The 72,089-nt window shown below is 43.8% G+C and overlaps 1 protein-coding gene and 1 non-coding gene across 3 annotated transcripts; one reads left to right on the top strand and one right to left on the bottom strand.

Moving 5' to 3' along the window:
• Window positions 1-8,125: 8,125 nt before the first annotated feature.
• Window positions 8,126-8,209, bottom strand: TRNAR-UCU (transfer RNA arginine (anticodon UCU)). Its single transcript is given in 2 exon segments — window positions 8,126-8,161; window positions 8,173-8,209. It is a non-coding gene; the product is annotated as a tRNA-Arg (tRNA).
• A 16,870-nt stretch (window positions 8,210-25,079) lies between these two features.
• SPATS1 (spermatogenesis associated serine rich 1) lies at window positions 25,080-59,908 on the top strand. 2 transcript variants are annotated; one of them, XM_066589168.1, is made up of 7 exons: window positions 25,089-25,216; window positions 43,312-43,450; window positions 45,104-45,225; window positions 46,863-47,027; window positions 52,851-52,968; window positions 58,774-58,836; window positions 59,754-59,908. In XM_066589168.1, exons 1-7 carry the CDS (start codon window positions 25,183-25,185, stop codon window positions 59,875-59,877), a joined length of 765 nt encoding a protein of 254 aa, XP_066445265.1. In that variant the 5' UTR covers window positions 25,089-25,182; the 3' UTR covers window positions 59,878-59,908. The 2 variants fall into 2 exon arrangements, with proteins under 2 accessions (XP_066445266.1, XP_066445265.1); XM_066589169.1 differs by lacking the exon at window positions 43,312-43,450 and having other exon boundaries at window positions 25,080-25,216.
• The last annotated feature ends 12,181 nt before the right edge of the window (window positions 59,909-72,089 follow it).

The raw sequence follows: 72,089 nt of genomic DNA, 5'->3' as shown, positions 1-72,089 counted from the left end.
AAATAAATCTAATCTTGACTACTGAAGTCTTTAGATGCCTTGGACAGTAGCAACCGCAGCATCTAAGTTGTAGACAGAAGAAGGAGCTTTCCCTGTTACCCTATGTTTGACATGATAACAGGGTGATAGATGCCATAGCAGCCAGAAGTCCAAGATAAGCACTGAGATCTGCTATGCCAATCTGCCTTTAATGTATGCTTAGTAAAATGGTCAACAGCAACAGCAAGAAATAGTCAACAGCAAGAAAACAAAAGTCATGACCACGGTAAGCAACTGTACAGTAAACCTACAAAATTAACAACTAAGAAGTCGAGTTGGTCAAAGATTTAATCTTCCTTAGATGCAAAATTGATTGAAACGGCCAATCTGGACCGGAGATCAAGAGATGGATTACACTTGGTAGGAATGCAATGCAAGGAATGGAAAAGATCTGGAAAAGCAAGGACATTAGCATTGCAACAAAAACCAGACCGGTCAATGCAATCGTCTTTCTCATAACGATGTATGGTTGCAAAAGTCGGACGCTTGGGAAAACAGACAGAAGAAAAATTGATGTGTTTGAACTCTGGTGCTGGAGGAGAATGCTACTGATACCTAGGACCGCCATGACACGAACAAGGTAGTGTTAGATTGTGTCAAACCGAAAATATCACTAGAGGGCAAAATCATCAAACAGCAGCTGTCTTTTTTTGGCCACGTTATGCGCGCTAACTCACTGGAAACAGGACTGATGCTGGGCAAGGTCAGTGGGAAGAGAAGATTAGGATGACACAGAACAAGATGGCTAGATACAATCAAGGCCACCACCAACATGTCAATCGCCGAACTGAAAGAAGCCGTGAAAGACAGAAGTGCATAGAGAACATTGATCCATAGAGTGACCGTAGGTCGGATGCGACTGAATGGATAATCATCATCATAGTATAATGGGGATGCCGTAACTCTCATATTACTATGCCAATTTCAATTGTTTAAGTATATTTGTTGTTTTGATATGCTGCCCCTTTAAGCGTGTGCAAGGCTGGCGTTATGATGGAGAATTTACATGGCAGAAGGGGATAAAAATGGTGTTCTAGGAAGGTGCCAAGCTTCAAGTAAGAGGAGAGTAAGTAGTGAAGGTGTCTCTGACGTCCACTTAGTGGAAGACGCAGCCCCTCTGGGGGGAGGATTGTTCTCTGTATGGTTGAAGATGTCTCTCACTTGCTCCTATCAGTGCGTTGTTGAGTAGTGTCTCTGCCCAAATGGGAACCAGTTTCACAGCCATGACGGGGCAAGTTGCTGCTATCCAATAAAAGTTGGGTGTGCCAGCATCCAAAATGTGGTCTGCTGATGCCAGCTGCTTATAAGAAGCACCCTGAGCATACTACAGTACCGGCATTTCCACCGACAGACCCAATGTACCAGAGGTATGTGATGGCGGCCCCTGTGCGATTCCACTTGCAGGAGACTGTTCCACTGACCTTGGGAGGTATATTTCCCCTAGAACAGGGCCACACAGAATGGAGTTGTTCCGTGAGATGCAGTGGAATTTATTTCTGCAGAAATTTGCACCAAAACTGTGCCTTTCTAAATACAAATTTTAAAGTTTAAATGCCGGAAAATTCTGCCATTTTAAAGTCCACATGAAAAACCGCATGTTACACATGTAGATGGCACGTTCTGCTACATCCTGCGGCACAATTTCTCCCGTGATAAAGGTCCCTTGGGTTGCCTATTGGTACTGACAGATGAACATTGCAATGCACTCTATGAGGGGGGTACCCAGAAGAGACAGGAGTCTTCTTCCAGTGGGCGAGGCATTACTAGTACCGGCTTCTGTTGCTAGGTGAATGTCTGAGGAACGCGGTATGCCAGATGACGTTAGGTGAAAAACTGAACAACTTCACTAGAGACAAATGTGACTTCGCCTATTTTGTGACGGCTGATTCACATGAACAATGTGCAGCTGTGAAATTGTGTTTCCTTTTCCATTTGTTACGGTATCCTACCCGATGATATGCCAGCCCGGGTGCCCTGAATCTCACCCACAACCCCTGTCCCTACCTGCTTTCCTCCACTCCTGGCTAACCCCAGGCGGGCAACTGGGCGGCGGTCCCTACTCTCACTAGGGACCAAGGGAGACGCTGGCGTACCAGGATGAAAGGGTAGAATACTAATAGAAAAGGCAGATGAAAAGCAACCAACATGAACACTACTAATCAGAACCGAGGCAGATAGTAGCAACAATAGCAGACAAGCTGATAGAGGCATAGATGGCCGGGTCCTCCAGAGATCTTTAAGGCCGAGTTCACATCGGTGCTGCTATATGCAGCGCCTCTTCTTCCAGTAAAATGCTGGGCAGCACAGTAGAAACCAAACAGACCCCATCATTGTCAATGGGGTTCGGTCAACGCTGATTGGTTCAACAGAGCAGGAAAACAGAACCCCCGATATAGATGTAAAGCAGCCTAAAGAGAATCTGATCAAGTGGGCGATCTCTACCACCCAGTGTCAGTCAAACATCAGGTCAACCCAGCTGGCAGTAGCCTAGTGTCGGGCACCAAACGTAACGGGAGCCATTGCTGGTGAAGGTGAGGATAGCCAATGCAAAAATAAACCAGTGCAGCATTGAACGGGGACGTGGCTGGGAGGCTACCCTCTGCTTGCTTGTCAGAGGGAGAGAAAGCTCTTTTTTTAGGCCTCAGTAGCCTTGTTTCAGTCCATGTGCTGTTCAATTAGAAAAGTCAATCACACTTGGGTTTATTTTACACAAATACATAGTGAGAAAAAGCCTCAGGGATCGCACTATTCTGATGAAGGACCTGCAGTTGTTCTTGGTCATTCCTCCGATTCGCTGCTTCGGGCCCTGTTTTTGGCCATCCATTTGGCTGACACAATCTTTAGACTTCCAAATTCCCCGCAGTGCATTGGTAGTGTACCACTAATAACGCACTGTATCTGTTGTCTGATTGGCCAGAGCTTCTCACGTAATCAGACTGCAGTGCACCATGCGGATTACGCCTTGTTCAGACGAGCGCTGTTTTAGTGCAGTACAGGTGTGTGAAAAGATCGCGGATATACTGCACTAAAGATCGCATGAACGGATGATTTCCAGCTATTTTAATTAGCCCGTTCACACGATGCGAGGTGCGTGTTCTCCAGCACCCATAGGAGTCTATAGAAAGCACGCACCAGAGACAGGTCCGGTCCTATCTCTTCGCGCACCGCATACCTTAGATGCAAGCTTTGCAGTCGCATGGCCCACCTTTGGCAGGTGTGAGGATTTAGTGCGTCTAAAATTCCTTCATGTGAACGCCTCTATAGGAAGCCATTGGTTCTAATAGACGCAATCTTTTCACGTGCCTATACTGCGCTAAAACAGCGTTCGTCTGAACATGGCCTTATGTAGGTAAAAAAGAGCTGCAGCCATCCTGGATGGCCAAAAATAGGGCCCAAAACTGGTGGCCCAGAGAGGCAGCAGAGAAGAACAACGGCAGGTAACATACCTCCTGCTCTTCCTCTTCTTTGTCTCAAAACCAGAAGGTCACTTTAAAATACGCAGGAGAAAAAAGAATTGGGTTTATTTTCAGGTTTTTTTAAGGACGTAAAAAACAATTGGCACACAGAAGCAAATAAATAGACAAACGGCATACAAAAGGCACACAGAACTAGACATGGATGGTGAAATGTATCTTTTGTAGATGCAACTAGCTTTAGGGGAGATTTGCGCACTAAGGGCTTATTCGCACGAGTGTAGATTGGCTGGCTTTTTCACTGCCGGCCGATATACGCTACCTTGTGATGCACAAGCTCGGCATATATACCCCCTTTCCCTCGTCAGCTCACCTCCTCTCTGGCTGTTTGCAATGGGAGTAGGTGGGACCGGAGCGGAGCTAAGCTCCCGCCCTTGTCCTTAGCCAGCAATGGGAAAGGCAATGGAGCATAGCTCCGCCCCTGCCCTGCCCCCTCCCATTTCAAACAGTGGAGAGATGAAGAGAAGAGGGAGGGAGTTAAGCTGTCATGTTGCTAAACTCCCTCCCACCTCCCTTCTCCGGCCACTGTCATTGGCTCCCATAGGAGTCAATAGCAGCGGCCGTAGTCCGGCCAGGAAGATAGTTTCCTGCCCGGCGTAAAAGCTCAGCGGGAATACGCCTGTGTGATCTGATGTATTGGAATCAAATGCATCAGATAGTAGCGTATATCGGACGACCATGAAAATGGTGGCCGATATACGCTCGTGGGAATAAGCCCTTAAAGGAAGTTTCCAGGCAGCGCCTGCTGTCACAGCCAGGATACACCGGGGTCAGAGAAGAAGCCGCTGCTCCGACCCCTGTGTAGCGTCCTGCGCTCGTAACAGTAGGCGCAGCAGTCATTGAAATCAATAGGAGCTGCATTTGCAATTGCAGTCTGGAGTCCCATTGATTTCAATGGGAGCTATGCCTGCAATTATGAGCGCTGGCCACTACACTGGGGTCGGAGCAGTAGCAGCTTCTGCTCCAACCCTGCTTAGTCCCGGCTGTGACAGTGGGCACTGCCTAGAAAACCCCTTTAAGATGCCAATACTTTTCCCCTTTGAGATGATTATTCCCATCTACATATTTGGTTCTTTGGTTACACTTTTGTCTGAGTTATAGGAAGCATAATCAATATTTTACTCAATGCTTTGACTTTGAACATAACAGTAAATGTGTCAGCAAATTCCAAAAAATTGTGTTTTAGTCCAAGACACCCTGCTCCGAAAACTGAAGAAGCCAGAAGTAAAGCTGTGTTCTGCTGCCCTCCAGTGGGCAAAAATAGGACTGCAAATACAAAAATTACATCAGTCCTAAGGCTGCTCCCACACATGAGTTCAGAAAATGCAGAGCAAAACCGTGACATTTTACCGTAATTTTGTGTGACGTTTTTGAATGCAGGTTACAGTGTTTTTTTTAACACACTCCATCACTGTGATGGGTGATGAAGTGCATCAAAAAGCACTAAAATGAGCGCAAATAGTGCTTGAAAATGAGCGTTGGTCTGCAAGGCCCCATTAAAATCATTGACGGAGTTGTACCGTGGTTATCGGAGTGTTCGGAAAATGCCTCCTTTCTGAAAGCGGTCTAAGAGAGCAAATGCCATGTGTGGTGGTATTACATTGTGCTGCAGATGGACCAAAACCATCTTGAGTCAGGAAGCTTCCAAAATGTGTTTGTTGGACAACAGGTACAACGACTGCAGTATCTTCAATGAATAGCTGAGCGCTGCCTCTTATTGGTCACAGCGCTCAACCAATCAGAGGCAGCACTTTTAGGAGGTGGGGATTTTTCAATCCCCAGCCAGAAGAGAAGCTGAAGAAGAGTGCCGGGGACCTGCTAGAAGACGCGCCGGAGATGACAGCGCTTTTAAGGTTTTTTTTTTTTTTCTACAGTTAGGGATTATTTTTGGGGTAGGGCTTATATTTCAAGTCCCCTGCCACCCTGAAAACCCTTACCGCTGGGAGTCCACAGCAGTGGCAGAGGTTTGCAATCATTTTCCATTAGAAAAAATGGGCAAGATTGCAAAAAAAGAACATGCTGCGATTTTGTTTTCACGTAAAACATGGTACTTGCGAAATAAGCCATTGGAAGCAATTGGCTTCATAATTTTGTAATTTCTCGCAGTGCTGTGAAATTGTACGATTTCATTGCCAGAGTGAAGGCACCCTTAAGTAAAACCCATAGCATTTTCTTTTGTGATGCAATCAGCAGCAGAGTGGCACAACGGGAGCGTGCCGGGCCCAGAAGTCAATGGATCAAAACCATCCAGAATTTTGCAGTCCCCTCTATTACAATATGCCAAATAAGTCAACAAGAGCTGTGTTCCTGGTCAGAAGATAGAGAACAGGAGCCAAAAACCCTGCCTACTAGAGATGAGCGAGCATACTCACTAAGGACAATTGCTCGAGCGAGAATTGTCCATAGCGAGTACCTGCCCGCTCGGAAGAAAAGGTTCGGGTGCCGGTGCGGGTGAGCGTTATGTTGCGGGAGTGAGCAGGGGGGAGCGGGGGGGAGAAAGGGAGGGATAGATCTCCCCACCGTTCCCCCCTGCTCTCCCCCATCGCTCCCCGCCCCCCGCCGGCATCGGAACCTTTTCTTCCGAGCGGCCAGGTGCTCGCTAAGGACAATGCTCGCTCGAGTAATTGTCCTTAGTGAGCATGCTCGCTCATTTCTACTGCCTACCTCTTGCTTGAGAACAAAAATGGCTTCACAAATGCTCAAATTTGCTGTTCAACCAGGCTTCTATGGACCATCTTCTGCTACATTGCAACTTCCCTTTACAGATTCTGGGCATTTTTTTTCCCACCCGAAACCCAGCAAAAAAAAACATTTTTACAGGGTTCAAACAGGGAGAGTGATGGGCATAATAACATCACTGGGTAGTGAGTGGAGTGCCAGCCATGGGTTTTGCTCAAATGGCAGCATGCTTGCTTACCATGCAAGAGGTGTGGGATCCATCCATGCATCCTCCAAGGTCTTCATGTGCCATCACTTTTAAATTTTGGGGTGATGTTCTTTATATTTTGGATTCACAGGTTTGGCCATTGATAGCTCAGCTGGTAGAAGCAAATTATCAATCCTTCGGTTGCTGATTTGATTCTGGCTTCAAGGACTTTGTTGACTAACTTGAACATTTTAACCTGCTTGGAGACACTGAGAGCTGTTTATTTTACTGAGCAATACATCCCGAACAAAAGGCAACAGCATTCCTGGGTGGGCTTGAACCACCAACAGCCAAAGACATTATCCCATTGTGCTACAGAGACAACCATACAATGTGCCACAGACCAAAGCCTTAGTCAGGTCTAAAGGCCCATTTACACACACAGATATCTTTCAAAAGATTGAAAGATCAGAGTTCGTTTTGCATAAAGTATTAATAGGCACTAATTGCTATTAGTACTTTATCAGCTTCATTTGCATGCAAATGAGCTTTTGGGAGCTGTTACAGAACTCAGCAGGAGGACTGAGCTCTGTAATTAGCTCCATTGTTCAGCCAGGGGCTCCCGCACCATGGACAGCAGACTCAGCAGTCCTGCTTATCAGCTGTTCTGGCTGCAGGGCTGAAAACTGAGAACAGCTGTAGCAATGTTATCAGCCGTAATCAGCTCTCCCTGGGCAGAGCACAGCATGCTGTTCTGCTGAATAATGGTTTTCAATCAGAAGTGAAAACTGTCTATTGGCCAAACAGTGAAAGATGGGCACATTTAGACACAACGATTATGGCTCAAAAGATGGCTTCTAAGTGAATTTTTGGCGATAATTAATCGTTACGTCTAAATGGGCCTTAAAACATTTGCTCAGGTGACTACTTAGACAATAATATCAAAAAAAGGAAAAGAAGAGATAAACTAGAACACAACAGCGTGACTCCAAAGAGTACCCAACTGCCCACGGAGAGTGGCTCCCTGTTAGCGGCTCAGCAACAGTCAAAGGCTTCCTCAGCTTTGCCCCACCATTGCCTCGTAAGCTATCCCAATGCAGCAGAGTGGCGCAGCGGAAGCGTGCTGGGCCCATAATAATAATAATAATAATAATCTTTATTTGTATAGCGCCAACTTATTCCGCAGCGCTTTCAGGCATGGATAAATGAAAAACAATACAACAAGAGGTCAATGGATCGAAACCATCCTCTGCTAGGAAGCTCAGTTTTTTGCAGTTCCTACCACATCCACATCTTCCTGGACAGCATAGTTTGAGAAATCGCTTTGTTTCTTTAAAAATGTCCTCTTCTCTGTCAATGCAGACATACATGCCTAAATACAGAAGATCATAGAATGGTAGAGCTTCCAACTCCAGGGTCATGGGGTCCAAGCCCCTGCTCAGTGCAGGATTACCTAAATCATTCCAGACAGACAGTTGTCCAGCCTTTGTTTGAACACTTCCATGGAAGGAGAACTCATCACCACCCGTGGTAACCTGTACCACTCATTGATCACTCTCACTATCAGAAAGTTTTTTCTAATATGCCATTTAGAAAAGGGCTCTTCCCTTTGCACTGCAGATCAAAACTGAATGCTAAATCAGTCGCCTTAAAAAGCTGCAAGGCAGGGCTACGACAACAAATGAAGTCCTAGGCAGGTTTTTTGCCTAAGAGCACACAACAAGCTACCACAGTGCGCTAGAACATACGACTCTGGTGGGACTCGAACCCACAACCTTTGAATCACTTTCACTCTAGAAGTCCAATGCGCTATCCATTGCGCCACAGAGCCACTCCTAAGCCTTGCGCGGAGTCAATTTGTGGCTGTGAAAAGGCCAGTGCATCTCACTTTCGTGACATCTATACTTAAAGAAAAAAAGGCCTCAACTTTGGAAACTCTTGAATGCTGGGAATGTGCTAAAATTGCTGATCAGAGTAGACAGGTGTGTAAACAGCAGTCAAGGGGGATTAGCTCACATGGTAGAGCGCTCGCTTCGCATGCGAGAGGTAGTGGGATCGATGCCCGCATCCTCCAAGAGCTTTACTTGCCAGCGCTTTGAAACTCTAGCATGATGGCCTTTTTATCTTTGGTGCTCAAAGAACTGGCCTTCGATAGCTCAGCTGGTAGAGCGGAGGACTGTAGAAGCAAATTAGCAATCCTTAGGTCGCTGGTTCAATTCCGGCTCGAAGGACCTTTTTGGCTAGCATTACCATTTTGAAGCTTTCAAACGGCTCAGACACACTGACAGCCACGGCTTTACGGGTAACATACGGCGCAAACAAAAGGCAAGCCCGTCCCTGGGTGGGCTTGAACCACCAACCTTTCGGTTAACAGCCGAACGCGCTAACCGATTGCACCACAGAGACAACCACACATTGTGCCACAGGCCAAATCCTCAGTCAGGTCAACTATATTCTCTCAGGTGACTACCTAAACAATAATATCAAAAAAAGGAAAAGAAGAGCTAAACTAGAACACAACAGCGTGACTCCAAAGAGTACCCAACTGCCCACGGAGAGTGGCTCCCTGTTAGCGGCTTAGCAACAGTCAAAGGCTTCCTCAGCTTGGCCTCACCAGCGCCTTGTAAGCTATCCCAATGCAGCAGAGTGGCGCAGCAGAAGCGTGCTGGGCCCATAACCCAGAGGTCGATGGATCGAAACCATCCTCTGCTAGGAAGCTCAGTTTTTTGCAGTCCCTACCACATCAACATCTTCCTGGACAGCCCAGTTTGAGAAATCGCTTTGTTTCTTAAAAAATGTCCTCTTCGGGGGGTGTGGTTTAGGCAGCCGCGGGAGCGGGCGCCATTTTAGGAGCTCCTGAGTGCAGAGCATTTTCGGGGGGTTTTGAGCTCACCTGAGGCCTTCAATCGAGCAGAAAAGCACAGCGCCGGCACCACAGCAGCGAGACCTACAAAAAGAGACCAGTTAGAGGTCTCTAGCAGCTCCTCAGAAATCGCGGCCTACTTCACTGGGTGAATCCCCAGGCTAGAGTTGTGGAGCCCGGCCGACCGGAAGTGAGGGGGCGGGCCGAATTTGCGGCAAAATCTGGCGGCTGAAACCCACAGCAGAGAGCAACAGGACCAAGCAGAGGGACAGCAGGAGCCAGGGCAAAACAACCAGAAGACCAGCAGGAAAGGAGGCAACACCAGAGGGGAGGTGAGAGACTCTGGGAGGGAGCAGAGGGTGCTGGCGAGACCAGAGACTGCAAACAACAAGGAGGCGGCAGAAAGGACGAGGAGCAGCACAGAGAGACCCTAGGGGGAACGTGGCCCAGAGACCCGCAGAAGGGGGAGAGTGGAGACACTAACCACATTGAAGCAGCTAGCTGCTGAATCAAGCAGCACACTGAACAGGCACAGGCTGCAGGACAGTGGAGCAGCAGAGCTGAATTTGCTAAAAGCCTGCACAACCCTACAGTATCCTGAGTCCACCTCAGGTGCGAGCCGAGGGAGCGGACGACAGGTCTGTAAAGACAAAGGGACCGTTGATCTCACCACCGGAGACATCGGGGACCCCGGCACCATCACCGGCCTCCTCCCCCCAGCCGCAGAGAACTCGAGAGCGGGAACGCACGGCGCTGGCGCTGCACCCATTTCCCCCCGCTACTGCTGACAAGCACCGACGAGAATATAGTAGGGGCCAACCGTGGGAGGAGAGGAGTGGGAGAACTCTCTGGGGCACCCTCAACCGTTTCTATTGGAGGTCCGGCAGGCACTAAACGTGGGAACCGCGACCTGACCGGGACGGCCCCGCGGATACAAGTTGCGGCACCCAGCTGGAGGGAGAGGTGAAGTAAGTGCACCACTGACCAGTGAGTACCGGGGGGACGCCCCCGAAACCCATCCACACTTCATGCTGGGGGAATAAGCGCGACCGCCGCAATACTCATAAAGCGCCCCCCCCCCTCCTCTCCCTCTCCACTGGCGGGAACTCCATCACATTGTTACTGGGCTCCCTCGTTTCCTGCCCAGAGTTGCCGCCATTTTCCCTCCCCCCCAACGGTCCCCTAAGCCACAGGAGAAGAGAAGAAAAGGGTCCATCATAAAAGGGACTTACTCATAATAACACCCCTCCTGGCTGAAACCACCGAGAGGCAGATGATTCTGTAAGAGCATAGCTCTAATTTTTACTGGAGTTGACAAACTGAGCTCTACTACCCAGCTGCTTCTTATATAAGCTCTACCCAATTTTGAAAGGCGATAAACCACCAGAAGGTGGATGACTTTGAAAGAGTATAGCTTTAATTTTTTCTGGAACTGGCAAACTCAGCTCTACTATCCAGCTGCTTCTTGTACAAGCTTTATCCATTTGAAAGGCTATAAACCACCAGGAGGTGGATGACTTTAAAAGAGCATAGCTCTAATTTTTTCGTGATCTGACAAATTCAGCTCTATCATTCAACAACTCCCAAGCACAAACTTTAACCAATATAAAGGTGTCTAGACAGCCAAGAGGTGGAAGACTCTGAAAGAGCATAGCTCAAATTTTTCCCGGAACTGACAAACTCAGCTCTACTATTCAGCAACTCTCTTTCATAAACTTCACCTAGCCGGAAAGTGCATGGAGGAGCACTGCATCAATTTTTATGGAACTTATTGAGTAAGCTCTACAACCAAACAATTTTTTCACCAATACTCAGAGGACTCTTACATGAAAAACCCACTTTCTGGGGCAGAGCCCGACCGCGGAGAGTAATGGCCCTCTGAACTCAGAGTCCCGTTACACCGGCACAATTCGGGGTCCACATTAGCAGCGATCTTGACTAAAAAATGGTCAAGATTAATAAAGAAAAAGGGGGAGACCACCAAAACACCCCTCGTCCGGCCAGAGGGCAATCAGATTTACAAAGGTTCCTAAAGGACCGACCTGCTCGCTCACCTCATGCCCCAGGAAAACTGACACAGAGCCAACAAAATGCAGCAACAAATACAGCCGACGGAGAGACAGAAGATTCATCAGACGAAGAGAGAGGAGGAGTCTCAAGGAGATTTATGAAAGAAATACTCTCCTCAGCCCTACGTCCCCGTGATGGCTGACCTCAGCGAAATAAAAGAAGAGGTCAAAAGTATGGGGAGGAGGTTAGACGACCTGGAATCTACTACAGCCACCATTACAACCCATTCATGCGAACTGTCCCAAGCAATAAAAGAACAACATAATCATCTGAACAAGATTCTCATTTTACAAGAAGATTTAGAAAACCGCAATAGACATAATAATGTGCGTATAAAAGGACTACCTGAATCATGGCCCACGGAAGCTCTAGAAAAAAATCGCACTAGAAATCTTCTCCTCATTACTTGGCCCAGACAGAGCGTCCTCTATTACAATAGAACGGATCCATAGAACACTAAGACCGACACCCTCCAACACAGAGCCACCTAGGGACGTAGTCTGCAAATTATTATCTTTCCCAGACACCGTGGCTGTCCTTAAAGCGGCAAGAAACAACCAGGACATACAATACGGAGAAACATCCATTCAAATATATCAAGACCTGGCTCCATCCACATTGATGAAAAGAAGGGCACTGCGCCCCCTGCTAGAGGTTCTAAAACAGAAAAACATTAAATATGCGTGGCTATTCCCCTTCGGCTTAGGCTTCAGCTACAAAGGCAGACGCTTCAATATCAGATCACCCAAAGACTTACAGAATAGCTGGCAACACCTGGGAATTGAACCAATTGACCTACCATGCTGGCTGCCTCTACCGGACTTACCGGACTTCACACAACTCCCCATGGCGGAGTCTTGGCAGCTGGTCAGAAACCAGAAATCGCCGAGAGGCAAAAAGAAGAAGAGCAGAGATGAGGCCATGCTGAGTGACACTTGAAACTTGGGCGCTATATTTTCTCTTGTTAAATCAATCTTGACCATCCAAATATTTCCCCCAGTAGTACATTGAAATGGTGTGTCGTTGCTCACGGCAGATGGTTAATATATAGCTTTAAAACATGGCTGCGCCAGGCATGTGTCGTGACCAATGACCACCAGATCACAGTTAGGGCGCCCACCCACTGGCGATTTTTTTCCCTGCGAAATTCGCAGCATTTTCTTCTCTGCAGGGGTCTATGGGACTTGTAATGTTAAAATCGCGATCGCGCAAAATCGCAATTTACCGCGAAATCGCGATTTTGCGCGATCGCGATTTTAAGATTACAAGTCCCATAGACCCCTGCAGAATAAAAAAAATGCTGCGAATTTCGCAGGGAAAAAAATCGCCAGTGGGTGGGCGCCCTTAATCTCACTTCTTTGGAGAGAGAGATTAGTTAGACTGGGCCCCCACAGTGCCTGCACCGATCGGGCCAAAGTCCTTAGTGAGAACGGATACACAGTACCTGTTGCTGTATCCTTTCTCATCCCTCCCGTTCCTTTATCTTGTTACTTGATCACTCACATATACGTGCCCCCGTGTCCTCCAGGGGTGACGAGGGACCACCAGTTTCGCCCTTCACCTCTGTGGGAGACTACAGGAAAAAGCACCGTTGTTTATTCCACTGTTTTTGGAATTGTTACCCCCCCCCTGACACATCCTCTCCTCTTGTTCACATCCTCTCTGTGTTTCCCTAATCCCTCCCTGCCTACCCCCCCCCCCCCTTCCCGCCACAGCTCCTTACCTATTTCCCCACAGGGCATTCGTCGGGCTCACCGAACGAATACCTTTGCATATAGCGATATCTAAACTTGATTTTGTTCTCAACATCCTAGAAAGGAACCAGAAAACCTTATGTGCACAAATCTCACAGGGACCGAAATGGAAGCTACCCGCATCACTACGTTCAACACCCGAGGTTTAAACTCACCTCTCAAGAGACATAATCTTCTGCATCTACTTAAAAGGTATGGTACTAAAGTCCTTTTCCTACAGGAGACTCACTTTATAGGGGACAAACATATGTCACTCCCGGGAAAACTTTTTTTGCAGGAGTTTCATAATGCACACTCTACGTCAGCATCGAAAGGGGTCTCCATTTTATTCCACCGATCCAATCTATTCAAATGTGAAGCCCAATACGCAGACGGAGAGGGGAGGGTCCTCTATGTAAAAGGTACATTCAACAACATAAAATTAACCTTCGCAAACCTATATGCCCCTAACTCAGATCAGGTCCCATGGCTATTGAAACAATTAGACATACTGAAGCAATTTGCAGAGGGACAGATCTTAGTGGGAGGGGATTGGAACATGACCCTAAATCCACTGTTAGACGCGTCAAGGGGCCGATCCCAGGTCTCGCAGGGGAAACTCAGGGCGTTACTCCGAGCACTCCAGGACCTGGGAGTCACGGATGCTTGGAGATGCTTACATCCTTCTACAAAAGACTTCACGTATTTTTCATCTGTACACTCCTCCTTCCAGAGGCTTGATTATTTATTCGTCTCACACTCCCTTCTTCCAAGGGTGGGAAAAGCATATATAGATACACTAACTATTTCCGACCATGCGCCTCTTCACATCGATATTAATCCCCACAAGATAGAGCCAAAAGAATTGAGATGGCGTCTAAACGAGTCACTCCTGGACTCGGCGGAAGAAAGAACTCGACTGTCTGAGCTGCTGGAAGAGTTCTTTCAGTTGAATTCCGGGGCCGATACAGAAACGCCGATTATTTGGGAAACCCACAAGGCCTTCATAAGGGGGTTATTAATAGCATTGGGGACAAGAATGAAAAAACAACAACAAAAAGAAATAGATAACAAACTCAACCAAATCGCAAAATTAGAACAAAAAGCAAAAATCTCCCAAACAAAAAACATTCTAGAGGAACTGACCTCACTCAGAAGGGAATTAAAAAACAGTCTAGAATCTAGATTTAATAAAAGACGCTTGCATCTCAAACACACAGTTTTTGCCCATGGCAACAAAGGAAGCAAGTTCATGACGGCGCTAATTAAAAAGGCACGAGGGAGAATTCATATATCGTCCATAAAGACACAAACAGGTGGGATGACCTCCTCTACCGCGGAAATAGCAGATGAATTCCAGAAATATTATTCTGATCTATATAACTTGGGTGGCCGAGGAGGAAATCCCGTCCCACAAAAATCAAAGAGTGAGATAGATCACTACTTAAATGCTTTAAACTTGCCTAAACTGGACGACTCAGAAGCTGACAACCTATTGACCCCAGTCACTAGTGCTGAAGTAGAAGGCGTCTTGGACTCCTTCCCCACTGGAAAGAGCCCAGGACCAGGCGGCTTATCTCTGGCCTACTATAAATCATTCAAAAAGATTCTTGTTCCCCGATTACGGGACTTATGTAACTCACTATTACAAGGAAAATCCCTACCCAAGCAGTCTCTTGAAGCACACGTCACGCTGCTGCATAAGGAAGGAAAAGATCCTGAATTATGCGGCAGTTACAGACCTATATCGCTCATAAATATAGATGTGAAGATTTGGGCAAAATTGCTAGCCAAACGATTAGAAGATTTAATCCCCACATTAGTGGACAGGGAACAGGCTGGATTTGTGAAAGGAAGAGAGGGAAGGGACAACTGCCACCGATTGCTACATATAGCACGATATGCCCAATCCCGAAAGATCCCGTTAGCCTTTTTGGGGACTGATGCTGAAAAGGTATTTGACAGGGTGAGCTGGATGTATCTAGAGGCAGTTCTTAGATGGTTTAATTTCCCCATCCCTTTCATTGCTTCTATTTTCTCATATACTCCAATCCACATGCAAGACTGAAAGTTAATGATATCCTGTCCCCCCCATTTAACATACGCAACGGAACCCGCCAAGGTTGCCCACTTTCCCCAACACTATTTATTCTTGCACTGGAACCTTTCCTCCAGAGGGTGAGACAGGACCCAGACATTAGAGGTCTCGAAATAGGCCCCTATTCTATCGCAACCGCTGCGTTCGCAGACGATATCATGTTTATCATCACGGAACCAGAAAAAGGGATCCCGGGACTGGTCTCACTCCTGGAGGAATTTGGGGCTTTAGCAAATTTTAAAGTGAATTATTCTAAATCCACAATCCTAAATGTCTCGATTCCGGAACCCCAAAGCACATCGATACAATCCAGCTCCCCCTTCAAATGGTCCAACTCTCATATTGACTACCTAGGCATAAAACTCTCCAGAAGGGCTGAGGATCTTTACATACACAACTTCTGCCCCCTAATACCTAAGATCAACGAAATGCTTTACGCATATGACTTGCCCTTCGTGTCCTGGTTTGGCAGAAAGAAGATCCTTAAATCTTACGTTCTTTCGACAATCCTCTACAAAATTTGCATGCTTCCAGTCTTCCTTCCGAGCTCCTTCTTTAAAGCCATCAAGAAAGCTTTCTCAGACTATGCCTGGAAACACAAACGGCCACGGTTAACCCCTAGCCTGATGATAAGGAGGCGTTGGGAGGGAGGAATGGATTTACCTTGCATGGAGGACTACTACAATGCAGCACAATTAAGTTACTGGATGGAACTTAGTCAACCCAGAAGAGACCCGATTTTAGCGGTACTGGCAGAAGGAGTCTATGGAAACACTTTAATAGAAGACCTCTGGTTCCCCCCCAGATTTAAGTCCAGGGGACGGGGCCATGAGCCCCTTCTCCGGGGACCCTGCGAGACCTGGGAAAGACTCAGGAACTCTCTGGCACCTAGCCCATCTCCGGCAATGCCTTTACGCGCTTTATGTAAATTAGTAAACATTCCCTCAGACCCAATGTCACTTAATCTATGGAAAAAATTCAAGGGGACAACAGTAGGAGACCTACAAGCACATGCCCACAAAAAACCCTCCGAGATACTAGAGGCCCTCCTTCCTCAATACCCCCTCTCTATTGTACAGAAAGCCCACATCACGAAGACTATAGAGAAATTCCAGAGAGCATTTAAATCAACTAGACCTAAGACTAGTTTTGAGAAAACCCTGCAGGAGAGGGAGATGAGCCAGAGGAAATTAGCCAAAATAAAGAAATGTTTCATTGCCCCAGTCACCCTTACTAAAACAGCCTTTCTCCTATCATGGGAAAGAGAACTGAATATTACCCTCACTCCAGAGGAAACGAAAGTCATTATGAAGACAGCATTTGGCCTCTCTCCCTGTGTGCTAACTCAGGAAAGCCATTATAAACTACTAGTACGATGGTACAGGACCCCACAGTGGCTACATGCGTATAAATTGGCACCCCACAATAAATGCTGGAGATGCGACGCTAATGTTGGCTCCTACATGCATATTTGGTGGGAATGCCCAATTATTACCCCCTATTGAAAAGAAGTCGAGGGAACCCTTCAAAACATCTTACCTAACTTCGTTCTCACAGCGGATATCATCTTCCTCTGGAGACCATCAGCTATTTTCCACCCATTCAAAAATAAACTAACAGCACTACTGATAGATGCAGCTAAGGCCCTGATCCCTCTCCTCTGGCTCCAGAAAACCCCCCCTACTCTGGATCAATGGAAAGAAAAAGGTGATTAAGGGCGCCCACCCACTGGCGTTTGCGATTTTCGTGCGTGAAAAACGCCGCGTTTTCGCGGCGTTTTTCCCGCGTTTTTCGCGGCGTTTTCGCGGCTTTTCCATTGACTTTCATGGGTGCATTAGGAGAAAAATAGGGACACATATGCAACTGACAGTTCCTATGTTAAAAAACGCAACGCAACGCAAAACGCCAGTGGACAGGAACACATGTTATCTCTATGCCTGTGCAGGAAAAACGCAAAACGCAAAACGCAAACGCAGGAAAAAAAACGCCAGTGGGTGGGCGCCCTTAATCTGCAATCTAGAAGAACTTGAGAGCTGGGCAACCAATAAACACGACAGGTTTGTGGAAAAGTGGATCCCCTGGAAAGCATTGACCTGAGTCTCCTGTGGAGGTGAGGAATAGATGCTAAGGCATCCGTGTACAGATACAAACATGGTGAGAACCTCGGGTGGAGAACAGGTGAGAGTGATGGGAAGCGCAGAGCAAGCGCCTTAACAAAATATAATGTCGCAAACCTGTCCCTCCCCTCCCCCAAACTCAAACTCAAACCTCCTTCCCCCACATCCCCTGTATGTCCGCCTACCCGTGCCCCCCACCCCTGCTCCCTTGTCTTTGTACCATGTGTGATGAAAGTTAAACGATGTCTGTAGCCAACTTGCAGTTTTTTGTTAAACAAGAACGCGAACAACAATGGTTGTACAGAATCTCTGAATATTAAGTAAGTTAGTTGATTCCAAGACTATATTAGGGATGTCCAGACAGTTACTGTTCTAGCCAGAAATACATCCTCAGAGAATGCAACTACGCAACCTGTCTTGCCTTAGTAGTTAAGTCAGTTAAGTTAATATTGTCTTTTTCTTTACTGTCTATATATATGCGATCTTTCAAATGTATGTAATTAATTATAAAATCTAATAAAAATTGATTCAAAAAAAAAAATGTCCTCTTCTCTGTCAATGCAGACATACATGCCTAAATAAAGAAGATCATAGAATGGTAGAGCTTCCAACTCCAGGGTCATCGGGCCCAAGCCTCGGCTCAGTGCAGGATTACTTAAATCAAGAGCACTCAACAAGCTAGCACAGTGCGCTAGAAAGTACGACTCTGGTGGGACTCGAACCCACAACCTTTAAATCACTTTCACTCTAGAAGTCCAATGCGCTATCCATTGCGCCACAGAGCCACTCCTAAGCTTCCTGTGTAGTCAATTTTTAGCCACAAAAAAAACAAAAAAAACAACAGTGTTTCTCATTGCCTCCTAGATCGTGGCAAGGTAGAAGTAATAACTCATCTTACCTCCAAGACTTCATTGTTTAAAGTGTCCAGTCAAAAGCTGTTGTGTTTCTTGTTACACAAAAGAGAACAGGAGGGCTAAAAATGTTGACTCACTCTTTCTTCTGGACAACCATGAGATCCCACAGTTCTTTTTCAGCCATGTTTTTATCGGCCCGCACCAGTATGTCTGGGCCTTCCTGTGCTTCATTACAACTCTCAACTCCAAATTAAGGGGACTTTTTCTCCCTACTCACAGTTTTTATCTTTGTACACATTGAAAGTGCTTTATACAATAACTCTCTGTACTTTTTGGCCACCAAACACCCTGTAAACTCCTCAGTCTTCATTTTCCTGAGGCGGAGAGACATCTAAACTTAAAAAAGGACCTCAGCATCCAAAATGCTTGAATGCTTAAAGTATGTTAAGATTGACAAGAGTAGACAGGAGTAAACAGCAGGCAAGGGAGATTAGCTCACATAGTGCAAGTGGTAGTGGGATTGATGCCTGCCTTCTCCAAAGTCTTTACCTTCTAGCACTTTCAGACTGGGCGTACTCTCTCCCTTTCCTTTCCCAACTCCTGGGTGGGTGGATGTCCTCTTCCTTCTTCACGTGTTCTAGACTGCTGTACAACTCCTCCCCATCCTCTATAACTCTTCCCTAACTCCTTAGATCTCTGGTCACCCAATCCCCTTCTTCTCCTAACATCCCACCCCACAGTCCAGAGGCAGCTTCATTAAACATATTGCTGCCTTACCAACTGGGGGTACTCTGTCACTTTCCCAACCTCTGCTCCCTCTTACCTTAATAATAATGACTATAGACAACTACTGGCTTTTTATGAGGGGTAGGCCACAGCTTTATTAAACTGTCTTTTTAACATTTTTTTTTAGAGCTTTAAATGTTTTTCAAACTTCCCATGCTTTCTCACAGCTAACTTTAATGAATCCTGGAAGGCGTCTGAAAGCCGAGTACAGAAGTACTCGAAAATCGTGGTACTCGATCGAGTAATTACTCAAAACGAGTAGGTTCGCTCATCTCTAGTTATTATCAATTGAGGTCTAATAATTTTATTACTTTCTATTCCCTGAATAAGTCCTTTAGAAAATAATAAACCCTGATTTACCGAATATTCCAGATTGGGATATAGTTTCAGGACTTTGGGATAGTGTGTAATAATATTTGGCACTGAAGAAAAAGGAGAAATTGGTCCTTATAATATTGGACTTGAATTACTATACCATATTGGATGGAATTCCATTTAATGTATGTAGCTTCATAAATCAATGAATAATTAATAAAAGTTAAGTTTTGATCCTTCTGTGACCTTAACCGTCTCTAAATCATTTCCCCCAGCATGAATCAAAAATATCACGTTCCGTGGGGTCCAGCTGCTGATCCGCATTTTCACTGGAAACAGCATGGACCATTGAAGTCCTCTATTGCCTTTCCATCGTACCACCGCGTTCTTCAGTCCCAAATTCTCTACAACAGGCCTAACTCTCACTCTCTTCTCGGCCAAATAGATGTAAGAATGTCCTATTATCCCGATGTTCCAACGCCCACTGTCTGCAACAAAAAAACAAATTCCAACAAGAAAAAACGGTCCCCAAAGCAACAAAAATCTTGCCATAACAACTAGCCTTTTTAAACTACTCTCAAGTCCGGGCAAGCACATGACCTATACGTTTCTGACTTCCATCTACCCAAACGCTTCACTCTCTCTGCAGTCACCCCACAGGCTTCCGCTGTCGTAGCTGCCCCAATACTGAAAGAGTGAGTACCAAATTCTTTAGGATCCAAACCCAACCGCTTAACACAAAACTGTAATATCACTGAAAATTTGTACACCGTTAATGACAAACCCGAGTCGGGATGCAACAATTGACTGTACTCTGGGTTCTGGGACAAGTATTCCCGCAAAACACCCACCGGGCACTACTGTGACCCAACTGCGTTTACCATTCACCCCAGCCATATACATCCATTTTTGACCTTCTTAACCCCGTCATTCTCCACCAACAGATCCCTAACTTGTAAACCACCTGACTTATTTTTACTGTCCAGGACCAACTCGCCCACTAGAGGCGCCATGAAAAAAGCCAATAAAAAACAAATCTAAAACAGCAATGTCTCTTCCGGGGAGACACATACCTTCAAAATTAGGCATAACAGAGAAAAAGTGATAGGACGCTGCTTATCCACCCATCTCCTTTCCTTTTCCAGACCTAAAAACGAAATCCGTCGTAACATCTGTCTTGCTATGCAAACGCGGCAAAAGGCGATACCTGACAAATGCTTTTTTGCGACACCCCGACTACCTCTCCTCTCCGCAGCAGCCCTGAAAAAATGTCTAACGTCACTGACCGTGCCCGGTCCGAATCCAGAAAAACCCCTCCAGCGCAGGCCAAGTAGAATGACCATATGACATTGTAGCTTTTCCATGTGCCCTCAGACACTGATGACCAAACCAGATTCAGCAGCTCACTTCTACTATGTCCCACAGGGAAGAAGGGCAACATATCCCCTCGACATCCGCTGTCGGGTGTAGTTCCCTGAAAGTCTCCATCTGAAAGTGAGAAAGGGCATCAGCCACACCATTTTGACATTCAGGGACATGTTTCGCCCTAAACCGCACATTGTATTGTAAGCACCGCGACACCAGGTGCGGCAATAGAGCCAAAACAGGAGGTGAAGAAGGCGATTGCTTATTGATTTCTTGTACCACCGTTACGCTGTCTGGCCCGAAGCAAATCCTCTGGTCCTTCATGCTAGGACCCCACACGTCAATGGCTACCACAATGGGTAATATTTCCAACAACGCAGTGTTTTTTTACCAGCTGCTTTTCTTTCCATAACCCTGGCCAGGGAGACCTGCACCAATGATTCTCAAAAATGACCCCAAAACCGACGGCTCCCACCGCATCTGAAAACAAGCTGAGTTCACTGTTAGACCTCTCCTCTTTTTGACATATGACGTGCCCGTTAAACGTTTTTTTACTTTTTTACATTTTTATACCTACTGTCGCCAATGAACGTTGACTTGAAAAAACGCGACCCATGGGAATTACTTTACAGGCAAAATTCAACAAACCCAACTTGTACTTGCTGTAATGTGGCCTTCTGACAACCGCTAAGAGACTCCAATATTTGCTTTAATCGCAACACCTTTTTGACCAGTAACCAAAAAATCATCTCCTCCGAGACAATTTCAATACCCAAAAAAGTTAAACATGACAAAAGGCCAACTGTCTTCTCCTTAGACAGCGGTACGCCGATCCTCTTCATCAATGCCCAAAAAGGTAACAACAGCCACTCGCACGCCACCGAATCTGTGGGACCCACCAACAAAAAGTCGTCCAAATAGTGAATGACCAATGTGATGCACTTCTCATAGATTAATATCCATTTCAAAAAGGAACTAAACAACTTGAAGTTATAACATGAGATGGAGCATCCCATCGACAGACACATGTCCACAAAAAACTGACCATTCAGCCTGCATCTCAAAAGACGGAAGCAATCTGGATGAACCAGCAGCAAACAGAAAGCAGACTCGATGTCCACCTTCACCAAAGCAGGCTCCCACGTCCGCTTGCTACAATAAAAATACCACCTGATCGAAAACCGTGTATGAAACCGCAGCCTGCTCCTTCGATATGCTATCATTCACCAAATCGCTCAACAGAAACGACAAGTGATACATCAACCGAAATTTGCCCGTCTCTCTCTTTATTCGAGACCAGGCCCAAAAGCGAGAAGTGCAAATTATTACATGGGCGCTCCTGAAAAGGGCCCACTATACAACCTAAACCCACTTCTTTCAACAACTTATCTCTCACTATTTCCACTATTTCTGCTTTCAGTGGTACCTGTCCAACCACAGCCGTAGAAAGCTGCCTCTCACTGAGGTTCACTGTGGCGCCGGCGACACCCTCCATGGCGTGTGATCCCCCACACACAGAGCATTCGTGACTAAATTTACAAGTGGCAAAAAACCTACAATGACTCTTGCTTTATAACCAACAAGATCCATTTGGTCTTAGTGCCTCAGCCGCCAACTGCTGTCCAACAACTGTGGCCCCAATTGAAAAAGGCGTTTTTTGCAGTTGCTAAGTTAAAAATCAGCTGTATCCACACATCAATCGCCTTACTTGCCCAGCTGATAAATTTTGAACCCGACATACGTCGCCTAAAATGCTCATCATAGCGCCACCAAGCCGCACCTCCATGCAGCTTGTATGCACTGTATATGGTATTCATATATACCATTAATTCTGCGCCTTTTTGTGGTCGATACTGACACGTAATGTGCGCCAGCATCAAAAAGGCCTTCAACCAATTTCCGAACATTTTCGCTACTCTCAGTTTTTTGTCACTTCCACATTCAAAAAAATGTTCCTTATTGACCACCACGTTCCACTGTTAGCAGTGACCATATATCAATATACTGCCCATTCTTGATTTTTTTCCACCACATCTTCAGCCACACCAGCCCCTAATGGGGCCACTCTGCAGAACATAGAATCAGCCAACCGTACTCCTTCAAAAGCTGATTCATCACCCAGTGAACTGGGAACCTGTACCATACCACTCCCGTCAGGCGGGCTTGAGCCCCTGACTAACCTACCCCTAGCTCTTGGACCGATCCTATCTACCTGCCCCCACTCTGCCTGCAGCAAAAACCCTCCCTCATATCCCCCAGTGCCACTCCCCGCCCCCCTAGCAATGCCACTACACTGTCTGCTACTATCCACCTGTACTTCCTGCTGACCCCTGCTGCCTGCCCCCTCCCCCTCTACAACATCATCCTGCTTCAGTTACCCATGTCGCTCCCCCCACCCCTGTTCACGATGCCTCTCCCCCTTTCACTTCCTTCTGCCTCCCTGCTGACCCTCTGCACCCTTCCCCCGCTTCCCGATGTACTACACAGAGACCCGCTACTGTGCACGGCACTGCACGGGGATCCCTCCACTATCACTTTGCCGTGACTCCATTCTCCAGCTGCAACTCACATCCCCGTCTTCTCTTGTGCGTGGCGCACATGCCGCCTACAGCATCACCACCATTACGGCCTGCCACGTGGTATCTCCCCACCGCTCTGAAAGTCGGCTCACCTGATCGCCCTATCCTCTTATTCTCCTAACATCCCCCCACACACCCGTAGGCAGCTTCATTAAACATATTGCTGCCTTACCAACTCAGGGTGATGGCCTTTATGTCTTTGGTGGTCACAGCAATGGCCTCTGTTTCCAACTATAAACACAGCAACAGCCTTTGGCCAGAGAGTTTAAACAAACTGGTCTGACTTATAAGATTAGTTACTACTTCTCCCCTGCCATTATCTAAGAAACAGTAAGAAGCACTGACGAGATAGATAGATAGATAGATAGATAGATAGATAGATAGATAGATAGATAGATAGATAGATAGATAGATAGATAGATAGATATGAGAGAGAGAGAGAGAGAGAGAGAGATAGGAGATAGATAGATATGAGATAGATAGATATGAGATAGATAGATACACACATATGAGATAGATAGATATGAAATAGATAGATAGATATGAGATAGATAGATAGATAGATAGATATGAGAGATAGATAGATAGATAGATATGAGATAGATATGAGAGATAGATAGATAGATAGATAGATAGATAGATAGATAGATAGATAGATAGATAGATAGATAGATAGATAGATATGAGATAGATATGAGAGATAGATAGATAGATATGAGATAGATAGATAGATAGATAGATAGATAGATAGATAGATAGATAGATAGATAGATAGATAGATAGATAGATATGGACTAGATAGATACACACATACATATGAGATAGATAGATAGATAGATAGGAGATAGAGAGATAGATAGATAGATAGATAGATAGATAGATAGATAGATAGATATGAGATAGATAGATAGATAGATATGAGATAGATAGATAGATATGAGATAGATAGATAGATAGATAGATATTGAGTACATAGATACACACATACATATTAGATAGATAGATAGATGGATAGATGGATAGATAGATTGATAGATATGGAGTAGATAGATACACACATACATATTAGATAGATAGATATGAGATAAATAGATAGATAGATATGAGATGGATAGATAGATATGGGATAGATAGATGCACACATACATATGAGATAGATAGATAGATAGATAGATAGATAGATATGAGATAGATAGATAGATAGATAGATAGATAGATAGATAGATATGAGATAGATAGATAGATAGATATGGGATAGATAGATAGATAGATAGATAGATAGATATGAGATAGATAGATAGATAGATATGGGATAGATAGATATGAGATAGATAGATAGATAGATAGATAGATAGATAGATATGAGATAGATAGATAGATAGATAGATAGATAGATATGAGAGAGAGATATAGATAGATAGATAGATATTGAGTACATAGATACACACATACATATTAGATAGATAGATAGATATGGGATAAATAGATAGATATGAGATGGATAGATAGATATGGGATAGATAGATGCACACATACATATGAGATAGATAGATAGATAGATAGATAGATAGATAGATAGATAGATAGATAGGAGATAGATAGATAGATAGGAGATAGATAGATAGATAGATAGATAGATAGATAGATAGATAGATAGATAGATATATGTGAGATAGATAGATATGAGATAGATAGATAGATAGATAGATAGATAGATAGATAGATAGATAGATAGATATGAAATAGATAGATATGAGATAGATAGATAGATGTTTTGTTTCATTGCAGTAGTAGTCTGGCACAGCTCAGTAGGGGACTTTCTATGGCCTATGATCTTGGTGTTTATTCTTCTGTCTCCTTGGAGATATCATTGTTCTAAGTAGAGCAATTGTTGTCAGCTCTGAATAGAGAGTCTGTTTACCAAAACATGTGCTGGCTCTGCCAGGAATGTGTCGCGGAGCATGGGAAGGAAGAAAGCATAATCTGCTGTATATTCGCTGCAGTACACATCTTAAGGAGCTTTCATGCTGGACCTACAGGAACCCCTTCCTTACAAAGGTGACTGCAACTTTACACAAGATGCTACATGGGGATGTTGTCATCTAACCATATTTTATGTATTTTAGACACTGAGAATTCTGGTGGGAGATTTGGCACATCATTCTGAGGGCTTTTATCACCCTAAGGGGGCCTTTCCACTGGCGTTTTTGTAACGCTGCAATATCACTGCGTTTTTTCACGCGATTGTCAATGAGACTTTCTAATGTTAAAAGCGCATTGCACAAAAATCGCAGAGCACAAACTGGCAATTTTTGTGCAATGCGTTTTTAACTTTAGAAAGTCTCATTGACATTTGCGTGAAAAAAGCACAGCAGTATTGCAGCGTTAAAAATTGCTAGTGGGAAGGCACCCTAAGAAATATGAACATTTTCATTCTGAATAGTTTATTTTATTGATGGCTTGTACCAATATGAATAACATAGTTTCAAGGTCTAAGATCTACATGTCGATTTCTTGATGGGATGTCTGGTGCTGATGGATCAAATAGCTCGAATTGTATGATGCAACTTCTATGCAAAGAAGTCAATGCACATTGTAATATAGTATCTCAGACATGTATCAGCATCAGTGTAATACAACAACAATGCTTTAGGCCGCCTGCAGACAGCCGGGTCAGATCCCGCTGTGAGAATTCTCGCAGCGGGACCTGACCCGAGTCCCTGCAGGGACCAACGCGGCACTCACCTCTCCCGCGGCTCCGGCTCTTCGATGTGCCTGCTGCTGGACAGCCAGCGCATGCGCAGAGCGGAGCCAGTGGCCGGGGAGTGACATTTCTGTGCGGGCTCTGCGAGACCTGCACAGAAATAGAGCATGTCGCAATTTGTTTACCGCACGTGATTTCACGCGGACAAATCGCGGCCGTCTGCCTAGGATTGTATTTTCTAACGCAATCCTATGGCAGCTTCCATGGGCGGAAATTCTGCGAGAAATCCCGCCGTGGAATTTCCGCCCGTGTGCAGGGGGCCTAAGAGGGATAGATAGATAGATAGATAGATAGATAGATAGATAGATAGATGTTATATCTCTGCCAGCACACCATTACTACAGTTGGTTCTATCTTGACTAGCTAGGGTTAATATCTCCTGTCCTGACTAGTAAGGGTTAATTATTCCTGCTGCTGTTAGCTGACGTAGTGGCTGATGATTGACAGCTCTGACAGCCAATTAGCTTCTCCCCTTTCCCTCTATATTCTGGCTCTTCTTGGCTGGAAGTGCCAGTTATATTTCTGTGTTTATGGTCTAATGAGCACTCTCAGTTTTCCTGTCTGGCTCTTGTCTTCTGGTTAGTTCTTTGTGCTCCTGTTTGTTTTGTATTCTGTGTATTCTCGTCTGTTATTTGTTGTCAGTTACTGTTTGTGCCCGGTTTCTGTATGCAGGATCCCCTATGACACTGGACCTGGCCTTGTGCAAGTAGTGGGGTTATTCCTTTCAGGATGGGTGCTCTGCATTGAGGCTGGTTCTGTCAGAAGGGTTCAGAGTGCCCCGCTGTTATCATTACCCCTTTGTTCTCTCAGCTCCTGCGTCTAATGGCCTTTTTTTTTACATGAGATGAAAGTTGTTCAAACGACTGCATGATTGCTGACATCCCTGCTCATGCAGAGCACTTAGACAGAAAAACTTGCCGCTGGATTGCTGGCTTCTTGTCCACTTCTCACTCAGAGCTTCAACTCCTAGGTGAAGCGCTGAGCAGGAAGCTTTTACATGGAACGAGAAGCCAGCGATCCAACCATGTTTTTTAAGCAGACCAAAGAGTCAGTTCAACCCCTTAAAGACCGGCCCATAGACTTTTTACGTCCTCACTTGCTAGGCCTTATTCCCTGAGGACGTAGAAATATGTTTCCTGCAGGGACTAAGGCCCTGCAAGCTGAGGACGTGGCAGCTCCATGCTGCCAGCTCCCGGAGGTAGCCGGCAACCTGGAGCTGCCATTCCGGGCCACGGGTCCCCTCCCCCGGTCACATGATCGCCGGCATTTACCGAATGCCGGCGATCATATAAACGTTAGTAAAAAGTTTAAAAAAAGTGAAAGATTCAGCTGCCCCGGTGGATCGGATCCATCGGGGCAGCTGAAAGTACTCACCCGCCTTCACTCCGATGACCGGCGGTGTCCCAGCCTCCAGGTCCCGTCAGCGCCTTCTGCGCATGCGCGCCTGACGTCATACGTCGGGCGCGCGCTCAGAAGGCGCGTGCGGCCCGGGAAATTTAAAAATCCTTTTGCTCCCGGCTCCCATGTGAGCAGAGGGATTTCACTGGATATCCAATGGATAGCAGCGATCATGTAAAGTAAAAAAAAGTTTTTAAAAAGTTTAAAAAAAAGAAAAAAAAGTTTAAGTTTCATCTCCCCTCACGGATCATATCCGTGAGGGGAGATGAAATAACGTACCTAAGGCACCGCATTTATCCGTGGACTTCACCACGGCTTCTGCCCATGCGCCCACCGCCAAGATGGCGGACGCATGTGCAAAAGGCACAGATTGCCAGGGTAATTTAAAATCTCCCTGCTCCTGGCTACCAAATGTAGCCAAGAGCCTGGAGATTTCACCGGGGCCCACAAAACGCGGTTCCTGGTTACGTGATCGCCGTTTTCCACTTGAAAACAGCGATCACGTAAAAGTAAAAAAAGTGAGGGGAGGTGAAAATACTTACCTAAGGCCTCCGGCGATGTCCCCCGATGGGATCTTTATCCACGGACCTTTCCCCAACTTTGGCGCAAAAGCTGTTGAGGGCCCTGGAAATTCAAAGTCTCCTTGCTCCTGGCTACTAAATGTAGCCAAGAGCCTGGAGCAGTGATAGAGGGCCGCAGTGAGTGGTTTCCGGTCACGTGATCGCCGTTATCCAATAGATAATGGCGATTACGTAAAATTTAAGACACATTTGAAGTTTGATGCGCCTTTGCTTTTGAGTCCTGTTGTGCATACAGACATAATATTAAGGCCACAATGGGTATGTCTCTGAAAACGGGATAAAAGGGGGGATCCATTTTGGGGTGAACTTTTTCATTCTTATGTACGCTATACAAAAAAAAATGTTTTTAAAATGACACAACTGCCAAAAAAATTAAAATCGTAATTTTTTCCATCTGCTTTGCTCAGATTCATTCAAAAACTGCGGGGTTAAAATATACAGTACACCCCTAGGTGTATGCGTTAAGTGGTCTAGTTTTCAAAATGGGGTCATTTGTGGGGGTCCTCTGTCGTTTTGGCCGCTCAAGGGTTCTACAAGTGGGCGATGGGGCCTAAAACGCCTTCACGCAAAATGTCTGTTCTAAAAGCCACCGGCTGCTCCTTTCGTTTTGGGCCCCGTTGTGAATACGGACATAATTTTAGGGCCACAATGGGTATGTTTCTGAACACGGGATAAACAGGGGTATATTTTTTGTGGTACAAGTCTTCATTCATATGTGTGCTGTACAAAAAAACGGGTTTAAAAGTGACATGATTGCCAAAAAAATGAAAATCGTAATTTTTTCCTTCTGCTTTGCTTAGATTTATTCAAAAACCGTGGGGTCAAAATACACAGTACACCCCTAGAGGAATTCGTTAAGGGGTCTAGTTTTCAAAATGGGGTCATTTGTGGGGTTCTCTGTCATTTTGGTCCATCAAGGGCTCTGCAATTGGGCAATGGGGCTGAAATCGCCTTCAAGCAAAATGACTGTTCTGAAAGTCACCGTCTGCTCTTTTTGGTTTGGGCCCCGTTGTGCATATGGACAGAAGATTAGGGCTACATTGGGTATGTTTCTAAACACAGGACAAACGGGGGTATCCATTTTGGGTGCAAATCTGCATTTTTATGTGCATTATAGAAAAAAAATCCCATCTTTTAAATGGCATATTTTCAAAAACATGAAATTTTATTTTTTTCTCCTCTAAATTGCATTAATTCCTGAAAAAAACTGTGAGGTAAAAATACTCACGACCCCCCTCAGTGAATACATTAAGGGGTGTAGTTTTTAAAATAGGGTCATTTGTGGGGGTATCTATCATTCTGACACCTATGAGCCTTTGTAATCTTGGCTTGGTGCCGGAAAATAAAGTGTTCCTCAAAATGCTGAAAATCAATGTTAAATTTGCACGTCTCTTAAATGGTTAAAAAAAACCTGAACTTTTTCTAATGTGCACCCAGAATAAAGTAAACAGATGGAAATATATATCTTATCAAGAATTTGTACAGTATGTTTGCACATATTTGAGATATCGCAGTTGAAAATGTGAAAAAATTAAATTTTTTTCAAAATTTTCCCAATTTTGGCGCTTTTAATAAATATACACAAATTCTATCTGACTATTTTCACCACCTAAATGAAGTACAACATGTGGTGAAAAAGCAATGTCAGAATCACTTGGATAAGCAAAACCTGTACGGAGTTATGCTATGTCAAAGTGACACATGTCAGATTTCCAAAATTTGGTCTGGTCATTAAGGGGCAAACAGGCTTGGTCACTAAGGGGTTAACAAACTGTGAATGACTAGTGAGCGATCCCCCCCCCCCCCATATTCACTTTGAACGTTTATCACTCAAATTCATTCATTTGAATGAATTTTGAGTAATAATCGTTATGTGCAAGTGAGTTATTAGCTACCTTGCTAGCAAGCATGCACGCCTGTCCTGACTGCTTTTGTATCATATCACCCATGTTTTTTTCAGCAATCCAGGACAAACGAGACAAAAGAATTCAATTTCAGAATCAGTCACCAATAGTTAATTTCCAGGGACTCACCACTTGCGATCCAAGTGATCAGCTGATCGTCTGGCCTGCTGTGCAGCAGGGCTTGGTGTCATCAGTGGGGTTGGAGATGTAAGCGTCATAGAGGGCTTCACTGCAACTGAAATCAATGAGATTTGAAGCCTCCCATTACGCTTCAGGCACTTCTGCGTCTGACACCGAGGTTGGATGTGAAAGTGTAATGGGAGGCAGTGCTCTCATTCATCTAAACAACATCCGAAAATAAATCTCTGAAAAATGCACAGCTAGCCCTAATCCCAGTCTCCTCAGCACTGCATCTAGCACCCACTCATTTTCTATGTTAGAACCAACGACAGAGAAAGAAGTCTTCAGACTGCCTTCCGCTGCTCACCCCACCACCTGTGCTAGCGATACTCTTCCCTCTCACCTCCTCCGGTCCCTTTCCCCAGCTGTCATTTCCCACCTCACCATCATCTACAACCTCTCCCTAACCTCTGGCACCTTTCCCTTCTCGTTCAAACACTCCATCATATCCCCTCTAAAAAAAACCAACCCTTGGCCCGACCGACGCTGCTAACTATCGACCCATCTCAAACTTCCCCTTCATCTCCAAACTACTAGAATGTCTGGTCTACTCCCGCCTCACACGCTTTCTCTCTGATAACTGTCTTCTCAACCCCCTCCAGTCCGGTTTCCAGACCCTACACTCGACTGAAACCGCCCTCACAAAAGTATCAAATGACCTGATGATGGCAAAGTTGAGAGGTGACAACTCCCCACTAATCTTCTTTGACCTCTCTGCTGCATTTAACACTGTTGACCATAACCTCCTCCTCGCTATACTTCGCTCTATTGGCCTAAAGGACACTGCTCACTCCTGGTTCTCCTCCTACCTCTCTGACCGCTCTTTCCTTTACTGGCTCTATCTCCTCTCCACTTCCTCTCGCTGTCGGGGTCCCCCAGGGCTCACACCTTGGTCCCCTTCTCTTCTCTATCTACACAGCCCCAATTGGACAAACAATTTAGTCTCCAATACCATCTTTACGCTGATACAGTAGACAAAGTAGAAAAGGACCCCACACTCATATGCACTTAGGATAACGTGAGTGATATAAATCCAATGCACTGGCGTACCATCAGGGGTCGCAAATGTGTCCCGGCTCCTGCACTGAGGGGGTCCAGAGGCCATCCTTTACCATACACAAATGCACATACAGTGCATTATTGGCTGGTCTCACTGCGAGCCACGTAATTGCTGTGGTGCGGCTGACAGAGCGAGCCAGAGAGCAGCAGACAAGAATAGGAGGAGGGATGGGGAAAGGAGAGGAACAGGCAAGCAGATACACACATGGCACGGCACAGACTAGAGCAAGTTGATGATTATGTCATCTCTCTCCGCTCCTGCACAGTGCACAGTGTTCAGCGTCTTGTGCCCTGCTGATCTCCTCACACAGAGAAGTGGTCCAGGGTATCTATCTATCTATCTATCTATCTATCTATCTATCTATCTATCTATCTATCTATCTATCTATCTATCTATCTATCTCATATCTGTCATCTATCTATCTCATATTTGTCATCTATCTATCTCAAAACTATCGATCATCTATCTATCTTTCTCAAATCTATATATGTTATATCCATCTTCATATCCATCTTCATATCTATCTATCTATCTATCTATCTATCTCACTCATATCTATCTATCTATCTATCTATCTATCTATCTATCTATCTATCGAATAAGTTATACATCTCCCTGTATATAATTCCACACTTTACACACAATTAAATAACGCATCAAAAACACATGTGGTTTTTAATAGTGTATGCAGTTTCTTAAAAACGTATGTGGTCTTTGAATACTGCATGCAGTTTTTTTAATGTGTTTTTCTTAATTGTGGTTCAAAGGTACAGCAAAAACATGAACACACCCTAAGACCACTCTCACACATGCGTTCAGAAAACGCAGCTTGAAATCGTGGCATTTTTACCGCAATTTCGAGCGGAATTTTTGAACGCATGGTACAGTGTTTGACAGCGGTTTTTAATACACCCCATCATTGGGTTGGTGAGGAGGTGTGTTAAAAAACACCAAAACGCAAAAATAGAACAGACAGCTCTGGAAAAGGAACACAGCATTCGAGCGCAGGTTTGAGTAACCCTATTGAAATCAATGGGAGCATTGTACCGCGATTAGTATGGCATGGGATGCCGAGCTAATAGCGGTGTGTGTGTGAGAGTGGCCTAAGGGGCTACAAACAAATTTTTATGTAGTGCAGGAAATGAGTCATGTCTGCAAAGATTACACCAAAGGGCTAGATCATGTATGGAAATTCATTTTGCAGCTGTATGCAGCACGATCTAGGTATGGGTATGGGAGTGGGGGTGTGAAGGCCCAGTGGGGGGGCCCAAACTGAACTTTTGCACCCAGGCCCCTAAGCCTTTAGGTACACCCCTGATCCAATGATAGGTATAACTTACTTTGTTAAGCATATAGGGCTCCTCTCAATCCAGGGACGTCCTTAGTGAGGCAAAGGAAAGAGTCCTGTGAGATTTCGATATCAACTAATTTATTGATAGGAAGACAAACAGGCAACAAAATAGTGGGAAAAAACAATGGAGTGCAACGCATTTTGGAGCAGCACAAGTCTGGTGGTCTGAGTTGCTGGTAATGCAGGCTGCATAGCGTTCCTCTGTCTACTGTGTTCTTGACTGAGGTCCTCATGCCTGTGAGCTCCCCCCCCAGTCACTTTACCTAAGGACTAGGGATCCTGCCCTGCCGGATACTGTATTAAGCCTCCTTGGACTGACGGTGTGGACACCTGGCATCGGACAGGTGTTCCACACTAGGTAAGTCCCACCTTTTACATCTACATTTTCAATCACCTATTATTTTTAGTCACCTCCTTAAAGGAACCCTTTGTGGAGTGCTAGTCTGCTGACTTTTTCATTTACCTCTACGCCGATGACACTCAGTTATGCACCTCTTTCCCTGACACCTTAGCACCATTCCTCCAAAATCTCACTGACTGTCTGTCCACTGTCTCTAACACTATGTTCTCCCTCTTTCTCAAACTTAACCTCTCAAAAACTAACCTTTTTGTCTTTCCGTTCTCAACCAGCCGACCTCCTCCCAACAGCTCCATATCAGTATCTGGCACCACCATAACCCCAAGACAGCATGCTCCAACATCCAATCTCTGGCCTGAACATGTCACTTGCACCTCATAAATATTGCTAAAGACACTCGTTGTCGCCCTCATCCACTCCCGACACGACTAATGCAACTTGCTGTTCATTGCCCTTCCCCGCACCAGACTCTCCCCTCTCCAATCCATGTTAAATGCGGCAGCTAGACTCATCTTCCTATCCAGCCACTTCTCAGATGCCTCTGCACTATGCCAGTCGCTGCATTGGCTGCCCATTCACTGCAGAACAAAATTTACACTCCTCACTCTCACCCACAAAGCTCTCCATGGCGCCGCGCCACCGTATATCGCCTCCCTACTGTCAGTACACCACCCAGTCCACACATTCTGATCTGCTATCACATTCAGACTAAACACCCCTCTAATGCGAACCTCACATGCTCACCTCCAGGACTTCACCAGAGCAGCATCCATCCTCTGGAACGCTCTACCCCAAGGAAGGGACCTCCAGGGTTATTGAGTTCAACCTCCTGCTCAGTGCGAGATTCATTGAATCATCCCACACAGATGTCTGTCTTGCCTCTATTTAAAGGCTTCCATTGAAGGAAAACTCACCACCTCCCATGGCAACCTGTTCCACTCATTGATCACCCTGACTGTCAAAGTATTTTTCTAATATCTAATTTGTGTCTCTTCCCTTTCAGTTTCACCCCATTGCTTCTGGTCTTTCCTTGTGCAAATGACAATAGGGCTGATCCCTCTGCACTGTGACAGCCCTTCAGATATTTGTAGACAGCTATTAAGTCTCCTCACAGCCTTCTTTTTTGCAAGCTAAGCATTCCCAGATCATTTAACGGTTCCTCATACAACATGATTTGCAGACCGCTCACCATCTTGGTAACTCCTTTTTGAACTTGCTTCAGCTTGTCTATGCAATTTTTAAACTGGGGTGTCCAGAACTGGACACAGTATTCCAGATGAGGACTGACCAAGGAAGAGTAATCTACACTCTATGTTTCTCTTAATACATCCCAGAATTGTGTTTGCCTTTTTTGCTACTGCATCACATTGTTGACTCATGTTCAGTCTGTCATGTATTAGTATACCCAAGTATCTTTCACATGTGCTGCTGCTAAGCTCAATTCTTCCCATTCCGTCTGTGCTTTTTTTGATTTTCCTTACGCAGATGTAGTATTTTGCATTTCTCCTTGTTAAATACCTGTCACCTTCATGCTGGATGCCAAACTCCGACTCCCCCACTCATAGAGATGGTAACACTCTCGATTTAGTTTTCCTCCGTCTCTGCTCTGCTTCTCACTTTACTAACTCCCCACTTCCACTCTCGGATCACAACCTTCTCTCTTTCTCAATCAGGCACCCTAGCATCTCTCCTGACCCTCCTATCTATCGCACCTCTAGGAACCTCCAGTCTGTCCGCACTAAACAGTTTGCCGAAGCTATTCAGTCCTCCCTATCGCCCATCTCTCGCCTCCCCTGCCCTAACCTGGCAGCCGAATACTACCACACCACCCTCAGCCGGGCCCTGGATGAAGTGGCACCGCCCGTGACGCGAGCTGTCAAACGCAGACCACGGCAACCCTGGCTCACGTCCCAAACACGCTTCATCCGGCGGTGCTCTAGGTGCGCCGAGCGGCTGTGGAGAAAGTCAAAGCTGCCAGCAGACTTTCTCCACTTCAAATTCATGCTTAAAATGTATAACCTAGCCCTTCACCATGCCAAACAAGTTTACTTCACCTCCCTTGTCTCCTCACTATCCCACAACCCCAAACAACTCTTTGAGACCTTTCACTCCCTCCTCAGCCCCAAGGAACAGGCCCCTGTGACAGACCTGACTGCTGGAGAACTAGCTGCGTATTTCAAAGAAAAAATCGACCACATTCGAAAAGAAATCTCTGAAAGCTGCATGGTTAGCCCTGATCCCAGCTTCATCAGCACTGCATCCAGCACCTACTCACTATCTACGCTAGAACCAACGACAGAGGAAGAAGTCTCCAGGCTCCTTTCCACTGCCCGCCCTACCACCTGCGCCAGCGACCCTCTCCCCTCTCACCTCCTCCGCTCCCTTTCCCCAGCTCTCATTACTCACCTTACCACAATCTGCAACCTCTCCCTAACCTCTGGCACTTTTCCCTCCTCATTCAAACACTCCATTATATCCCCTCTGCTTAAAAAAACAACCTTGGACCCGACAAATGCTGCTAACTACCGACCCGTCTCAAACCTCCCCTTTATCTCCAAATTACTGGAACGCCTGGTCTACTCCCGGCTTACTCGCTTTCTCTCTGACAACTCACTCCTCGACCCCCTCCAGTCTGGTTTCCGCTCTCTACACTCGACCGAAACTGCCCTTACAAAAGTAACAAATGACCTGATGACTGCAAAGTCGAGAGGTGATTACTCTCTACTAATCCTCCTTGACCTGTCTGCTGCATTTGACACTGTCGACCATAATCTCCTTCTCACTATGCTCCGCTCTATTGGTCTAAAGGATACTGCTCTCTCCTGGTTCTCCTCCTACCTCTCTGACCGCTCTTTCAGTGTTTCCTTTGCTGGTTCTATCTCTGCTCCACTTCCTCTCGCTGTCGGGGTACCCCAGGGCTCAGTCCTTGGTCCCCTTCTTTTCTCTATCTATACTGCCCCAATTGGACAAACCATCCACAGATTCGGCCTCCAATACCATCTCTATGCTGACGACACCCAACTATACACCTCCTCCCGTGAGATCTCTGGACCATTCCTCCAAAATATCACCAACTGTCTGTCCGCTGTCTCTAACACTATGTCCTCCCTTTTTCTCAAACTAAACCTCTCTAAAACTGACCTCCTTGTCTTTCCACCTTCTAACCGACCTCCCCTCAACATCTCCATTCCAGTGTCTGGCACCATCATAACCCCCCGACGGCATGCCCGATGCCTTGGGGTCACACTGGACTCTGACCTCTCCTTTGCCCCCCATATCCAATCTCTGGCCCAAACATGCCACATGCACCTCAAAAATATTGCTAAAATACGTCCGTTCCTAACCACGGACACGCTAAAGACGCTCGTGGTTGCGCTCATCCACTCCCGGCTTGACTACTGCAACTCGCTACTCATCGGCCTCCCCCGCACTAGACTCGCTCCGCTCCAATCCATACTAAATGCAGCAGCTAGACTCATTTTTCTATCCAGTCGTTATTCAGACGCCTCTGCATTATGCCAGTCGCTGCATTGGCTGCCCATCCACTACAGAACTAAATTTAAACTCCTCTACCTCACTCACAAAGCTCTGCATGGCGCTGCGCCACCATACATCGCCTCCCTACTGTCAGTATACCACCCAGCCCGCTCACTCCGATCGGCAAACACACTCAGACTAAACACCCCTGTAATACGAACCTCTCATGCTCGCCTACAGGACTTCACTAGAGCAGCACCCATCCTCTGGAATGCTCTACCCCAAGGCATCCGGACAATTCCCGATGCACGAAATTTCAGACGTGCCTTAAAAACGCACCTCTTCAGGGAAGCATACCAAATCTCCTGATCTAGTCCCTCGCCCCTCCCTATGGTGCTCCACCCTGTTTGCCTTCTGATAAATGATCTGTACATAATATTTCCTATTGCCTGTGTTCCCAACCCCGTGCACCTCCTGTACCACCCCCAACCCATTTGTGTCTAACCCAATGTATCTCACATTGTAATTGTTGTATTGTTCTGCATTTATCCATGCCTGAAAGCGCTGCGGAATAAGTTGGCGCTATACAAATAAAGATTATTATTATTATTATTATTATTAAATGCACAACGTCCAGGATGAACTGGAGGCGGTGTTCACACAGTGAGCAAACTGCAGCTCAGAGTGCAAAAATAATAGAATATAAAACAAAAGGAAGAGATAACTTCACCCTGACTTCTAGGAAGGAAAAGCCCTGCCTAAAAGCAAAGCTATCATGTCAAGAAAGGCATCCCTGTGTCTCGTGCCTCGGCTGCTAACTTCTTACACTTAACAAAAATAAACGTAACCAGTTAATTCCAATTCGCATTAACGCAAACTTAATAAAAGAAAACTACTTAGCTTGCAGCAGCAGAGCTCCAAAAGGCACAACCTCACTCCACCAGAGCTGAGACAATGAGCAACACCTAAATGCAGGAGCTGACTTAAAGGGGTTGTCCTGCGAAAGCAAGTGGGGTTAAGCATTTCTGTATGGCCATATACATGCACTTTGTAATATACATCGCGCATTAAATATTGGCCATACAGTAGTTATACACTTACCCCCTCCGGTGTTGGCGCAGAAGACGTGTGCGGCGCGAGCACGCCGGAGCGGCCCCATTCAACGGGACAGAAGAGCAGACGCAAGCGCGTCTAATCGAGGGAGAAGAAGGCTTTGGTCGGCGCCATGGAGACGGGGACGCCAACACCGGAGGGAGTAAGTGTATAACTTCTGTATGGCCAATATTTAATGCACGATGTATATTACAAAGTGCATTAATATGGCCATACAGAAGTGTGTACCCCCACTTGCTTTCGCGGGACAACCCCTTTAAGTAGTGACCAATGCAATGTCATAGGTCAAAGAAGACTCCACAAACATCAGGGAAACACTCACATGCAAAATAATGGTAGGGGGGATACAAAAGGAAAACAGACAAATGACCAGTAGACACAAGAAGTGAGGACAAACCCCAGAAGTATAACCCTTACATATTATGATTAACTGGAACAACGTGGCCAGTCCGTTTATATGACATGGCCGCTGCACCATGACCTTGTCCTGATTCAGGGACCGTGACAATATCTTTCTGTTAGTCGCTGTACACTGTTCAAGTTTGTTCAGATCTTTTTGAATCCTCTCTCTCTCTCTTTCTTGTCCAGTGTTAGCTATCCCTCCTAGCTATGTGTTGTTGACAAACTTGATCAGTTTCCCCTCAATTCCCTCTGCTAGTTCATTTCTAAAAATGTTGAACAACACTGGACCGAGGACAGAGCCTTGTAGTACCCCACTTGATACATTCTTCCACTTAGATGTATAACTATTTATGACCACTCTATGTATGATCACTCAGCCAGTTGTGAATCCACCTAACCGTTGCCTTGTCAATCCCATTTTGGTCATGTTGTCAATAAGTATGGTAGGAGATACTTTGTCAAATGCTTTACTAAAATTAAGAAAAACTATATCTACCGCATTTCCCTGATCAACCCAGTCAGTGATTCTGTCATAGAAGGAAATTAGATTCGTCTGGCATGACTTGTTTGCTACAAACACATGCAGGCTCTGGTTAATTACTCCATTCTCATCCAAGTACTTACATACATGATCTTTAATAATTTGTTCAAAGATGTTTTCTCAAGCTTGAGAAAGACCGAACTCTACAGGTCGAAACGTTGCTGCTGCTTTTGACTTTTAAATGGAGAAACTTTGTGGATTACTTGTGGGTTATGGTTCAAACCCTTCATATGGCGTACATATGGTATTCTAGCTGAATTGCTGGAGTGTGGAGTTATCCACTTTTCTTTGCTGCTGACCACTGCTTCTACTTTGACTCCTGATTCTCCTGCATCTTTAGGTCCCATGCTTCCATTCAGTTTTCTTCAATATTCTGAATTTCTGCTCTGTCAAGGAAATCCTCCTTAATGAGTTTCAATGTAGCTATTTTCTCCTGAAGACTTCTCACCTCTTCCCTCAATAGAAAGACAAGCTTGCATTTCTGGAAGGTGAAGTTTGACTTTTCCTCTGGTAGGCAAACATATAACATACATTGCAGCTCACCATATGGCTACTCCCCCCTTCCATGTTTATGTCCACTTCCAAACTTATAAAAGTCAAGAACACTTGTGATGATATATAACCTATAAGATGCTACTTAGTGTCCTCTGAGCAGCTAGACCAGGCTAAACCCAGCAATTGTCCCACTCACAGTGACTCTTCGATCTTCCCAGAATACATTGGGAATATGCAAATTACCTTCCAGGAGCTCCAATCTCTTCTAGTTCCTCTTGATGCCACCATGGAATCTCTTTTTAGTTTTGCTTTTAATGTCTCAGAAGGGCATCAAATCTGACACCCACTGACAGTGTGCAGTGGGACGGCCCACTTGACACATTCACAGCTTTAGGATCCGAAACTATGAGGAGCCTTTATGAGAGAGTAGAAGGAAAGGAAGGCATTATTGAAATTGCCAGGGATGCAAAACTTTGCAGCTGGACTCACTGACATAAGGACAAGGCAGGTTCTCTTTAATGAATGAACATGTACATTTTATTCATTTAGAACCATACAAATTTAAAAAATGTACTATGTCATCAAGGTGCGGGAAGGGGTTAATTGTTAGCACAAGGACATGAGTAGGACAGACGCTTACGTTTGGCTATTTTTATTCCTATAATTTAGATCTTGGACAATTTATGTTCATCCCAAAATAATGAACTTTTTGATTAATGATCTTTTCAAGCTGAAAAGGTTGCTGGATCCACACGTAATACTTCTTCTAGTGGGGGACGGACCATCATTTGGTTGTTTCTTAACATAAATTGCTTAGCCTGCCAGAATTTTTTTGCAAATATGCAATTTTGGAAGAGTCTAAGTAGCTGACTTGGCAAATTGTAATAAATGCAGACTGCAGCATTTAAAAGTTTACGAAGAATATGACCATAGCAATCGAAAAAAAAAAACTTTGCTACCCAAATGAACACATACACCACAGATTGTACACTTTTATAAAATACATATGTTTAATCATATTGCAAAAACAAAAAACTGACCCCTTAGGGACTAACTAATTTGCCAACTTTTTTCAGCATTGCATTCCAAGAGCCATAATATTTTGATTTCTCAGTCAATTTAAAGAGACTGTCAGTTGCTTTTAGCCCTATAAGCTAAGCTAATGGGTTCAAAGTAGGCGACCTGCTGAGTCTGGTGATGTAAATTTTACCTTCCTGTTGTTTACCTGATGTGAGCACTGAAAGTCTCCGCTAAATACATTCAGCTGTGCACTAATTTTATATTGGGTGGACTTGCCGCTCAGTGGCGACTTCCAGTGCTTACACTGTTGTAACGACAAGGAAGGTGAGTATAAAGGCCCATTTACACGGAATGATGATCGCTCAAAATTTGCTCAAACGACAGTTTGAGTGACAGTTTTGAACGATCATCTTTGTATAACTTTAAGTAACTAATTAGCTACTTAAGAGTTAATGCAGGCAGAGCAGGATACCGACGTGATAGCTCCGAGAACAAAGCAGCTGTTTTGTATATGCAAACAGATGCATTGTTCTCTGAGCTTTCAGCTGGTGTATTGCTGAGAACTGCCAGCGGGATACCAGCTGAAAGAATACTATCAGCGCCGCCCGCTTAGAAAATCAGCATGCGGCGCTGATAAGAGTCATCTGTGATTTCTAGCTTGCTAGAAAATCACAATGAATGAATAGTGCACGAAGAGTGCACGATGGCCGCTCATTTAGACAAAATGATTATCGCTCAAAAGACGGCTTTTGAGCAAATTTTCAGTGAAAATCGTTGTGTCTAAATGGGCCTTAAAACTTACATCCAGAGACTCAGGGGGTCACCTACTTTCAGCCCGTGAGCTTGGTTAATAGGGCTAAAAGTAACTGACAGTCTCTTTAACAGTGCAGAGCTTGCTCAGGAATTACAACAGACAAGTATGAGTGCATCTGAGTGCACAGTAAGGGAAGGCTTTTGCAGGCTAGCCTGATGTCAAGAAGGGCAGCAAAGAAGCTACTTCTCTCCAAGAAAAATGCAGAGTACAGACTGACTTTCTGTAGCAGTTTTGGGCATGAGGCTGGAGTCTCAGGTGTAATGGCTGCAGGTTCAGAGAGTAGTCAAAGATAAGCCAGAAGTCAGCAACGGAAGGCTTCAGTTTTCAGCACAAATGGATGAGGTGGGTTGTGTAGTCAGAGAGGAAGCCAGAAGTCAGCAACGAGACATTTCGGTTTGCAGTACAAATGGATGAGACAGGTTGTGTAGTCAGTGAGGTAGCCAGAAATCAGTATCAGGAGGTCTTGCAGAAATAGCAGAGGAGTAGGCAACGTGGAGCTTACCCAAACAGTTCTGTGAAGTAGATTAATCGCACACTGGTGCAATGGCAGTATCAGGCTTTTGTAATGAGCCTAATCGGGGACAGAGGGGAGGTCAGGACCAGGAGGCAGGAACTAAATAACCGGGATCATGGAACAAGGCTCATAGTAATGGAATGGTGGCTGGCTCAGACTGGATGGCTCAGTAGTGAGAGCCACTGACTGGAGAGCAGGAGGTCCCTGATTCGATTCCTGACACTTTCTGCAGAAAGTACCGGTATTTGAATGCAGAGGACTGGTTAGTTATTTTCTCTAAAGAAGCCCCCTTCAGACTGTTTGGGACATCTGGAAGAATGGTTGTCTGTGGAAGAAAAGGGGAGCGCTACCATGAATCCTGTGTCATGCCAACAGTAAAGCATCCTGAGACCATTCATGTGTTTGGTAGCTTTTCCTACAAGTGAGTGGGCTCACTCACAATTCTGCCTAAGAACGCTGCCATAAATGAAGAATGAGATCTGCACATCCTCCAGGAGCAACTTTCCCCAGCAATCCAGGTGCGATTTGGCAATAAACAATGCTTTTTCAAGAATGAAGGAGCACCATGTCACAAGGCAAAAGTGATAACTAAGTGGCTTGGTAAACAAAGCATTGAAATTTTGGGTCCATGGACAGGAAACTCCCCAGATCTCAATCCCATTGAGACTGTGGCCAAGCCTTAAAAGTGGGTGGACGAACAAAAGCACAGGAATGGTGAAAAACTCCAAGCACTATCCCTAAATCTTCTTTAGAAGACAGTCCTGGCACTTTCTGGACTTTCTTGAATGTCCTGAAGCCTTCTTCACAGCAACTGAACCCCTTGAAGTCCTTGAAGTTCTTGAGGATGAGAGAAATGGTTGATTTAGGTGCAATCTTACAAACATCAATGTCCTTGCCCGTAAAGCCCCTTTGATACAAAGCAATGATGGAGGTAACCATTAACAGAAGACAACAATGATTTCAAGCACCATCCTCCTTTTGAAGCAACCAGTCTGCTTGTATAAGCCAATTAGCACAAGAGAGTGGTACCAGCTACCTTGTCCTCATTAATACCTTCTTCTGAGCTAATGAGAAGATCACTGAAATTATGTTAGCAGGTAATTTTGTGGCAGGGCTGAAATTCTGTACAAATTAGGTTTTTGTGGTTAAATTAATTTTCATGGCAAGGAATGACTTTGCAATTTATTGCAAGTCATCTAATGCAAATTACCACTGAAGCAGCAGTCTTTATGAAAACCAAAATTTGTGTGTCTCAAATTTTTTGACCATGACTATATTGTTGATTAGTTTGTATAGGAAGCCAGCAGTGTACAGGTAAGCTGATGTGAATTCAATGTGGAGGAATTAAAACCCTTAATATAACTGAGATTTTGCCAGGCAGGGTTAGTTATCTTCCAGTCCATGTTCTAAAGTTGGCTGCCGTGAATCCCACTGCGATCCATAAATCAAAGAATATCCTTTCAAGAGTAAAGACCTGATGAGCTGGTATAGGAGAAAATGGGATTTGATAGCCAGAGTGGAAGGAAGAATACCAGAAGTGACCCATAGGGGAGGAAGTGGTGAAGTAGGTAGAGACTGTTGAACATTCTAACAGAGGTCAGAAGCAGTGTCGTGTCTCCTTGAGGAGAGCACCCAGAAGGGGTGTGAGGACACCTAAAAGCTAAGTAAGGAAAATTATAAGGCAATGCTCCTCTGGGAAATGTATGCAAATCAGAAAGATGGAAAAATACTTCTACAGCGCCATCTATTGGATTTTAACAGTCACACGGTTTGCTGTGTGTAACTGCCAACTTGAGTCACTGCCTTTTTGTGTAATCAGCTGACATCTTGTGTAAGCAACTGCCAAGTGTGTGCCCAATGTGAAGAAGATCCAAGACTCTGTTCACAATAGCACAGGGGTGGACATTACATGTGAAGCCCAATTCCAAAGGAACCTTGTAAACAAAAAGACCCACCAGAATCTTGGTGAGTAAACAATACTTTCAACTGTATCTGTGTCTTAGGGCTTAAAAGGGTGTCTACTCTAGCTCCATGTGCCTCCAATTTCATAGCAGGCATATGGAGGTCACAATTTTTTTTCTAACACTTCAAAAAATTAGGAAAGAATATTCTGGAAAGTTCTTTGAACAAACTTTTTTTTTTATTTAATCAGTAAAATAATACATTCCAAAATATTTACAGATGTTTTAGAACATTGTAACAATTTACTTCATTATGACTGCAACTGCAAGCAAGACAAATGGCATTCTAATCGTGAAGAGGAAAAGGATGAAAGAAGCTTCTTCCCAAATATTCACTGCAATGTCCCCACTTATCCTAAGTAAGTTGCAACTTTTTACTTAACATTTTGAAACCATCAAAGATCTCAAAGCTATGAAAAACTTCACCAAGATTGGCTATTGTTTAACCAGACTTTAGATAGGCAAAAATGAAGGACAAACATTTATGTGATCATTCATCCATTCACTGGGAGGGGGACACTTGTAGTAATGAGAAGTGCCGGGATTTACCCAGGAGTTTAAGGACCAAGCATGGTAAATATATGGTGCTTGGCCTTGGGCTTTAATCCCCGCCGAAAGCAAAAATACATTGCGGGATTAAAGCCTCTGGAATGAAGCAGGAGCAATCCGGGTCCCCGGCTGTCAGACACAGCTGAGGACCTGGAGGAGAAACATTTTTTAACTAAAGAGTGAAAGCAGAAGTGTTAGTTCCGCTATGCAACCCAGCGATAACGTGACCACCGGGTGCCACCTGTTGCAGCAGAGCTGCAGGGTCCTAGCAGACCCAGATCAGTTCTGACAGTGATTTCTGGTCACACTAGGGAGATGTTTTCCCCTGTAACTGGGGTACCTATGGATGCCCTAGTTACAGTGGAAAAGTGTGAAATTAAACAAAAATAAAAGACAATGTGAATGACCCCCAGAGACTTTATAAATAATGCTGCAAAAAATAGGGTAGTGAAACTGAAGAGCCAATAAACAGCCAGTGCATTGGGGAGGCAGGATTTATGAATTCACTGAACCACGGCACTGATTGGCAAATTCATAAAGCACACCTCCATAATGCACTGGCTGTTGATTGATTCGCTAGCCACTGTTCAGCCAATCAATGCAGTGCTGGATGAACCAATCACAAACATCACATTGGTTCATCAAGCACTGCAGTGATTAGCTGAGCAGCGCTGGATGAACCAATCAGAGCCATCACTTCCTGGAGGCGGGATTTATGAATCCCGCAACCAGGAAGTGATTTTTCTGTGGGCAAATGAGGACTGCAGGATGCCCGGTGGAGCTCTGGAGAGCAGCGAGAGGACCTGTACCGAGCCTCTTAGGTAAGTATTCCCCCTTTTTTTTTAGTACAGCTAGGGCTTAGTTTCGGGGCAGGGTTTATTTTCTAATGTTAAAGTTGCACTGCATTGCACGAAAACATGGGCTACAAAAAAATCATAAGTCGTGGCAATAGAGAGCATTCCGCTATTATTTTTCCTCCCAAGATAGCACCAGAGAAAACAGCGCTAATATGAAGGAACCCATTGGACAGCATGGGCTTCACATACATGCATTTTCTCATGCTATCGCATTGTGGCAAAATAGCGTGCTTTTGTCACCCGTGTGAAAGCGGCCTAAATCACTTAGCTTAACAGAGAGAGCTGCATCCATGTATCTGTAGGTAGCTGCAGCAGCATCACTTTTTAAGAGCAGCTACTAGCTGCTAGAATCGGACCTCTATTCTCTGATAGGTTGAGTTTCTAGAAGCAGGGTGGTTGTAACACCTTATGGGGCTCAGTGAAAAGATTCCATGAATACCTTCTATCTCTTCCATAAATGTCTGGTATATCTGAGTCCCACCTCTGGTACCTATCTCCAGAATGAGGGTCGCTCAACCCCATTAAAGATGTTGTACAAAGCCATAATATGGTGTAGAAAGCCTCATATAGACTAAAGAAATCATACTTTCCTATTGTTCTCCACAGTTATCAAGATGGGAAACCCTGTATCCGATGGCTGCCTTCACCTCGATATTCAGAAGCTCCATTGCCTCATATAAAGGACATAAAATTCCCAGAGCAAATTAGACTTCAGCGAACTTATCCAAGTGAGCACAATGACGAAGTGTATCAGGGGAATTCATAATTGCTTATTGTTTGACCACTGTAGATGGTAGTGAAGTGACCCTCCGTTACAATCAAAATTATTTACCCTCCCATTGCAAATTAGGTTAATTTGCCAAATGTACAAACTTTCAGCTGTTTGTAAAAAACAATCAAACGAGAACAATTGAAATAGCTCAACACAACTAATATAACAAGTAGTTTCTCCAAATTTAGTGCAAAATGCCACTTTTAATGACTACTACCATCTCCCAATTATTCAACCCCCTGAATAGAATCCCTCATTAGAGCACACATTTGCAAATTAGGTGTTCTCTGAAGCAGGGGCGTAGCTAAAGGCTCTTGGGCCCGGGTGCAAAGGTTTATCTTGGGGCCCCAACGTCTCTTAACCCCTTAACGCAGAGGCGTAACGTGAAGCTCCTGGTCCCAAGTGCAAAACCTGTAACAGGGCCCCCAACTATAATGCATTTTTCATAGTACTGGGCTCCCTATATGGAGAGGAGAGGCCTTATGGGCCCCCAGGTGCAACCGCATCCCCTATAGTTATGCCAGTGCTCTGAGGAATAATGAAGGGCTTCATTAATTGCATCAGATGTGTTTGAGATAAAAAAAAACATCAAATACCTGGACTGCCTAGGGCTCTGTTGACATTTGATTGCTTCTTAGAAATGTGACTACAAGTACCATTGACACAGTACTGTTGGGCACATAAGTTTGCATGTTCACCTTATGTTTCTTCTCATTCTTCTGCTCCTCTGAAGAAAGAGGAAGCAGCATGGTGGTTAGCAGTGTTGCCTTACAGCACTGGAGTCCTAGGTTCAAGTCTACATAGAGTGTGTATGTTCTCTTTGTGTTCCTCCTCCTCTATAGACAGAAGAAGCATTGTGGTTAGTGAAGTTGCCTTGCAGAGAACGAGTTCTAGCTTCAAAATGACCAAAAACAACAGTAGCATGGAGTTTTCCAATTCTATGCAGATGTTGTCCTTAGTCAGATTTGAACCCAGCACCCCAGTGCTACAAGGCAACAGAGGAGAAGGTACCATCGCTTAGTTGTAGCAGGATATGCTTTTGTCCTGGGACAAGAATTCTGCCCTCAAGTGGATGCATTTGCTCATTTTCTACTATAGTCACCATCCTGGGACAGACTACTATCTATAATATATATCTCTGGAATGTTCTAGAAACTGCAAATAGAGGTCCTAATAGAGCTATACTAGTGGCTACAACTACACCCAACACCCAATTTGCCCCTTGCAAATTACCTAATAGAAGTGGCTGATAAAAAAAATTCTGCTATTTATTGCAGCGTTTAGTGAGTTTTCACACTGAAATCGAGTTGAAGATTAGAGTATGACTTGTGTCCAGTACTGTCTATGATGCAAGGAGCTCTCGCACAACAGGGTCACTTTACATTGACTTCTATAGAAAACCACTGTTGCAGAACCATTTTGGATCCCATGAAATCTGCAGTCAGTTGGAACGTTTGATGATTCATTTTGCATATTCTGTAAATTCCCTGCCTGTCATGTGATACAAACTGTTCTACAATAACCACTTCCCATAAACTTACAGCCTAGAAGAACATACAATAAAACCCGTTACATGTCCCCTATCTGTTGCAGGAAGCTGCCTCCATGTTGGAAGTGAATGGAGTTTTTATCCAAACTTTGGATGCCCCTTTACTTACCATGCTGGGAAACGGTGTATCTTCGGGGGTGTTCACAAGAGCAGCCTGGTGGGCTCACAGGTCCAAACACTGACAATGAGCACTGGAAAGAAGAAGAAAGGTCAGTGTACCTATAGATGGATCCATGTGCTGGGAGAACAATGGAGTCTAGGCGCTCATGTCCAAGGGCGTTTTTTGCACAGCCGTGTGATATGTGGTGAATGGAGTTGATGACAGTCAATGGGCTTCCATTGATCCATGCACATGTGCGTGTAGCTTCTGCATATAGATACGCACACGAAATAGATCGCAGCATGCTATTTTCTCTGCATACCACGCAGCATGAGCCCTATACATTTGTACAGGCAGCGTATGCAATGCTGTCCATACGCAATACATTGCATATGGGCGGTATTTTCATGCGCAACTCCAATATGAAACAAAGCGGGGAACTGAAAAAAAAAGTCACATTGCGCATATCAATGTGCGTGTGATATGTGAGCATGCACAGTGCACTTGCTGCTGGCAGACTGGGTATTTACAAACACCGGTAAAACGCTGCTGGAAGATCTGCAGCGTTTTCCCAATACGGCCTTTTCCTATTTAACACCTATAGAATGGTTGTGCCAAATTTCAGGTTTGTACGACATCGGTAAGTTAGAGAATTAGATTACGTACATTACATAAGGGTCACATACTTTTGCACTTAGCATTGAATAATCAAGTTGTGACCCCTTTGCTTTTCCTATTTAGGACCTAAAGAATGGTCATGCCAAATTTCATGTTTGTATAAAATCGGGAAGTTAGAGAATTAGTAGTGAGTTAGTAAGTGAGTGAGTGTTCAAAGGGTGTTTGCCTTTCTATCTATCTATCTATCTATCTATCTATATATCTATCTATCTCTCCCATAGCTATCTATCTCATATCTATCTATCTATCTATCTATCTATCTATCTATCTATCTATCTATCTATCTATCTATCTATCTATCTATCTATCCATCTCATATATATCTACCTATCCCATATCTATTGATTTACCTATCCCATATCTATTGATCTACCTATCCCATATCTATCGATCTATCTCATATCTATCTATCTATCTATCTCACATCTATCTATCTATGTATCTATGTATCTATCTATCTATCTCCTATCTATTTATCTCATATCTATCTATGTATCTATCTAACTCATATCTATGTATCTATCTATCTATCTCCTATCTATCTATCTATCTATCTATCTATCTATCCATCCATCTCATATATATCTACCTATCCCATATCTATGGATTTACCTATCCCATATCTATTGATCTACCTATCCCATATCTATCGATCTATCTCATATCTATCTATCTATCTATCTATCTATCTATCTGTCTATCTATCTATCTCCTATCTATGTATCTATCTATCTATCTCCTATCTATCTATCTATCTATCTCATATATATCTACCTATCCCATATCTATTGATTTACCTATCCCATATCTATTGATCTACCTATCCCATATCTATCGATCTATCTCATATCTATCTATCTATCTATCTATCGTCTATCTATCTATGTATCTAATCTATCTATCTATCTATCTATCTATCTATCTATCTCCTATCTATCTATCTCATATCTATCTATGTATCTATCTATCTATCTATCTATCTCATATCTATCTATCTCATATCTATCTATCTATCTATCTATCTATCTATCTATGTATCTATCTATCTCCTATCTATCTATCTCATATCTATCTATGTATCTATCTATCTCCTATCTATCTATCTATCTATCTATCTATCTATCTATCTATCTATCTATCTCTATCTATCTCCTATCTATCTCATATCTATCTATCTCTCATGTATGTCTATCTTATATTATTTCAAGGACATTGGGTGATTCTGTTATTTCACAAAAGTCATTCAGTTATTAGCTCTGTATTCATAAAAAATGTGAACAGAATTGTTATTGCCACTTTCTGTATGTTTATTAGTACTTTTCCCAAATGCCATTTTAAAGTAATTTCGCCGTTACAAAACTACTAGAGTGTCATATTCTCTACTGTAATGTAATGTTCCCAGCATGCAGTTCCATAAATCATCCAAAAGAGGGAGCCTGTGCTTAATAGTTTGTAAATTATGGCAGTAGTTCCCTACTTTTAAGAGGCTATTTCACAAGAAAATCTGATAACCTGTCTCCAAGACTCCTTGCGCTCTTCTTCCAGTAATGAATATTTCACACTTCTTTTTATAACTGAAAAATTGAATGAGCCAGCAAAATAGAGGAAAACAGCAATAGACAACTAAACACCTTGGTCGTCAAAATGCTGTAAAAAATAGCATTACTCTCCAGCGGAGAAGTCAACAAGTCAGCAAGTTCAATGACACATTATGAGATGAGAGCGCTGTGGTGGAAACTCAGTCTCAATCAGTCTGTCCCTTAGGTCAGCTGGCGCTCATTACTCTCCCATGACCGCTCAACACTAACAGGGGTATTCTCTCCATCCATAGGGAACATCCAACAATATGTTGTGCCACTCATTGGCTCTGGGGCCCCAACACAAGTAATGATCAGTGGTAACGCCCCTGCACTTCATGCACTGTCTGAGGCTCCTTAGACAGATTCCTTAAAGTACATCTGCACTTTCCAAAGACTTTTCAAAATAATTTGTCGTGTGTGCATGAGGTATAACACTATTTCTGACCATTGTATGACTTTTATCCTGTATTTATCACCATTTTCCCCATTGCAGGCTGTATACCTAATTCTCAGTCTTCCCTGAGCTAGTGGTTGTAGACTAGCTGCTATGATGTCTCCATACACTGTACACATAGGGGAGGGAGCAGGATATCTTCTCCTGTATCTCTCTGTAACACATCCTCAAAAGTAACAGCATCATGTAGGACATTCTACAGCAGTACTGAGCAGTATTGATGTGATTCCAGTAGCAGTGACACAGTAAAACCCTCGTTATTGGCTGCAGCACTGCCTGTGTGAGTCTCTTTACTTCTGTCTCCCTCTTAAATAGCTACCTCTTCCCCATCAATTCTCCATAGACTTCTATGGGCAGCATCAAACAAAAACAACCTTCATTCCCTGTTATCAGTCTCAGTGTACCTTTTTTTTTTTACTGGAGATGGACTTTACTTGACAACAGGTACCGGATATAAATGTATGTTTAGGTACATAAAATGATTTACACTTTTGCTATTTATCACATTTGCTATGACCTAAATATAAGTTGTCTTAAAGTGCAGTCACCATTCAATGCCGCCAGGAGCTGAGCTTCCCTATCATCGCTGAAGACTGCTAGGGAAAGCCACTACCACACAACATCAGCATCATGATATATCAACATCGCAAGTTGGAAATAAGGAAAAAGAGCCGCCCCAGTGAAGTTCTCTTCTACAATGAATGGTTAGCGGCAGGTTTTCTATGATCATCGTCATGTCAAACATCTTTATATAAATCAGTAGTGCAGGTGACTATAAGAAGCTTTCCAAAAGATCTTATCAGAGAAAAATGCCTTTCTTTCCACTTATTGGGCTCCTTCATACCCCTCGTTCCCCACCCTCCCCCTGCCCTCATAAACGGCTAAAAGACGGACTAAACTGATAGATCAGATTACATGCTGCCATTAGAAGTCTATGAAAAGGGGATGGAGAAGGAGGAAGGTGGAGCTACAGAGAGACACACACAGAGGCTGGTCCAGCTAATAGTGAGTTTCCTATCTCACCAAAGTGCTTTTTTCATATTAGTACCATTCAGTACTTTTCTTTAATGTCATATATGGTGTTGTTGCTGCTCTCTGAATGATAGACAGTTAGGGAGCAGAATCTGCTGTTTCTTCCATGTGCAATGTATAGAGACATTAAAGCTAGCCTATAACCACCAGCTCAGAGACAACTGAGAATTGGACATATAGCTTGCAAAGGGGAAGACTAGTAAATAAGTAATATAATGGCGAGAACTAGTGTTGTCTCTCAGGTACACAAACAACAGCTTATTCTGAAAAGTCACGTGAAACGACCAACAAGCTTTAGGCAACACATATAAGATAAGGAGCTGAGTGGTCCAAGGAGGTTCCACTATCTTCCACATGTGTGAATGATCACTTGGGCAGCTTCTATTTTAAACGGTTAGGTTAAAATGGGACATAAATGTTGCATATTTTACGTGTGAGGGCAATTTCACTCTGAAATTGTGCAACAAAGTACAGTAGAATGGAAGTGAATAATGCATTAAAACCTCTTTCTTTCTAAGCCTTAGGGCTCCTACCTACTGGCGTTTTTTTCCCCGCTTGCGCTGCGAAAGCAAGTGAAAACACTCGCCTCGCAGTGCAAGAAAAACGCTGTAACATTGACAGTGTTTTCAATGGGGCCAGCGGCAGCAGTGCTAGCCAATTGAAAACGTAGGGAGAATATCACAGACTTCTGCCACAGCTGTGACAGATGTGACAGCTGTGGAAGGAGTTTCCTTCATCCCCGCAGATTCATCAATGAATAGCTAAGTTCTGTCTGTAATTGGCTTAGTGCTTAGCCAATCAGCACAGCCCTTTCAGGAGGCAGGATTTTTAAATCCCCGCCTGCTGAAAGTGCTGGACAGCAGTGCAGGGGAGCCAGCCGGAGGACGCGCTTGAGCGGCAGAGGTGAGTAAAGTTTTCTTGTTTTTTTTTTAACCAGCTAGGGATGATTTTCAGAGAAGGACTTATATTTCAGCCCTTCCCCGAAAATCATTCTGCAGGGGTTGGCACAAACCACTGCTTTCAATGGGGCCGGCAGCAGCGCCGACTCCATTGAAAGCAATGGGATAGCATGCTGGACTTCTGCCACAGCTGTCAAAGCTGTGACAGCTGTGGCAGAACTCTGCAATATACTCCCTATGTTTTCAACGGGGCTAGCGCTGCTGCCGCTGGCCCCATTGAAAACACTGGCGATATCACAGCGTTTTTCTTGCGCTGTGAGGCGAGTGATTTCTCTTGCTCTCACAGCGCAAGAGAAAAAAAGACGCCTGTGGGTAGGAGCCCTTAAAGGGATTCTGTCATCATCTGTTTTCAGCCCTCACTGAGATCACATAAAGTAGGGACAGTCACACTGATTACAGTCATGTGTCTGCTATATGTATCTGTGCAGTAGTTTGGGAGGAACTTGCATTTGTTAGTAGCAACCACACTGAACTAGTCCTGCATATTCTTGGGCTGCAGCTAGTCACACCCACCCATCCTCTAGCCAATGATTGACTGCTCTTTCTGTATGCACAGTAATGGGCAGGCAGCTGTCAGTCAGTGGTTGGAGGGCAGGGTAGGTGGGACTAACCTGCAGCTCATGAATATCCAAGACTTCTTTTAGTAGTCCTCTGTGTATGTGCTGCTATTGATAAAATATATGTTTCTCCAAAACTACTGCACAGATCCACAAAGTAGACCTATCCCTGTAATCAGTGTGACTGCCACTATGCCATGCTGCCTTCAGAGAGGACTGCAATAAGATGATGACAGAGTCTCGTTAAGCCTCTGAAAACCTGTGCAGTGGCTGCAGTAACCTCCATGGGGGAGATTTTTTATCTGATTGTTTCATCCTCTTCTTGCCAATGTTTGCACCATTACCATTCACTTTGCTCCTTGCAGTTCTGGAAAGTTAGTTTCTGTAATTTAGGCATACCTTGAAGTTGTTGGGCCCAATACAAAATCTATAGCCGGGCCCACAACTATAATGCTTCATTCATAGTACTGGTTGACCTATATGGGGATGAAAAACCGTATGGGCTCCCCAAAGGCTGCAGGGCCCAGGTGGGACCATTGAAACTCTTTAACATTAAGCTGGCCGTTTTGTCCATAGCAGCAAATCACAGTTTTGATTTCTTAGAATCCTCTGACCAGTTTTTCATATTTGTTTGAAAATACAAATATGTTTTTTTTTTAAATTCTATTCTAGTTTTTGATCTTCGAAACGGGATCCCTGAAGCTTATCCGGGTGATAAACCTTTCCACTCAGTAGAATACAGTCCTGATTTTCACAAACTTGGTTCTGCAATGCCGGTGGTAATTTCTAGGTGCGTACGCATAATTAGAACAATTTTGTAATTCTAATGCCTATATTATTAGTTTGCTTCTAATACAACTGCATTTATATAGCTATTATATATAATATACGTAATATAGATGTTACTGATAACCTCAGGATAGGTCATCAATACAGATTGTCGGGGGTCTGCTGTGATGAGCCGTTTTTAGTGTCCAAAGCTGCAGACAGCTCCATGCATTGCACAGTGGCCTGGGTTAGTATTGCAGGCTAAATTCCATTTACTTAAATGGGACGCAGCCTGCAGTACCAATCCAGGCCACTGAACAATGTGCCTACTCTTGGCAGCAAAACCAAGACACTGGCCCAGACGAGCAGGTAATCACCAGGGGTCCGGGCACCAGACTTCTGTTCATCCACTACTGATGACTTATCCTGAGAATATGTTAAAATAGCTAGAACTGGGACAACCCCTTTAAGGTCTGTGTTATGTGCTTCTGCTAAATTAAAATCTACTGTAGGTACAACAAATTAGAGGAGTTTCTTGAAGTTCCTGGACCTAATGCTAAATTTGTAACAGCTATCATGTTCTATTTGCAATAAAGGGGTCGTCTTATGTGGTAGAGGGACCTTTTGGGCATCAGGATGCAGATGTGATTGTGCCTGTGATAAGAATTGGGGACATCCTCTGTCCTATACAAACGCTTGAATCGGTTGGCAGGCTCATGTCAGATTGTGTCTGGGTCAGCACCAGAGAAAGTGTCATGGTGCTCTTATGTTCAACAGCAGGAAGTGAAGTCATCAACCTCTCGTGCCCAGGATCTGGCCATGATAGAGCAGGGGTTGGTAGGTGGGCCATTTACTGGATTCTTGGTATGGTCACCCACCATAGCCAACAAGGGAAACTCTTGTCCCCAGACATTATGACACTGGTAACTGTATTAGATTTGGTGGACAATAAACAAACAGTGCAATATCAGGCCGACAAATGTCCTTCAAAATTCCATATATGGAGGAGGAATAGTTCATAACAAGTCACCGAGAAATACACAGAACGAGATTTTATGGCCTAACTGAGGTGTTAACATCCTACTGGTTCGGGTCACAATTACTCCATGGGTCAGAAAGATCCAACCATACAACAGGCTCGAAATGTGCAGCAGAGGAACGAGTGCAGATTTCCCCTATAGGGTAAACCAGAACAGTCCCTATCCTTAACATGCCTGTAGGGCTCTGCAACTCTCAACAGATGTCTCAGGAGCTTCTTCTCACACGCTGTCCAGCTCCTCTTTCTACTCTGACTGCCCTTCTCCCGAAAACCAGTCCGAGGTCACGTAACACAGAGCCTGCTGCTCCCTGAACCCTGCTCCCCAGCTGGACTGCAATAGAGAACTACAACACACTCCAAATTAGCAGTCACCTATAACAATGATCCCCTTTTACACAGGTGTGCCTATTACCTCTATACCCACTAGAACTTGTGCTTTAGATGGTTGACAAGGCAAATTAAAGGGTTATTCCAAGAACAAAGCCAAATTCCAAAATAGTCAAAAGTCATTATAGTAAATTCATTTATTACCTTTCATCTGCTTTTTCTGTCCTCCCCATTCTGTGTGAGTTTGGAAAAATAAAGCAGGAAGATAGGTCCTGCCCTATCTTTCTCGCACGTAGAAATAACATGCGGGAATCCAGATAGTGGAAACAAAACCAATGGTTTCGTTTTGTCCATTTATGCATAACGGAGCTAAAGGCCCATTTAAACGCAAAGATAATTGTTCAAAAGATAGGTTTTGAGCGATTGTTTTGCATAAACTGCTAATGGACACTGATGTCCATTCACAGCTTATCACCTTCATTTGCATGTAAATGAGCCTCCTGGACCTGTATGCAGAAAACAGCAGGTGGTCGCAGGGCTGCAAGCTGAATAGAATGTAATCAGCGCTCCCGTGGAGAATACAGTACCATGGACAGCAAACATAGCATGTGGTCTGTGTTATCTTCTCTCCAGCTGAAGGATGGATTTTATGCTCACCTAAAAATCATCCTTCAGCCGAACAGTGAAAAATGGAAGCATTTACACACAACAATTATCGCTCAAACAATGGCTTTTGAGCAAATTTTGAGCGATAATCGTTGCGTGTAAATGGCCCTTAAAACACACCTATCTGTTTAAGCCCTCACATCAGAGGAAGTCTCAAAATCAGGACCAGAGGGGTGGTGTGAGGCACAGTGATTGAAGCACAAACACTCATTACAGGTAAACAAAAGGCATTGTTGAATGCTTCACTAAGGCTGTGGTATAAGTATAGAAGTTTGTAGGGTCCTATCATACCCTTCAAGCATCAGGCCTCCATGATTATGTACAGATATTGTATCATGTATTAAGACTTCGGTTATTGGAAGCTGGTTTCTTACAAGACGCTCGGGATTTAAAAAAAAAGTTTCCTAGCTATTTGAGGCACTTAACTAAGTTACTTGTAAGATTTTTGTTGTCTCGCACGTTATGCAACATGCAGCTGGTGCGCACATTACACGGTTTAAATAAGAAACAATTCCCTGAATCAGCAGTAAATTTGTCGTCGCCAGGAACATTTTGGCTGGCGACACTTTTCAGGAGAGCCGCATTGTTATTAGGGAAGTGCTAACAGTGCAGGAGCTTTATGAACCTAAACATTTAGGCAAGAATCCAAATGATCAGGTATTTGTGTACAAGTTTCCTCCGCATTGTGTCGCACCAACTAAGAGTTTTCTTCTTAATTTCTAAGAGACTTTGTCATCACATTTTCATTACTTCTAGTGGTACTTATCATGATTATCAGTATTATCATGTAATTATAATTAAATAATCAGTGGTAGAATTATAATTAGTTTTGTCGAAACTGCTGACGCACTATGTAGGGTGCTTTTATCCCTCTTTGGGTGCATGCCACAAGTATTCAGAGGTAGGGCTTCTGCTCTCTCTTTCCATCCAGCTGCTCCACAGCTCTGATTTACAGTTTGGCTTTGGAACCATAGTATTGCAACCAGTGTGGGCAGAACGTGGTCAAGGGAAGCCAGGGGTCAGTACACAGATAGAATCAGGTGTAGTAGAGAGGAACAGGCAGATAGCATAGACAGGGGAAGCCAGAGGTTGGTACATTGGTAGTATCTGTTGTAGTACAGAGAAGCAGGCAAGTAGCGTAGTCACGGGAAGCCAGAGGTCAGTACATGAGTAGTATCTGTTGCAGTACAGAGGAGCAGGCAGGTAGCATAGTCAGGGGAAGCCAGAGGTCAGTACATGGGTAGTGATTTTCTGGTTGGACACTATAGCTATCTATGAATCATCGCGAGAGCCGTCCGGAGACACAGAGGGAGCGCGCTCCCTCTGTGAACTCTTTCCCTGCCGCGATCTACTCTGATCGCAGCAGAGAAGGGGTTAACAGCGATAGTGCGAGGTCAGTCATGATCTCGTGCTATCCCGATGACGTAAGGGTACGTCATTTTGCGCGAAGTATCAGCCTGCCATGACGTACCTTTACGTCATAGGGCGGGAAGGGGTTAAATTTCCAAATCTGCTCCTTCTTTTTGAATAACCCTGTGTTAATACTAGTAATGATTTATTTTGCTACAGTTCATATAATTGCATGTCTGGTATTCCAGGAGCATTTTGTTCCCCTTATAAGGAGCGCTGTCCAGGATAAATCCAGCAAAAAGGTTCCTCAAATATTAATACTTCTTGCTGTATGTCTTGTATGTAGCTGTGGTGAAAGCCTTCCCTCTAGAAAAATAGCAGAGCTAAAAAAAATGCCCAAACCTAGAAAAGAACATAAAACAATACATTTTATTACAGGACGATAACAAATCCATATCGTATACATTTATAGATGCAGCAATTTTTACTTTGATTGTGATATCACGGCGCAGAAAGTTATTTTATTTTAACCCATTAAAAGGCTCTTGTTCTTTTATCTTAACACAACAAAACCCATTGTAAAAATGTGTGTAAATGAACCACCTTGATCGCGTGTCTGTCACGCTTTTGTCAAAACTGCTGACGCACTATGTAGGGTGCTTTTATTCCTCTCTTGGTGCATGCCACAAGTATTCGGAGGTAGGGCTTCTGCTTTCTCTTTCCATGGACCTGCTCCCACATCTCTGATTTACAGTTTGGCTTTGGAACCATAGTATTGCAACCAGTGTGGGCAGAACGTGGTCAAGGGAAGCCACAGGTCAGTACACAGATAGAATCAGGTGTAGTAGGGAGGAACAGGCAGATAGCATAGACAGGGGAAGCCAGAGGTTGGTACATTGGTAGTATCTGTTGTAGTACAGAGAAGCAGGCAAGTAGCGTAGTCATGGGAAGCCAGAGGTCAGTACATGAGTAGTATCTGTTGCAGTACAGAGGAGCAGGCAGGTAGCATAGTCAGGGGAAGCCAGAGGTTGTTACACAGGTACTATCTGGTGCAGTACAGAGGAGCAGGCAGGTAGGTAGTAAGGGGAAGCCAGAGTTCAGTACATAGGTAGTATCTGTTGCAGTACAGAAGAGCAGGCAGGTAGCGTAGTCAGGGGAAGCCAGAGGTTGTTACACAGGTAGTATCTGTTGAAATACAGGGAAGAGGAGCGTTAGATTCTCCTCAGACTGCACGTATCGAAGTCCCTCTGCAGAATATGCCACCCCCATTCTCCTCACTTTTTACCCTTAAAGGTAATACCCCTTTTTATTCAAATTTATCCCCAGACTGGAGGTTGCAGCCCCTTCTTAACCTTAAAGGCATGTTCCTTCCCTGCATTCCATGGCTGCTTCCTTATGTACTTTACAGCTTTTCAGTATATGCAGCCAGAGGTCAGTTATATTCTCCTCAGTATATACACATAGAGGTGAGGCAGATTCTCCACATTATATACACATAGAGAAGTGTTAGATTCCCCTCACTATATACACATAGAGGTGAGGTAGATTCTCCCCAGTAAATGCACACAGAGGTTAGTTAGCTTCTCCTCAGTACATACACATAGAGGTCAGTTAGATTTTCCTTAGTATATACACATAGAGGTCAGTTAGATTCTCCTTAGTATATACACATAGAGGTCAGTTAGATTCTCCCTAGTATATACAGATAGAGGTCAGTTAGATTCTCCCTAGTATATACACATAGAGGTCAGTTAGATTCTCCCTAGTATATACACATAGAGGTCAGTTAGATTCTCCCTAGTATATACACATAGAGGTCAGTTAGATTCTCCTTGGTATATCTACATAGAGGAGCTTTGGATTCTCCTCAGTATACAAATAATTTCCCTAGGCTTTATGGTTTCTGAGAAAAGAACTATCTCATGTATCAGATTTTTTTCTTACTTAGAATTGAATATTGAAGTTGCAATCCCTTTATTTTCCTACTTAGGATGTAAAGAATGGTCGTGCCAAATTTCATATTTGTGAAGTTCAGATGTATGTTATAAGTTACATTACATAGGGGGTCAATTACTTTTGCACTTAGAATTGAATAATCCAGTTCATAGTTTGTAAAGAATGGGTGTGCCACATTTCATGTTTGCACGACACCGGAAAGTTACATAACATACAGGTCACTAACCTTTGCACTTAGCATTAAATAATCAAGTTGCGACCGCTCTAGGCTTGCTATTTATGACCTAGAATATTATCATGTCAAATTTGACAAATTAAATAATCAAGTTGTTTTATTTTCCCATTTAGGACCTAAAAAATGCTTGTGACAAATTTCTTGTTTGTACGACATCGGAAGTTGGAAAATTAGTGGCGAGTCAGTCAGTGAGGGCTTTCGTACATTATAGCATATTATGTTACATTATCTTTTATTATCTCATTTTGTTATAGGGAATCCTATAAGATCAAAGCTGATACATTCATTCCCCTTCAAAAATTACCCAAGAGACCAAGGTAAGTGTCCAGACATTTTGTCACCAATTACAATGAACAGGGTCAATTTTTGAGGATGCCATGTTGGACAGTTGCCCAGGGTCATTGTTTAATAAAAAGGGAATCCCAGGAGCAAACTAAAATCACTCTTTATTATTAAGCGATTAGCGACGTATGGGGGTTTTATTTGGGAATTTAATTTAATAAGAATATTATGCCAGCATTATATGGTCTCTCTAAGGGAATATTATTTGAATGCCACAATTTATCTAGGCATTATACGGTGATGTGCGTTGTATATGGAAGTTTTATTGTAGCACTAGATGGTGGTATGGTAGCTTTATATAGGCTAAAATTACAAGAGAAAATGAGGGTGGAGAGGGGGGGATAAGGTCAGGAGCTCATTTTCTAAAAAATTGGTCCCGATTATGAAATTCTAAGATGACTGAAATTTTATTATCATAAGTATTAAAAATAGACCAACTCGGCTTGGCTACATTGGTATTGAGCTGTTGGTTTTTATTTCTGTGTTTTTCTTTATGCCCTTTGTCCCATGAACAACCTGGATTATTTGGACAGACATTTCTAAGTATATTGAGAAATGCTGGCCCATTTGCAAAGTTTAAACATGAGATGAAACATGACAGTATATATAATGCATCATATGTAATGACTGAAGGATCAGACTACACTGGGTTTGTTTGTAGTCTGTTACCATGGAGATACGTAGATCCGCAAAGCATCTGTACACAACAAAAGCTAGGATATTTTTGATCAATAATAATGTATTTTCTTCATTTTTTTAAATTTTAGATGGACATAGGAATTAGCCATAGCTTGAAAATGCTACTAATGTATAGATAGGGGAGGTTACCGTTTTGTTCTATTAAAATGACATTTCATCATCACATATTCTCTTCTGTCTTTTTGTCCAAAAGTATTCCATACAAAGTCAAGATCCACATGCAAAACATGGAAGAAGAGAAAAGAGATGTGGAAGAACTCAATAGATGGAAACCAGCCCAGCGTTCCTTTCTCTTTGAATTACCTGGAAATGGGTGAAAATAAAAATTGATACAAATGCAATGGATAGGATTTCCAGCAGTGTGCAAAGTCTTCTTGTTACAGTTCATTTAACCATTACATATGCTGCCCACCAGCTGAATTATATCAAACCTCAACCTAAAATTACATCAAAGGCTGAATTCACACGGGCAAGCGTGATATAGGACCGTGAAACTCGGCCCGATATTGCACTCAGGAACGTGCAATGTCCCCAATGATATGAGGGAGAGAAGTGATGATATATATAAACTCAGGTTTTACATTTAATGCAGCACCAGAGATATTGTAAAGGGGGAAGTGGCATCTTTAGAATACTATTACCAACCATCTGTAGTGTCATGGTGGTATTTTAGGGGCCAAAAAACTTGTGACAGGTTCCCTTTAAGGTTTTTTGCATCACTCTGTCATATACGTATCACACCCACAGGCTTTGATTAAAGGGAACCTATCACTTCGGAACAGCACCATAAACTAAATTATGGGGCTGTTTGGGGAGATAACGGGAAGCCAAGCCATGTATTCTTTAAACTCACCCACTTTCTGATCCTACGCCATCTGCCGCTGCAGATCACAGTCCGTCGGGATATCTGACTCTTGTCAGACCTTCTATGGGAGAAGGTTTCTCTGACTAAATCTAGGGGGGAATTGGTTTAATTTAAAAAGTGGTTGCAAAGACAGAGTCTGATGTTTAAAGGAGATCTCCAGGATTAGTAAAAAAAAGAGTCTCCTTTTTTTTTTCAGATACACCACCACCTTGTCTATGGTTGTGTCTGGTATCGCAGTTCACTCCAAGTCACTTGACTGGGCTTCAATACTAGACATAGCCTGTATGGACAAACATGCATTTGTTTCTGGATATGGACTGTTATGACCACTGGCCTTGGCTGGTGACATCTCCCCTCCTGTCGGTTGTGGCTGTCGGCGTCCATCTGCCCGCTGTCCTCTGTGTGTCACAATATTTTTCCTGTTGCCTCTGCCTATAGCACTTTTACGAATGTGCTCGACCTACCTCTTAAAGGGCCAGTGTACGTTCTGAGATTGCCCGTCACAGCCCTTACTGGGTTATTTAAAGGACCTCACCTCCCCAATTTTAACTCTCTATCTAAATTTAGAGCTTTCCATACTCTGCCTGCCTCAACCCAAACTTATGTCTTACCAGAATTCTGCCAACCTTGTCCTCCAGCATGTCTACCCTATTTCTTAAACTTTGCCTGCCCTCACCCCAGCTATTTATCTGATTTTATCCCAGCCTGATCCCCTGGTACCACACTCTGGTGCATTATGACCTCTCTAGGTCAGCTGTCACTGAGCTGTGATGATTCCCAAAGTAACGTCCAGGACGTCCCTTGCAGCAAAGACCAGATCTCTCTAAAAAAGGGGTTAAAGGGTGAAGACCGTCAACCTCTTGGAGCTGCCCTTGGGATTAGCCCAAAGCCAAATCAGTCAGACACAGTAGGCCATGCGTGCTGTGTTATAGAAGCAAACACATTTTTCTGACCATGGATAATCCCTTTAGGTCCTGCCTAATACTTCATGGTGTTTCTCTCCTTAAACCCCTTATAAAATTGCTGTTCATAAATGAAAGCTCTATGCAGAGACAGGTTGAACAAAAATCTTTCAATTGTACTTTATCCCATTACTTCGGGGCACTGTTTTATAAGCCTGCTTTTCATATAACTGGCTTCTCATTTTGGAATTGCCGGAGGTTTTTCAAAATTTTCATCAAAGCAATAATTACTCAAGATATAAATCTATTGGAAATTGATCCTTTTCCAGGATAAAATAATAACCAGAAATCTCGCGCTCTTAGATGGTGCAGTCAGATTTAAATGAATCTGATGAGGATTGGAAGGTACATTAATCTCTGCTGAATGTGATATTGCTGCCCTGGGAGAAAACACCCTCCTCTCGCCTGTGTTAGCTAAAGTAACATAAATTCAATATTTGTCTGGGTTATGGTTTTATTAAAGGTGAAGCCAAAATTGTGCAAGCAAGCAGGCACACGGATTTAAAGACAGGCATCGTATCAGCCGACGGTGGATTTATAGCAAAGTGGATTGCTTTTTTTATTTGCTTAAGACCTGTTTGTTTTTCGCTACATATAAATGACTTCCTTTAAGGCTTATGCACAATGCAAAATGCTGTGCATGGACGCTTTATGGCAGCAAACACAGTGCTACAGGTCTATATTATGTGCTCAGGGCTCTGATGATGACTTCATAAACCTCCATAATATGGTTTGTAGAGATGAGCGAGCACCAAAATGCTCGGGTGCTCGTTACTCGAGTCGAACTTTCAGTGATGCTCGAGAGTTCGTTTCGAGTAACGAGCCCCATTGAGGTCAATGGGTGACTCGAGCATTTTTGTATATCGCCGATGCTCGCTAAGGTTTTCATTTGTGAAAATCTGTAAAACACAAGAAAGTGATGGAAACGACACAGAAACGAATAGGGCAGGCGAGGAGCTACATTTTGGGCTGCATCTCAAGTTCCCAGGTCCCACTTTTAAGCCACAATAGCGGCAAGAGTGAAACCCCCCCCCCCCCCACTGTCAGCGTAAAGATCGTTCCCCTCTGCCACAGCTGTCACAGCTGTGGCAGAGAAGAACGATGTTAGCCCATTGAATTCAATGGAGCCAGCAATACAGCCGGCTCTATTGAAAGCAATGGGTTGCCGGCGTACGCGGGATGAATTGTCGGGAAGGGGTTAAATATATAAGCCCTTCCCTACAATTCATCCAGAAATGTGTAAAAATAAAAAATATATATATACTTACCTGGTCCCGGCAGAACGATGTTAGCCCATTGAATTCAATGGAGCCCGCAATACAGCCGACTCCATCGAAAGCAATGGGCTGCCGGCGATCGCAGGATGAATTGTCGGGAAGGGGTTAAATATATAAGCCCTTCCCTGCAATTCATCCAGCTGTCCCTGCGCTGAGCCAATCAGAGGCAGCCCTCACTCACCCATTCATGAATTCATGAATGGGTGTGAGTGAGGGATGCCTCTTATTGGTCAGGCTGTGACCAATCAGAGGCTTCTCATTCAGCAGGCGGGGATTTTAAATCCCCGGCTGCTGAATACTACTCACAGCTGTTCAGAGCAGTTCAGGAGAACTGCAGCCTGCCGCGCTGAACTCCGTCTGCCGGGACCAGGTGAGTATATATATATTTTTTATTTTTACACATTTCTGGATGAATTGCAGGGAAGGGCTTATATATTTAACCCCTTCCTGACAATTCATCCCGCGATCGCCGGCAGCCCATTGCTTTCAATGGAGTCGGCTGTATTGCCGGCTCCATTGAATTCAATGGTCAGTGCTCGTTTAATCGAGACGAGTACCGCGTGGTGCTCGTCTCGAGTAACGAGCATCTCGAGCACCCTAATACTCGAACGAGCATCAAGCTCGGACGAGTATGCTCGCTCATCTCTAATGGTTTGCAATGGAGAAGAATCGTGCTTTGGCTCATAATTCCCAATCATTGTTACATGGCTTGTTAAAAGATATGACATTGACTTGCAGGAATGCCGCCTTCTAATTGGTGGCGCTATAGACACATTATTCTATCTTTCCATTAGCATATTTCCCAGAGGAGCATGGATGGCCTTAGATGTCTCCTCAAATCTTCTAGGTGCTCTCGGTAGAGAGAAACAATACCCTTTCTAACCCACATCTGTAGGCTTCTCACTAGCCAAACCAGAAACCTGCTCTACATTGATGAGAGGCAATCACCCTGAAACAGCTGTCTGTGCATGGTTATCTTTTCCTACTGGAGAAGATTCTGGCTTTGGCTCATATCCCCACTCATTGTTACAAGGCGTGTTAAAAGGTCTGACATTGACTTGCAGGAATGCTGCCTTCCTATAGGTGGTGATGTAGAGGCATTGTTCCATCTTCCTGTTTGCATGGTTTGCAATGGAATGTACCACATTTTTTAATGCAAATAGGATATGCTATAATGCCTCTGCATTGCTACCTATAGGAATGTACCTTCTTTATAAGTCAATATCCGACCTTCTAACAGGACTTGCAACATAACTAAGCATATAATTCAAACTAGCCAAGCAGAACCCTTCTGTGCACTAATATGGGGGGAAAGAGCCCTGAAACAGTTGTCATGGGTAGCACACCAGCACACCAACCACAATCAGGAAGTGAGCCTGTCACCCCCGACCACGTGGCCATAAGATGTTCATGGACTACATTTCCTTGTGTAGAAGACTCCCATAAACTTACAAATGGCAGACATTTATGCTGCATAGTTCCTGTTATGGCAAAGGACCCCTGAGGTCGGTTTATGTTGGAAATCCTCTGTAGGCTTTTGTGCATAATGTGCTGTTACAGCAAATGAATATATTTGCTATATAATATGCTTTTGGGGTCCAAACTCTAAGTTAGAGGATAAGCCAAGCTCGGGAGAATAACTCTCACCACAACGCGTGATCAAAGTTATCCGCTTATTGATTGACAGGCAGCAGTTTTTATAGAGGCGGATGCTTCGATTACAATAATTCAAATCTATTATAATTCATTTATTACCATTGGTCGATAAAAAATAAACACAATATGAATATGCAAGATAAGGAATTTAACATCTAAGATGCCATGCAAATGCAATGCAAGCGCAGAAGAATCATACGTGATTAACTTCTCAGAACACAAGAGTAATTATAAACAATAAGTTGTTTAGAGAGAAATAGGAACATATATGAAAGGCTAGGAAATTCGCAATATTTTTCTAATACTGTAAATTCTCTGTAACTTTTTAAGGACAAAGCGCTGTAAATTTATGGCACTTGGTCCTGGGCTTTAATCCTGCCCGACAGTAGAAATACGGCGCGGGATTAAAGCCTCTGCTGCTGTAATCAAGCAGGAGCAGGCCGGGTTGTCAGTTGTTAGTCACAGCTGATAACCTGGAGGAGAAGCAGTTTTTAACCACTTTTCTCCTCTCCTTTCCCGGGTACATCGTGCTCAATGTACTAAGAAGTGAAAGTATAACTTCCACTACACGACCAGGCAATTACATGACCACAGCAGAGCTGCAGGGTCCTAGCAAATGCTGATCATCTCTGCCAGTGACTATTGTCACTACAGGGGGATGTTTTCCTTATAACTGGGGATCCAGTGGATGTTCCAGCTACAGTGAAAAAGTGTGTAATAATTTTTTTTTTTCAAAAAGACAATGCAAATGGCCCCCAGAGGTCTTTTATGACATCATGGGGGACATAAATGGTAAAAAGAAAAATTGTTACAAAAATTAATTTAAAAAAATTAAAAAAATAACAGAGTAAAATAAAAATATATACATAAAAAAGAAAATGACTCAAAGCCGTATGTGCCCTGTAATCCAAAACTAAACATATTACATCAAAACATACGAGACAAAATGAGAAACCCATTTGCATACATTATTTTGGTGTAACTTTACTAATTAAAAAAAAAAAACTATTAATTTTTAAAAAATCATTATTTTTAGCTTTTTACCCCCAATAAAATAAAACAACCCTATATGTCATGGGAAAACAATACAGCAAAAATAATTTTGGTAGCTGAAGAAAATAATAAGGCAGTAAAATCACCACAGGGGTAAAATCCCTAAAAAGGGTCTCGTCCTTAAGGTACAAAACAGCCTGGTAATTAAGTGGTTAAAAGTGTTATCTAGGACTTGATAAGATCCAGCAGCTTTTTCCTGGGTCTGTGAGGACATGTTCATTGATCACTTGAACTTTCTGCATGTCAGTGTCATTCATGTGAAAACGATTGAGTTGTAATACCAGGCATAGCCACTACAAAATTGATGGCAGTGTGCCTGGTATGTAATAAAGAGACTGCACTACTCACCAAAGCACTACGGACCCTTCAAATAACTAATCAGTGGGAGTAAGAAATTGGAAGAACTGGCAGCATAAAAGGATGGGAATGAAGACGTAGTTTATTGCCCCATCACCACAGGAAGCAACGTTTTGGCCAAAAATAGCCTTCCTCAAGCTTAAAGGGGTTGTCCCGCGAAAGCAAGTGGGGTTATACACTTCTGTATGGCCATATTAATGCACTTTGTAATGTACATTGTGCATTAATTATGAGCCATACAGAAGTTATTCACTTACCTGTTCCGTTGCTGGAGTCCTCGTCTCCATGGTGCCGTCTAATTTCAGCGTCTAATCGCCCGATTAGACGCGCTTGCGCAGTCCGTTCTTCTCCGTGTTGAATGGGGCCGCTCGTGCCAGAGAGCTGCTCCTCGTAGCTCCGCCCCGTCACGTGTGCCGATTCCAGCCAATCAGGAGGCTGGAATCGGCAATGGACCGCACAGAAGCCCTGCGGTCCACCGAGGGTGAAGATCCCGGTGGCCATCTTCACAAGGTAAGTAAGAAGTCACCGGAGCGCGGGGATTCAGGTAAGCACTGTCCGGTTTTTATTTTTAACCCCTGCATCGGGTTTGTCTCGCGCCGAACGGGGGGGCTATTGAAAAAAAAAAAACCCGTTTCGGCGCGGGACAACCCCTTTAAGCTTAAGCTTGAGGAAGGCCATTTTTGGCCAAAACGTTGCTTCCTGTGGTGATGGGGCAATAAACTATGTCTTCATTCGCATCCTTTTATGCTGCCAGTTCTTCCAATTTCTTATGGTGCATGCTTTGGAATCTTTGTTTGGTTTGGGTTCCCTTCCTGGCTTCGGGCGTGAATTTCACACGCGCAAAACGAGACAAAATCACGGTCGCGTGCTTAAGCCCTTAAACTGTGTTATCCTACAAACATATTACTATTTGTTCTCTTGGCATATGTTGGAAATATAAAATCACTTTTACCTAAATCCCAAAATTAACAAAATGTTGCAAAATCATAATAACTAAGCAAAAAAAGAAACCCCGTAATAAAACAGGTTCTGACATCGTTTAATAGAGATTAAGTTAATTGTAGAATTTAGGCAGACATCAGCATAGCCATCAAGTCTATTTATTTGTAACACCACCATCTGCTGCATGTGAATCACTGTCTGTGGAACATGCTGGGAAGCAAAGACTATGATATAATACATGGAGCTCAACTAATGAGCGTTTATAGCTGATACTGGTAGGAAATGATACTAGGGGTCCTCAGAAATATGGTGATTTCAGAGTCCAGCCAAAGACACAGTGAAGGAAGAAAAGGAGGAAACTGTGAAGAGCGCCAGAGAATCAAAGACAGAAAATAAGGATGTTCTCTTCAATGCAAATGTGAAACCTTTCATATTACTACAGGGGCCAATACTATATGGTTAATACAGATTTGTAATAATACAATTATATAATGATAGATAGATAGATAGATAGATAGATAGATAGATAGATAGATAGATAGATAGATAGATAGATAGATAGATAGATAGATAGAATCATAGAATGATAGGGTCCAACCCCCTGCTCAGTGATGGATTTACTAAATCATCCCAGACAGATATCTGTCCAGCCTTTGTTTGAAGACTTCCATTGAAGGAGAACTCACCACCTCCCGTGGTAACCTGTTCCACTCATTGATCACCCTATCTGCCAGAAAGTTTTTTACTAATATCTAATCTGTGTCTCCTCCCTTTCAGTTTCATCCCATTGCTTATAGTTTTTCCTTGTGCAAATGAGAATAGGGCTGATCCCTCTACACTGTGACAGCCCTTCAGATATTTGTAGACCGCTATTAAGTCTCCTCTCAGCCTTTGTTTTTTGTAAGCTAAACATTCCCAGATCCTTTAATCGCTCCTCATAGGACATGATTGGCAGACCGCTCACCATCTTGGTAACTTTTTTCTGAACTTGCTCCATTTTCAATGTCTTTTTTAAAGTGGGGTGCCCAGAACTGGACACAGTATTCCAGATGAGGTCTGACTAAGGAAAAGAAGAGGGGGATAATGACCTCCTGTGATCTAGACTCTATGCTTCTCTTAATACACCCCAGAATTGTGTTTCCCTTTTTGGCTGCTGCATCACATTGTTGACTCACATTCAGTCTATGATCTATTAGTATATCCTTTTTCACGTGTGCTGCTGCTTAGCCCAATTCCTCCCATTCTGTATGTGCTTTTTTCATTTTTCTTGCCCAGATGTAGGACTTTGCATTTCTCCTTGTTAAATACCATTCCATTTGTTGCTGCCCACTGTGCAAGCTTTTCTAGATCTTTTTGGATACTCTCTCTCTCTCTCTCTTCCGTAGTGTTAGCTATCCCTCCTAGCTTTGCGTCATCGGCAAATTTGATCAGTATCCCATCAATTCGCTCTTCCAGATCATGTATAAAAATGTTGAACAACACTGGGACTAGGACAGAGCCTTGTGGTACCTCACTTGATACATTCTTCCACTTGGATGTGCAGCCATTTCTGACCACTCTTTTAGTACGATCACTCAGTCAGTTGTGAATCCACCTAACAGTTGCCTTGTCAATCCCATATTTGGTCATTGTTTTAATAAGTATGGTATGAAATACTTTGTCAAATGCTTTGCTAAGGTCAAGATATACTATATCTACCACATTTTCCTGATTAACCCAGTCGGTGATTCTGTCATAGAAAGAAATTAGATTTGTCTGTCATGACTTGTTTGTTATAAACCCATGCTGGCTCTAGTTAATTACTCCCTTCTCATCCAAGTACTTGCATACATGATCTTTAATAATTTGTTCAAAGATCTTTCCGGGTATAGAAGTTAGACTTATAGGCCTGTAGTTTCCTGGATCCACCTTCTTCCCTTTTTTGAAAATAGGGACATTTGCCCTTTTCCAATCCTCTGGGACCTCTCCTGTTCTCCAAGAATTTTCAAAGATTATGGCGAGTGGTTCAGCAATTCAGTAATTTATAGCATTGTCGATGCGACTGACGTCACTGACGTCTGTGCGAGAGCGGCGCGATAAAGTGAATACGTGAATCCCGTCAACAACGTGATGACATCGCTGATGTTCACACATGAGCGGCATGATGACGCTCACGCAAAAACCACTCCCCCTCCAGGACCGGGAAGAGTGAGAGACATCGCGATATCCAGAAGCAGGTAAACACTATATATACTCGCAATTTGTATGTGTGATCATGGCTTGAGAAAGGTGCTTGTAGCACCGAAACGCGTTGCCTTACCGTGCCAAGTGTTTTTTACATTGAATAAAGAAGAGGTTTACTAAAAAGCCAGCAATCTGACACTTAACTTCTGTTGAGACAACTAGGAACAGGAGGGGCCTTTGTGGACATCATATCCCCCCGTCCAAAGTAAGTCAATATTACTTGAAAGTATTAACAATTATATTACTCAATGCGAATGGTGGGCCCTATGAGCGCAGGATTTTTATAAGTGAATATATTCCTTTCTGTGTACGGGGGCACCCTCCATTTGGTGGACCCCTGTAATCCCTGCAGCTCTCCCCTGAATAAGTGGATGCCTTTGGGCATAGGATCACACCGAAAATAATCTCCAGGTGAGACGGTTGGTTCTCTAGGGCACCAGCTGTCTATGCCAGGTGAGACTTTTTCAAATGTACCCTATATCTGGCGCTTCCCTGACGGCATATATTCTTTATAAGCCTACCCCTTTTGAGGCTCATTTCACAGGGCAGTCCTGCAAGAGACTAAACTGTTAGGAGGTATACGAGTATGTGCAAAACTGATACATTGTGAACACTGACCAAAGAATGATAGGTGGAGCCCCCTCATATTCCTCTATGGGAAAGCAGATCTGTCTTGTTCAATGGAGTCAGAGAGGGAAACAAATCATATATCTATCTATGTTTCCATCACAGATGTATAAAAGCCTCCATTGTTTTGTGGAACATTATATTACACACAATCATATTATATAAATGTCTGCCTGGAGATTGACTCTATTTCTCACAGTATGAAATGGTGACATTCTTATATCCACTGCTTGTAGTTGTTAAGTGTTAAAATGAATGTCTTGAGCTTAGAACACATTACATTTAATGAAAAAAATGGCAGGAACAACATTTCTGCTTTATACCAAAGCAGCAGCCTCCATCCGTAATGAGACTAATGAATTACTATATCCAATCAGCTAAATGAAGATCTGAGCACTACCAATTAGGTAAACAGTACTTACTGGTGGGATAATAAATTATTAAATCCATGTCTCTGGAATACAGCCATCCAATCACTAGGTGAATGAGGGGTATTATTGAATTTAAGATACAAGTTTACAGAGACCTGAATAATAGGTGAAGACCCTTGTGCTCATAGTCACTGCATCATAATGAGGACACTCCTCTGATAGGTTATGCCATACAAGTGTGACAGATGAGGTCCCACCTAAGGCTGCATTCACACGAACGTATATCGGCTCGGTTTTCATGCCGAGCCGATATACGTCGTCCTCATCTGCAGGGGGGGAGGAAGGGAGAGCCAGCAGCATGAACTGAGCTCCCGCCCCCTCTCTGCCTCCTCTCCACCCCTCTGCACTATTTGCAATGAAAGGAGGCGGGGCAGGGGTGGGGCTAAGTGCTGAGAATTAGCCCCGCCCCCGTCCCGCCTCTCCCCATTGCAAATAGTGCAGAGGGGCGGAGAGGAGGCAGAGAGGGGGCAGGAGCTCAGTTCATGCTGCTGGCTCTTCCATCCTCCCCCCCTGCAGATGAGGACGACGTATATCGGCTCGGTGTGAAAACCGAGCCGATATACGTTTGTGTGAATGCACCCTAAGGGAGTGTATTAGGCCTCCTGCACACGGGCAGAAATTCCACAGTGGGATTTCCCGCAGAATTTTCACCCATGCCCACTGTCTTAGAATTGTAATAGATAATGCAATCCTGTGCAGACAGCCGCGATTTGACCGTGTGAAAACACGCACAGTAAACAAATCGCAGCATGTCCTATTTCTGTGCAAGCCCGCACAGAAACGTCACTAGTGACACCCAGGCTCTGCCCTGCACATGTGCCAGCTGGCACACAGCAGAGCGGGGAGACGCCGGGAGCAGGTGAGCCACAGTGGTCATTGCAGGGGCATGGCTCACATCCAGCTGCTAGAATTCTCGCAGCGGGATCTGACCTAGTCGTCTGCAGGAGGCCTTAGGGTGGCGCCAAAAAATTAACTTCCAACTACAAAGCAAGACATCCTCTTATTTTTTCTTTTTAACAGCCTTTATTTGGGGCTGAATTTCAGATTCTTATGTTAACGACAAAATTGTGCCCAAAGACCATGAATTTTCAGACTTTCACCGAAAATTGTCTTCTTTTCAGGTACACAGTATGGCTGTTACTAGCAAGGAGATTCTGGCTAATAGTACAGAGGAGGACATGATGGCTACTATTGCAGGGGACCTTATTGCTACATATTACCACAGGGGAACAGTATGGCTAAATATTATTACAGAGGGACAAAAAAGAATAAAATAGGTGCACGTTAAACCATGGCTACAACATACAGAAGAAGCAGAAACCAAAAATGGCAATAGCACGCAAAAAAAATATTTACTATCAGAGGTATACATAGCTATAATCTATACTCTAACCACATTAAATAATGCAAGGTTCTTGGTATATAATTTGATCAAATTACATTGGCCCATCTACCAACGTCCAGGTGACCAAGAACCTTGCATTATTTATTGTGGTTAGAGTATTGATTATAAGTATGTATACCTCTGATAGTAAATGTATTTTGCGTGCTGTTGCCATTTTTGGTTTCTGTTACTACGGGGGGACAGTACAGCTGTTGATTATTACAAGGGAATGAACGTCTCCAGTTCTGACCGCTGCAAGCAAGTCTCCTGGAGCCTATTTTCACGTGAAGTGCGCCATTTCCGGTCTGAGAGGTCGGCGATCCGCAGACGAGTAAACCCCCTTGCCACAAGGCCTTACAAATATAAAAAAGAAAAAACCAAAGACATCTGTGTGGCAGCCTCTGAACTGTTCTAGCATTAATGATTGCAATAATATATTTGGAGTATTGCAACTGTTTCATTGGACCATTATCTTAGGGATAAGTTTCTGCAGCATGCTACATCGCGGGCATTTCACATGTATAATTTAATCACCCAAGGGAACATGTTAAAATTTTCCCACCCCTGTGTTAGGCTGTGCTGCTGGGATCTGTTGTTCTATATGGGTTTCAAACAGCACAGCTTTACAGTATTGGATAATTGAGCTGGCTGGGTGTGGAGTTTCTCCAGCCACCCAATCCCCCTAGTCTGCTGCACATTTATAGCAGCCCCCCTGGCTAGAGGAAGCTGGTTTCCCCAACACCATGGAGTTT

This window comes from Eleutherodactylus coqui, chromosome 1 (genome assembly GCF_035609145.1).
Source record: "Eleutherodactylus coqui strain aEleCoq1 chromosome 1, aEleCoq1.hap1, whole genome shotgun sequence".
Classification (NCBI taxonomy): domain Eukaryota; kingdom Metazoa; phylum Chordata; class Amphibia; order Anura; family Eleutherodactylidae; genus Eleutherodactylus; species Eleutherodactylus coqui.
Note: the sequence above shows the minus strand (reverse complement) of the source record. Positions and strands in the feature narration are given on the sequence as shown.

What these genes read in the sequence shown, in the direction of transcription:
- SPATS1 (XM_066589168.1), top strand. Translation starts at nt 25,183, where the DNA reads ATGCTGGACCTACAGGAACCCCTTCCTTACAAAG. An exon ending in ACTTCAGCGAACTTATCCAA is followed by an intron (nt 45,226 to 46,862) that starts GTGAGCACAATG and finishes TATCTGTTGCAG; the next exon opens with GAAGCTGCCTCCATGTTGGA. An exon ending in ATGCCGGTGGTAATTTCTAG is followed by an intron (nt 52,969 to 58,773) that starts GTGCGTACGCAT and finishes ATTTTGTTATAG; the next exon opens with GGAATCCTATAAGATCAAAG.